Consider the following 62,091-nt stretch of genomic DNA (forward strand, 5'->3'; position numbering starts at 1 on the left):
AATCCGGCACCGGAATTTCTGTTGTTTGATGGAATCCGGGGTGTTGGGATTCTATATAAGGGTAGGAATTATGTTGTCTAAAGTGTTATGAGGTGTTTTCTGGTTTTACAGTTCTTTAAGTTTTGAGTTTTGAGTTGAAATGAACCAAGGCAGAGGAAGCCAAGTTCGGCCGCCGAAGATAAGTTCGGCCGCCGAAAGTGCTCCATGTTCGGCTTCCGAAGTTCAGGTTCGGCCCCCGAATGTTGCATGGTTTTGCATGCGATACGGCAGCCGAAGCTGTGTTGGTCAGCCAGCTTTTGAGCCATCCTTAGTCAGCATTGTGGACAGGTGTTATGTCCAACTTGTTGCCAGAAGTTGGCCACGTCTCCCTTGGTTTATTTGCTGAGTTTGAGCAGCTCATGCAAGAGTTTGCTCGTTTACCAAGTTGTGAGGGTTTGAAGCAAAAAGTGAGTTTGAGAGAGTTTGAGAGTGTGAGAGGAGGTGATCCGTTTTCCCGTGTTCAGAGTGTGTAGCTTCTTACTTCAGGAGGTAAGTGATGTTCTTGAATATGTGTTCTGAAGGGTTAAAGGAAGGAGAAGCATGCTTAGGTTATTCATGATAGTTTTGATGAGTTATGCATGGATACATGTTTATGTGTTATGTTTGATTTGTTGTTTGGGGTTATTAGATAGTTTTGGACCCCTGTGATCATATACTTATGTATATGTGTGTTGAGGAGTTGGTATATGCATGTTTGGAGTGGAGTTGTTGAAGGGATGGAGGAGATGTTTGCCGTTGAAGCTGAGTTCTGGATGAACTCAGGTTCGGCAGCCGAAGGAGCATTCGGCCGCCGAACCTCTTGCATGGTGACTTGGTTGCCACAGCTTGCCCCCGAGTGTTTTTGCATGTTCGGCTCTGTTTGGGGGTTTCGGCCGCCGAAGGTGCCGCCGAAGGTGCTTGAGTTTCGTCTCTGGAGAGGACATTCGGCCGCCGAACCTGCCGCCGAAAGTGTTCTGTCCAGCTTTTCTTTTGCATGCTTTGCATGGCTAGTTAAGTGAGTTTCAGGGGATTTTTGGGGAGTTTAATAGAGGTATTGATAAGCTTGTTTGGTCCCTCATGAGAGTCTATCTGTATAGGTACAGACCAGAGGAACCAGAGAGAGCAGCAGTGAGTACTGCTCCAGAGTTTCAGAGCCTGCAGAGTCAGTCAGTCCAGAGCCAGAGGTGAGTGGAACTAAACTTATGACTTTTAATTGAACCACAAATTGCTTTTAGCATATCTCATGCATCATGTTTATGCCATAGGGTGATTGCATTAGTCCACGAATATGTTGCATTGCATTGTTCTTTGATGATGTGAGTAAATGCTGAATGATCCAATAGTCTCAGACAGGAAGTCCAGGAGCCTTTGACTACGCCCTGGCACATATAGCAAAGACCAGGAGCCTTTGACTACGCCCTGGCAGGTATATAGCAAAGTCCAGGAGCTTTTGACTACGCCCTGGCAATGGTAAGTTCACAGGTGTTATATACACATATACATATATGACAGGAAGACCAGGTGCTCGATTCTACGCCCTGGCACAGAGTTACTGGGACTATGTGGTGACAGGTTTACTCTTGATGTGGCTTGTCTGTGATATGGTGCATTTCATGAGATCATATTTTAATGAGATGTTTTACTGTTCTACTCACTGGGCTATAGAGCTCATCCCACTCCCTTAACCCCAGTTTTGCAGGTTCAGTGTACAGTGTACAGGGACAGTCCAGCAGAGTACAGAAAAAGTAAAGAGATCTGTAATAGCGTAGAGTGGACATGTAATCTTAAAGAGATGTAATAGTTGTTGCTTGACCTAGTGACCTAGTGATGTATGCATGATCTGTATATGTATATATGATTTTCTGTATGTGTGAAAACCAGGCTTAACAGGTATGAGATAGCCCATCTAGAGCAAGCTCTAGTCAGGGATACAGAGTACAGAGTACATGAGTACAGAGTACAGAGATAGTGTATGCACAGGTTAAGCCTTGGTTCAGAAAAGAGTTTTATTTTCACATAATATGTATGATCATGTATGAGGTTTACAGGTACACAGAGAGTATAGCAGGCTTGCTACGGGTTCTGGCGGCCTTAAGCCGACCTGAATCCTAGCGCCGGTGACGGTCCATTTTGGGGTCGTTACACGGCTTAAGGCGTCTGCCACAACATTCGCCTTACCCGGATGATACTGGATCTTACAATCATAATCACTGAGCAATTCTACCCATCTTCTCTGCCTCAAATTCAGCTCTCTCTGACTCAAGATGTACTGTAAACTCTTGTGATCAGTGAAGATCTCGCATTTAACCCCATAGAGGTAATGCCGCCACATCTTAAGTGCAAAGATAACTGCTGCCATTTCTAGGTCATGGGTGGGGTAATTTAACTCGTGCTTCTTCAACTGTCTCGAAGCATAAGCTATCACCCTATCACTCTGCATCAAAACACAACCCAATCCCACTCGAGATGCATCACAGAACACTGTGAAGTCCTCATTACTCACAGGCAGAGCTAACACTGGTGTTGTGGTCAATCTCCTCTTGAGCTCCTCAAAGCTCTCTTCACACTGGTCTGACCAGATAAACTTCTGGTTTTTCTGAGTCAATTTGGTCATAGGAGCCGCTATCTTGGAGAAGTCCTGAACGAACCTCCTGTAGTACCCTGCCAGTCCCAAAAAGCTTTTAATCTCAGTCACTGTCGTGGGTCTGGGCCAGTTAACTACAGCCTCTATCTTCTTGGGGTCTACCTCAATACTCTCTGCTGATACCACATGTCCCAAGAAGGAAATGCTCCTCAACCAAAACTCACACTTTGAGAACTTGGCATACAATCCATGTTCTCTCAGTGTCTGCAGAACTATCCTCAGATGCTGGGCATGCTCCTCTGCATCTCTGGAATACACTAAAATATCATCGATGAAAACAATGACAAAGTGATCCAGAAACTCACTGAAAACTCTATTCATGAGATCCATGAATGCTGCAGGGGCATTAGTCAACCCGAACGGCATTACTAAGAACTCATAATGCCCATATCTGGTCCTGAAAGCTGTCTTCGGCACATCTGCCTCTCTGACTCTCAACTGATGATACCTGGATCTCAGAACTATTTTCGAGAAACAACCTGCTCCAGCTAGCTGGTCAAATAGATCATCAATCCTAGGTAGAGGATACCTATTCTTGGTAGTGACCTTGTTCAACTGTCTGTAGTCGATACAAAGTCTGAGGGATCCATCCTTCTTTATGACAAAGAGCACTGGAGCACCCCAAGGTGAGGTACTAGGGCGGATGAAACCCTTATCTACCAAGTCCTGCAACTGCTCTTTTAACTCTTTTAACTCTGCTGGCGCCATCCTGTAGGGAGGAATAGAGATAGGTCTAGTACCTGGCAGCAATTCAATTTCAAACCCTATCTCCCTATCAGGTGGGAGTCCTGGTAAATCGTCTGGGAACACACCGAGAAACTCTCGGACTACTGGTACTGCGGCTGATTCCCTCACCTGACTGTCTAGCTCTCTCACATGAGCTAGAAACCCCTGACAACCCCTCCTAAGCAAACGATGAGCCTGAAGGGCTGAAATCATACCTCTGGGTGTACCTCTCCTGTCTCCTCTGAAGACACACTTTGACCCATCCTGGTCTCTGAGACTCACTAGCTTCTCTCTACAGTCCAACGTAGCACTATATGCAGATAGCCAATCCATCCCTAGAATGACATCAAAATCTGTCAAGTCTAGAACCACAAGGTCAGCTGGAAGGCATCTACCCTCTATGAACACTGGACTGAAACGACAGACTGACACTGCCACTGATGGGTCACATCTAGGTCCACTGACCCAGAGAGGATACTCTAACTCAGAACTGATCAAACCCAATCTCTCTATGGCTCTCGAAGCAATAAAGGAATGAGAAGCACCGGGGTCCATCAAAGCATACACATCTGAACACCCAATGATGAGATTACCTGACACCACTGTGTTCGACGTGTTCGCCTCCTCCTGTGTCACAGTGAAAATCCGTGCTGGGGCTACCGGATTTCCACCTCGGGAACCTGCTGCTGAAGTAGAGGCTGCCCCTCTCCCTCTGCCTCTGCCACTACTCTGAGGCATGACTGGAGCTACTGGCTGAACAACTGGCTGTACCACACTGCCTGAACTCATCTGCTGGGATGGTGCAAAAGTCACCTGAGGACAATCCCGAGCAATATGCCCTTCCTGTCCACATCGAAAACAAGCTGTAGATCCCAACCGATAAACTCCGCCATGTGGTTTTTCGCATCTTCTACATACTGGAGCTGTGCCAGAGCTTGAGCCACTACCTATTCCCAGACCTGACTTCACTTTACTCCAGAACTTACTCTTTGTTCCTTTTGCTCTATCCCATCTCTTGCTGCCTGACGTGCCTGAACTAGGGGCCTTAGAACCCGAAGCTTGTGCCCTTGACTGTTTCTGAATATTGGCACTAGCTTCCATTTTCCTGGCTGCGTCAACTATAGTGTGGAAACTCTCCTTTTCTGCTGGAAGAATCAAGGAAGAATACCTGGGATGCAATCTCATAGTATATCTCCTTGCCTTCTTCTGATTAGTATCATAGGCTTGACCCATGTACTGAAGCAAATCCAGGAACTTATCTGTGAATTCATCAACACTCATCTCATCTGTCTGTCTCAACTGTTCAAACTCAATTACTTTCATCTCCCTAGAACTGTCAGGAAAATCCCACCCTGCAAATTCATTGGCGAACTCTCCCCAAGACATACTGTTCATTCTGGGTTCCACATAGTTCTTAAACCATTCTCTGGCTTTCTTGCATTTAAGTGTAAACCCCGCCATCTCAATGGCTCTACTATCATCAGCTCCCAACTCAATGGTTATCATCCTAACTGATCTGAGGTATTCAAATGGATCATCTCCCGTGTTGTATTTAGGAGCATCCAATTTCAAGTACTCCGTCATTTGCACTTTACCTCCAGATGAGCTAGGTTGATGTCTGTCAACAACAGGGGCTACTGGTTCTGGTGGTGGTACTGGGTCATTTGGTTCTGGGTGTGCTGCACTTGGATGGGTAGGGGAAGATGGATACATAGGATATGGTGGACAGTAAGGAGGATAAGGCATATATGGCATGTAAGGAGGATATGGGATAAAACTAGAGTACTCCGACATACCTCCCATCGGATACTCTGGATAGCCAAACCCTGAGGTCTGAACGCCTCCCTGCGACTCTCCCATACCTTCCTCAAATCTGCCTAGACCCATGCTGTCATCTCTAGACTGACCAATCTCCATAGCCTCCCTCCTTTCCTCTGATCTTCCTCCCCTAGCTGTACCTCTTCTGCTCTCGTCTACAGACCTTCTAGGGTCTATTGACGTACCTTCCCTTCAAGATCTCTGAGACCTTGCTCTTGGCAATGCAGGAGGACGAGCAGCTGGTCTCTCACTCTCTGGTGGGACTCCAGTCAATCGAGCTGATCGACGAGTTCCTCTCATCTTTACTCTCTGAAAAATAACACAAAAGATGGCACTTTAACACATAAACATCACATAGCAATAAGGCACATGCATAACTCATGGCATATCATAGCAGTAACCAGATAGGACTCAAGACCTTATCCTAGTGGACATGATTTTCTATTGTGCTTGACCACTTCTAACCTCTATGAGCCCGACACTGTCTCTATAGGTCCGATCATATGAACCGAGGGCTCTGATACCAATCTGTAACGACCCCAAAATGGACCGTCACCGGCGCTAGGATTCAGGTCGGCTTAAGGCCGCCAGAACCCGTAGCAAGCCTGCTATACTCTCTGTGTACCTGTAAATCTCATACATGATCATACATTTTCTGTGAAAAAAATAAAAACTCTTTTCTCTTTACCAAGGCTTAACCTGTGCATGCACTATCTTTGTACTCTGTACTCTGTACTCTGTACTCTGTACTCTGTCCCCCTGACTAGAGCTTGCTCTAGATGGGTTAACTCATACCTGTTAAGCCTGGTTTTTCACATACTCTGTAAAACATATACATATACAGATCATGTACATAACAACAGATTTACAACACAAGTTACTAAGTCAAGCACATCTGTAACTGCATTAACAACTAGTACATCTCTTTAACATTACATGCCCACTCTACACTATTACAATTCTCTTTACTCTTTTTGGTACTCTGCTGATCTCCTCTCTACACTGTACACTGAACCTGCAAAATTGGGGTTAAGGGAGTGGGATGAGCTCTATAGCCCAGTGAGTAGAACAGTAAAACAATTCATTAAAATATGATCTCATGGAATGCACCATATCACAACCAAACCACATCAAAGGTAAACCTGTCACCACATAGTCCCAGTAACTCTGTGCCAGGGCGTAGAATCGAGCACCTGGTCTTCCTGTCATATATGTATATGTTTATATAACACCTCTGTACTTACCATTGCCAGGGCGTAGTCAAAGGCTCCTGGTCTTTACTATAACTGCCAGGGCGTAGTCAAAGGCTCCTAGTCTTTACTATACCTGCCAGGGCGTAGTCAAAGGCTCCTGGACTTCCTGTCTGAGACTATTGGATCATTCAGCATTCACCCACATCAACAATAACTATGCAATGCAACATATTCGTGGATACTAATGCAATCAACCTATTGCATAATCATGATGCATGAGATATGCTAAAACATTCCATTGTGCAAGTCAAAGAGTTAAGTTTAGTTCCACTCACCTCTGGCTATCTGGACTGACTGACTCTGCAGGCTCTGAAAACTCTGGAGCAGAACTCACTGCTGCTCTCTCTGGTTCCTCTGGTCTGTACCTATACAGATAGACTGAAATGAGGGACCAAACTAGCATATGACTACTCTATTAACCTCCCCAAGAATCCCCTTAAACTCACTCAACTATCCATGCAAAGCATGCAAGAGAAGGCTGGACAGAACACTTTCGGCGGCAGGTTCGGCGGCCGAAAGTCCTCTCCAGAGACGAAACCCAAGCACCTTCGGCGGCCGAACTTCCACTTTCGGCTGCTGAACCCTTTCGGGGGCTAGTTTCGGGGGCCAAAAGGCACTCCAGAGACAAAAGTCTCTAACCTTCGGCAGCACCTTCGGCGGCCGAACTTCCCTCCAGAGCCGAAAGTCCAAAGGCTCGGGGGCAAGCTTGGGCAGCCGAAGCCACCTCCTCACATCGCCTCAGGGGTTCGGCGGCCGAATGTGCCTTCGGCGGCCGAACCTGAGTTCATCAGCAGGGCAGAAACTTGCCCTACCTCTCGCCAAATGCACCAAACTCCACTCCAACTACACACCACACTTCCTCCACTTGCATACACTCATGTATATGCTCAAAGGGGTCAAAAACTACCTAAAAACCCCAAAAACACAACACAAACAACACAGAAACAAGCTCTATGCACAAAATCAGCAAAACCTCACACAAAACCCTATTCATGCATCTCTTTCTATACACCCCATAAAACCTTCAGAAAATATAAAAACAAGCTCAGGATCTTCACTTACCTTGTGAAAACAAGTAGATGAAGGATCCTAACGTGGAGTTTTGGAGCAACTTGCCTTCAAACTCTCCAAACTTCACAACTTTGAGTTTTTAGCTTAAAACCTTCAAAAGATCATAAAACTAATCAAATCTTTGCATGATTTAATGAAAACATGAAGAAATACTCACAAAGGGCAGAGGTTCACCTCAGCAAGTGAAAGAAACGATGTTCTACCGCTTCAACCGACTGAGGGCCATTTATAGGTGGCTGGCTAGACCACCTTCGGCGGCCACACGTGAAACCGAAAGCCATGCATGTTCGGCGGCCGAACCTCAACTTCGGCGGCCGAACCTGGCTTTTCTGCCTTGGTTCATTTCACTCAAAAACTCAGTTCTTTATGCATAAAACTTAATGAACAGATCAAAACATTTAAGAAAAACATAAATCAAACCCTTCTAGAGACTTCCGACATCCCGGATCCCACCGGAAAGCAGAATTCCGATGCCGGACTCCAGCAGAATTTCATGTTGGGTTGAGGCATTTTTAATACTGTTCACGCCGGGTACTGTTCACTGGTTACTGTTTACTGGATTAAATTTTGTTATCTTCTTTTAATTCGTTTGAAGGTATAGGAGTATAGAGTTTTGGTTGAAATGGTTTCTGATAGTAAGACCCTATTATTAAAATTATCCCAACGTCTTCAGTAGCAGTTGAGACAGATAAAATGTGTCTTGTTTGCTCTTAATATAAATGGGTCATTGATTCTGGTGTCACGGATCACATGACAGGTAATTCTCATATTTTTACTAGCTTTCGATCTCATAAAGTACCTTCTCCTATTATTATAGCTGATGGGTCAACCTATAATGTTGAGAGTTCTGGGACTATTAAACCTACTCCTTCTATTACTCTATCATATGTGGTAAGTTTATCTAATCTTGCCTTTAATTTAATCTCTGTGAGTAAACTTACCAAAGACCTAAATTGTTGTGTTTTCTTTTTTTTTTTCTTGATTATTGTCTCATTCAGGATCTTGTGACGAATCAGATTATTGGTAAAGGACATGTATCTGGGGTCTCTACATTTTGAATGCATGGGTGCCTCAATCTGTTGCCTGCTCTAGTATCGTGTTTCCGTTTGAAGCACATTATCGGTTGGGACACCCTTCTTTACTAGTTTTGAAGAAGCTATGCCATCAATTTTATGAGGTATCTTTACTGGAATGTGAGTCATATCATTTTGCAAAACATCATCGAAACTCTTGAAGTCCTAGAGTCAATAAACGAGCTAAGTTTGCTTTTGAATTAGTTCATTTAGATGTTTAGGGCCCATGTCCGGTTGGATCTGAAACTGGATTCAGATATTTTATCACTTTTATGGATGATTACTCTAGAATAACTTGGATTTATTTTATGAAGCATCATTTGGAAGTATTTTTCTCATTTTTCTGCCTTTTGTGTTAAAATCAAGACTAAATTTAATATTTCTGTACACATTTTATGGAGCCATAATGCTAAAGAATATATGTCAAAACCATTCCAGGCTTATATGACTCAACATGGTATTCTTCACCAATCGTCATGTGTTGATATACCGACTCAAAATGGGGTAGCTGAAAGGAAGAATCGACATCTCCTTGAGACTTCTCGAGCTCTGTTATTTCAAATGCAAGTTCCTAAGCAATTTTGGGCTAATGTTGTCTCTATTGCATGCTTTCTCATTAATTGCATGCTGTCCACAGTACTAAACGGTAATAGTTTTTATAATGTCCTCTTTCCTAAGAAGCTATTATTTCCTCTCAAACAAAGACCATTTGACAGCACTTGCTATGTTTGGGATGTCAGACCTCATGTGACTAAACTTGATCCTAAAGCTTTGAAGTGTATTTTTTTGGGATATTCTTGCTTTCAGAAAAGGTATCGTTGTTACTCTCCAGACCTCAAAAAATATATGGTCTCAACAGATGTAGCCTTTTTCGAGCAAATTTCTTTTTATCCTATTGCACAAACCTCTTCTGATCAAGAAGAGGACGATGAGTGGTTCATCTATAGAATCATATCTGATGGTGGGACCTCTTCAAGTATGCCTTGTACTGTACAATATGATGGTAACATTCCTCCTAGTACTTAGCCTCATGTTAAACCGTCAATTGTTCAAGTTTATTCTCGGAGACTAGTACCTAATAATACATGTCCTGCACCAGAATCTTCTTCGCCATCGGATTCACTACCGAGTAAACTTGACCTCCCCATTAGTCTTCGTAAAGGTAAATGACAGTGTAAATCTACCTATTCTGTTGCTAACTTTCTGTCTTATGATCATTTGTCTCCTTCTTCCACCTCCTTAATTGTCTCTTTAGATTCCATTTCTTTGCCTAAGACAGTTAAAGAGGCCCTGCCTCATTCTGGATGGCATGATATAATGTTTGAAGAGATCAAGGCTCTAGATGAAAATCATACTTGAAAACTAATTGATTTACCCTCTGGTAAGAAGGTTGTGGGCTGTAAATGGATTTTTGCCATCAAAGTCAATCTAGATGGTTCCATAGCGAGGCTTAGGCCCATCTTGTCGCCAAAGGTTATGTCCAAACCTATGGCGTTGACTATTCTAACACTTTTTCTCCTGTGGAAAAAATGACTTTAGTTCGCTTGTTCATCTCCCTAGCTGCTTCTCAGCATTGCCCTTTACACCAGTTAGATATCAAGAATGCATTTTTACATGGTGACCTCTAAGAAGAGGTGTATATGGAGCAACCACTAGGGTTTGTTGCTCAGGGAGATTATGAAAAAGTTTGCCATTTAAAGAAATCTTTGTATAGTTTAAAGCAGAGTCCCCGTGCATGATTTGGCAAGTCTAGTGAAGTTGTTCAAAAATTTGGGTTGGAAAAAAGCAATGTGACCATTTAGTCTTTTATAGAAATTCAGATACTGGCATTATTCTCTTTATTGTATATGTTGATGATATTTTCATTACAGGAAATGATAGTACAGGGATCTTGTAACGACCCGGTGACCGGACCGCTACCGGCGCTAGGATTCAGATCGACTTAAGGTCGCCGGAACCCATAGCAAGCTTACTATACATTCTGTAAACCTAGTAAATCCCATACATGATTAACAATTTCCATAAAAATTTGAAACGTTACATCTACTAAGCTTAACCTGTGCAAGCACACTATCTCTGTAAACATAAAATCCCATACTAGATCCCGCATCAAATGCCCTAGTTGGGTCATCATTTCACATATTAAGCTTGGTTCTCATCATATATCATTATAAAACATAAAAAGGGATCAACCAACTCTAGGGCCAAGCACAATTCTATCATCAATATACATTACATGACTTTACATTTCATTACATTAGTTTACAATACATGTCCACTACTCATCTATTACATAAACTTTTACTCTTGCTTCTATCCCAAGCTATCTCTGACTGGCCCTGCAAACCTGGGGATTAGGGGAAAGGGGTGAGCTAAAAAGTCCAGTGAGTAGAACACTAAACATTATAATAAAACATGCTTTTATGGAATGCGTCATAGCACAAACATTTCACATCACGGATGGACATGACCCAAAACTCCCTCTGATCTATGCCCGACCCTCGAAGGAGCTCCTCAGGACTTCATTAACATATCATAGTGCCCGGCCCTCGATGGGGCTCCTCAGGACTTCATTAACATATCATAACATCTCATATTAGACTTGGGCTATTGGGTCTCCTCTGGTCCATCCACACCAACAACATAATATGCAATGCATCATCTTCGTGAGATCTAATGCAAGCAACCTAATACATATACATGGTATTCATGATGCATGTTTCATGCTAAAACCTTTCATTACTTAAAACATAGTTCAGTTTGACTCTGAACCAGCTAACTCTGAGGGCCTCCTTGGTTCCTTGGGTCCGATCCTACAAAGGTGGACTCAAATGAAGTACCAACAAACTCTAACATAACTCTAAACATTCCCCCAAAACCCCCCTAAAACACCTCAAACATGCATGGAAAAACAAGCAAAGGAAGGCTGGACAGGGGACTTTCGGCGGCAGGTTCGGCGGCCGAAGGTCCCTCCAGAGCCGAAAGTTAGGCACTTTCGGAGGCAGGGTTCGGCAGTCGAAAGTCCTTCCAGAGACGAAAGTCACAACCTTTGGCGGCATGTTCGGCGGCCGAAACTCCACACCAGAGCCGAAAGGCCAAACTTTCGGGGGCGGGTTTAGGCGGCCAAAACAACCTCCTCAAGGGGTTCGGCGGCCGAACCTTGCTTCGACGGCTGAACCTGAGTTCTCCAAGAAGGCAGAACTCGAGTCAACCTTACGGCTCCATCCTCCAAAACCTCTCCAAACCATGCACAACTCACAAGCAAGCTCTCAAACACATGCATTTACCTTTCTTCAAGCATATAGGGGCTTAGAACTAGCTCAAACCCCCCAAAAACAACACATATACACACATATGGCTTATGAACAACATAAACCCTCACCATGCATAAACCATGTAAAACCTCCCTTAAACCCTTCAAAACTCACTTAAAACATAAGAAAAGGTGAGGATCCATGCTTACCTCTTGAAGATCGAGAGGATTGATGGTCTAAACTCGGAGATGTAAGGGAAACAGATCTAGAACCTCCAAGCCTCACAACTTTGCTTCTTTGCTCAAAACTTCAAAACCAACATGAAAACTATTTAACACTTGCTCAACTTTGAAGAAAACCAAGAAATCCACCAAAGGAGGTCAATAACTCACCTATACCCGAAAAGAGAGAGAAAATGCACCTCAAATCCGGATAAGAGGCCCTTTTATAGGTGGCCGGTCAACCACCTTCGGCAGCCAGAGCTGCCTGCACAGCTCCACCACTTTCGGAAGCCGAACTTGGCCTTCGATGGCAACAAAAACAAGCCACCTTCGGCGGCCGAAAGTGAGGTTCGGCGGCCGAACCTTACATTTCCCTCCTTGGTCTTTTCTCTTCAAAACTCAATTTCTTTTGCATTAAAACCATAAAATCATGTGAAAACATTTTAGAAAACACATTTTACCCTTCTAGAAGGCTCTGGCATCCTTGAATTCCAGATTCCGACGGAGATTCCGCCGGAAAAAAGACTTCCGATGCCGGCGTCTAGCCGGGTATTATAGATCTCTTCTTTCAAAAACTACTTGCAGGTGAGTTTTCATAACCAAAGACTTGGCTTAGCTTAAGTATTTCTTAGAAGTAAAAGTCTTGAGGAGTAAAAGGGGAATTTTTCTATCTGAAAAGAAGTATGTCCTTGACTTGCTTACAGAAATTGGGAAGATGGAAGCTAAACCATGTAGCACACCAATGATTCCTAATATATGTCTTACAAAGGATGATGGAGACCCTTATGATGATCCACAAAGGTACAGGAGGTTAGTTGGAAAGTTGAACTACCTTATAGTGATGACTCGGCCAGATATTGCTTTTGCAGTAAGCTCATAAGCTAGTTCATGTCTACACCTACGGTGAAACATTGAGCCGCTCTAGAATAAATTATATGTTATTTAAAAGGGACTCCTAGACTCGGTATGCTCTACAGTGATCATGGGCATATACTATACTTGAGTGTTTTTCTGATGCTGACTGAGCGGGATCCAAAAGTGATAGAAGGTCGATGTAATACCCGGCTAGACTCCGGTATCGGAATTCCTACCGTCCGGTGGAATCTCGGATGTCGGAAACCTCTAGAAGGGTAAAAGCGTGTTTTCATAAATGTTTTAATGTATCTTATGGTTTTAAGCAAAAAGAAAATTGAGTTTTAAATGAAAAAGACCAAGGAGACATTTCCAGGTTCGGCCGCCGAACCCCAAGTTCGGCCGCCGAACGTGGGATGGTTTAGGGAGGCAAGTTAGGCTTCCGAAAGTTTCAAAGGTTCGGCCACCGAACCTCATGTTCGGCCGCCGAACTTGCATGAATTTTGGAGGCACTTTAGGCTGCCGAAAGGTGGTCTGCCAGCCCCTATATAAGAGCTCCATGGCCGAAACGGGCGAGTTTTCTCCCCATTTTCGGCCACGGTGAGTTCTTGCTCTCCCATGGTTCATTTTAGATGTTTTTCCTTCGATCTTTCATGTTTTAACAAGCTTTATGTTGATTTGAAGATATTTGAACAAAAGAGCAAGTTTTGAAAGCTTGGAGACCAAAGAGTTGAGATCTCCCCCATCTCCAAGTTGGATCGCCTCTCCTCTCGTTCTTCAAGAGGTAAGAGTAGATCCATAGTTTCTTTAATGTTTTAAGTAAGTTTTATGAAGTTTCTTGGGGTAGAAATGCATGTGTAGGCTTATGTGGAGTTTATGGGTTTACTGTGCGTTTATGAACAATGTATGTTGGATATGCATGTTTGATGTGTTGTAGATGGGGTTTAGGATAGTTTGAAGCCCCTAGGAGCTTGTATGCTTGAGTATGCATGTTGTAGAATAGGAAAATGCTTGATTGAATGTGTTAGGAAGCCTTTATGCATGGAGAGGCTGAGTTTCTACCCTTTGGGAAGAACTCAGGTTCGGCAGCCGAAGGTTCTTTCGGCCGCCGAACCTGCCTTTGGTAGCATGAATCGGCTGCCAAACCCTGCCCCCGAAAGTGGACTTTCGGCTCTAGAAGGGAGTTTCAGCCGCCGAAGGTGCCGCCGAACATGCATGAGTTTTGTCTCTGGAGGGAACCTTCGGCCGCCGAAAATGCCGCCGAAGGTGCATGACTTTCGGCTCTGGAGGGCCTTTCGGCCGCCGAACCTGCCGCCGAAAGTGCCCTGTTCAGCCCTCCTTTGCATGATTTATGTGATTGTTTTAAGGTGTTTTAGGGGGTTTTTGGAGAGTATTTTAGAGTCATATTTATGTATGTTAGGTCCCTCATTTGAGTCCACCTGTGTAGGTTCGGACCCGAGGAACCGAGGACCCCTGCAGTGAGTTCAGCTACTTATGAGTCTGTCAGAGCTTCAGCCAGAGGTGAGTGGAATAACTCTTTATGTTTTAAAGTAAATAATGAATATTCCAGCATGATTCACGCATCATGGATACCATGTGATATGTTAGGGTATTTGCATTAGTATTCACGAATATGTTGCATTGCATACTATGTTGTTGATATGGATGAATGTTGAGTGATCCATTAGCCCTCGTATGTCATGCGATGATATGTTATGATATGTACGGTACGGAATGACAGACCAGTGGGACCCATTCTACGTTCGCTGGCACTATGTAAGAGAAAGACCAGGACCCATTCTACGTTCTGGCACTTTGGAATGTTATGTTATGTTATGTAAGAGAAAGACCAGGACCCATTCTACGTTCTGGCACTATTGGAAAATGTAGAGGGCTATTGGTGACAAATTCATCCTTTATGTGATATGTTTGTGATGTGATGCATTTCATGGAAGCATGGACTTTAAATTTAATGTTTTACTATTCTGCTCACTGGGCTTTATAGCTCACCCCTCTCCCTTAACCCCCAGATTTGCAGGTACAGGGTAGACCAGGAGGTCAGCAGGAGTAGAGTCATGTGTTATGTAATAGCTAGATGTGGACATGAATATGATGTAATGTAAAAGTATGATATAGAAATGTTATGTAATGATGCTTATGAAAGTTTAGAGTTGTGCTTGACCATAGTATTGTTAATCCCTTTCTAGTACATGATCTTAATGTTTAATGATGATTATTGTAAACCAAACTTAATTTATGTTATGTCACCCCATTGGAGCATTGATGAGGACTCCAAGGTGGGGTTAATGTTTATGTTTATGTATAGTGCATACACAGGTTGAGTTTGGTGATTGAATGGAAAGAAAAGTTCAAAATTTTTATGTATGTTGTTGATCATGTATGGAATTAATCAGGTTCACAGGATGAATGTTTGGCTTGCTACGGGTCCCGGCGGCCTTAAGCCGATCTGGATCCTAGCGCCGGTAGCGGTCCGATTTTCGGGTCGTTACAGTCGACTACAGGCTAATGTGTATTTGTTGGAGGAAACCTAGTGTCTTGGAAAAGTAAGAAGCAAAATATAGTATCCAGATTCAGTGCCGAGTCAGAATATAGGGCCATGGCTCAATCCATTTGTGAGATTCTGTAGATAAATCATAAGTTGGTATGGATGTTGCGTTACCCGTGAAACTTTGGTGTGATAATTAGACTGCTCTTCACATTGCTTCTAATCCAGTATACCACGAACGGACTAAACATATTGAAGTTGATTGTCATTTCATCCGTGAGAAGATTCAAGAAAATTTAATCTCCACCAGTTATGTAAAGATAGGAGAGCAACTGGAGGATCTACTCATCAAAACTTTAAATGAGCATCGAATAGAATATCTTTCTAACAAGTTGGAAATGATAAACATCTATGATCCAACTTGAGGGGGAGTGTTAGAGTGTGAATATAACATGTACATAATCATAGGAGAATACATAATTATAGGCTAATTGATTGATAGAGGATTCTTAAGAGTTACCTTAACAAGGCCTTGTAATCTGTATAGATACACACTTAATTCAATAAAGAAATATACGGAAATTACCCAATTATTCCTTATCTTGTTATAGAATTCAATATCCCTGCATTTGGCATTTGCAAGTTGTTTCATGTGGTTGCTGGCAGCATGCAAATTGGATTTTAATTAACAAAGCAAGGCATCTCAGTCAGGTAACTAGTGATCGACTTCATTTACTAGGCTAGTGTTGTCATAATACTGTGGAATTGTGGGAGGAGGCCTACCATACAGAACTTTGAAAAGGGTCATACCTGTTAAAGCATGATAAGTGGTGTTGTACCAAAATTCTACCATGAAAGGTGAAACTGCCATTGATGAGGTTGCTGATAAGTGAAATAGCGAAGGTATTATTCAATGCACCAGGTCACAATTTCAATTTGACCGTCCGTTTGCAGATGATATGCAATGCTCATTTTAAACTGGGTATCGGACATTTTCAAAAATCCTTGCAAAAAATGGCTAATGAATATTGCATCACGATTGTTAATGATGGTTTTGGGCATGCCATGTAGTTTGACAACTACTTCAATAAATTTTTCAGCCACAATTTTGGTTGTACATGGACGGGTTAGAGCTATGAAGTGTGCTGATTTGCTTAGCCTGTCAACCATTACTAGAATGGAGTTCTTTCCATTCGAGGTAGGCAATCCATCTAGAAAGTCCATTGTAATGTCATCCTAGAGATAGCAGGGAATGGGAAGTGGCTGAAGAAGGCCCGCTAGAGCCAAGGTTTTAGCTTTGGTACGTTGGCAAGTGTGACAAGAAGCTACATATTCTTTAATTGTACGATACATGGAAGGCCAATAGAATTGTTGTGCCAAATGCTTATATGTGTGGAGGACTCCTGAATATCCACCCATGGGCGAATCATGGAACTCCTTAACCAACTGTTGTATGATTAATTCAGAATGTGGAGGTACAACCACCCGATTTTTGTAACAACCTGTTGTGCTAGCTGTACAGACTACTCGATTTTTCATATGCTTATGAGCCAATTTTTTTCATGTAAGAACTATTAGTTGCCTCAGCCTTGATGGTGTTCCAAAGCGGTGTTTGTGACCCAAATAATGCTTCAAGACTGGTGTAACGACCCGGTGACCGGACCGCTACCGGCGCTAGGATTCAGATCGACTTAAGGTCGCCGGAACCCGTAGCAAGCCTACTATGCATTTTGTAAACCTGGTAAATCTCATACATGATCAACAATTTCCATAAAAATTTGAAACGTTACATCTACCAAGCTTAATCTGTGCATGCACATTATCGTTGTAAACATAAAACCCCATACTAGAGCCCTCATTAAATGCTCTAGTTGGGTCATCATTTCATATATTAAGCTTGGTCCTCAACATATATCATTATAAAATATAATAATATACAGATCATGTACAAAAGGGATCTACCCACTCTAGGGCCAAGCACAATGCTATCATCAATACATTACATGACTATACATCATTTTTACAATACATGTCCACTACCACTATTACATAACTTTTCTCTTGAAGCTATCCCATGCTATCCCTGGCCCTGCATACCTGGGGGTTAAGGAGAGGGGTGAGCTACTAGAGCTTAGTGAGTAGAGCAATAATAAAATCAATAAAACATACCTCCATGAAATGCATCACATCACAAACAATTAACCTCACGGATGGACTGGTTACCAATAACCCTCTACAGATCGTAATATATCCACTGTGCCAGGGGCGATTAAGCCACACCTAGTCTTCTCTTACTCTGTGCCAGGGGCGATTAGGCCACACCTAGTCTTTCCATCTCAACTCATATCATATCATATCACATAGAGGGCTAAAGGATTCTCCAATATCCATCCACATCAACAACATATTATGCAATGCATCAGAATCGTGAATACTAATGCAAACATCCTATCATATATACATGGCATTTGTGATGCATGAGTCATGCATACTATTGCAAACAACCTAACATATATACATGGCATTTATGATGCATGAGTCATGCTAAAACCTTTCATTTAATTTAAAATATAGTTCAGTTCTACTCACTTCTAGTAGACACTGGAATATCTCTGAACCAGCTAACACTGAGGGCCTCCTTGGTTCCTCGGGTCTGATCCTACACAGGTGGACTCAAATGAGGTACCGACATACTCTATCATAACTCTAAACATTCCCCTAAAAACTCCCTTAAACATCTCAAACATGCATGGAAAAAAATCAAAGGAAGGCTGGACAGGGGACTTTCGGCAGCAGGTTCGGCGGCCGAAGGTCCCTCCAGAGCCGAAAGTCAGGCACTTTCGGAGGCAGGGTTCGGCAGCCGAAAGTGCTTCCAGAGATGAAAGTCACAACCTTCGGCAGCATGTTCGGCGGCTGAAACTCCACTCCAGAGCCGAAAGTCCAAACTTTCAGGGGCGGGTTTAGGCGGCCAAAACAGCCTCCTCAAGGGGTTCGGCGGCCGAACCTGAGTTCTCCAGGAAGGCAGAACTCGATTCAACCTTAAGTCTCCAGCCTCCAAAACCTCTCCAAAACATGCACAACTCACAACCAAGCTCTCAAACACATGCATATACCCTTCTTCATGCATATAGGGGCTTAGAACTAGCTCAAACCCCCAAAAACAACACATATACACACATATGGCTTATGATCAACATAACCCTACCCATGCAAACCATGCAAAAAAACACATTTAAACCCTTCAAAACTCACTTAAAACATCAAGAAAGGTGAGGATCCATGCTTACCTCTTGAAGATCGAGAGGATTGATGGTCTAAACTCGGAGATGCAAAGGAAAACAGATCCAGAACCTCCAAGCCTCACAACTTAGCTTCTTTGCTCAAAAACTTCAAAACCAACATGAAAACTACTTAAAACTTGCTCAACTTTGAAGAAAACCAAGAAATCAACCAAAGGAGGTCAAGAACTCACCTATACCCGAAAAGAGAGAGAAAACTCACCTCAAATCCAGATAAGGGACCCTTTTATAGGTGGCCGATCAACCACCTTCGGTAGCCAAAGCTGCCTCCATAGCTTCACCACGTTCGGAAGCCAAACATAGGTTTCGGTGGCAATGAAAGCAAGCCACCTTCGGCGGCCGAAAGTGAGGTTCGGCGGCCGAACCTTGCATTTCCCTCCTTGGTCTTTTCTTCTCAAAAACTCAACTTTTCTTAATCAAAACACTAAAAACATGCAAAAATATTTTAGAAAACCTTTCTTCTACCCTTCTAGATAGCTCCGACATTCTTGAATTCCGGATTCCAATGGAGATTCCACCAGAAAGTAGGAATTCCGATGCCGGGTCTAGCCGGGTATTACATTCTCCCCCCCCTTAAGAACATTCGTCCCTGAATGTTCCTCACTAACACATGCAAGGAAGAACATAAACACATCAACATAGAAAGCACATAAAGAACACACAAAAACTAACCTTAAAAGAGATAAGGGTATTGCTGGAGCATAGACTCCCGTGTCTCCCAGGTACATTCTTCGATATTATGGTGGTTCCAAAGGACTTTCAGGATCTGACACGAACTTTCGTAGCATAGAAACATGGAAAACCGGATGGATTCTCTTTATAGAAGCAGGTAAATCTAACCAGGATCTAAAAAGGGTCTATTGGTGGCCAGCCATGAAGAAAGAAGTGGCGCAGTTTGTGACAGCCTGTGAGGTTTGCCAAAGGGTGAAATTAGAGCATCAGAAACCAGCCGGAATGCTTATGTAATACCCGGCAGATTCAGACATCAGAATTTCTACCATCCGGTGGAATTCGAGGATGTCAGAGGTCTCTGGAAGGGTAAGAGAAAGTTTGTCTAAAATGGTTTCAAGTGTTTTAAAGGTTTAGAATGGAAAGGAGTGTGTTTTGAAGAGGAAAGGCTTTGGGGACAAAGGCCAGGTTCGGCCGCCGAAGTTAAGTTCGGCCGCCGAAAGTGCCCAATGTTCGGCCCCCGAAGGTTAAGTTCGGCCCCCGAACGGTGCATGGTTTTGCATGCGTTTCGGCAGCCGAAGCTGAGCTGGTCAGCCAGCCCTTGTGCACTCCTCAGTCGGTGAAATGGCCAGGTGATGCTTCCAAATCACAGACAGAGGATTAGGCCACGTCTCCCATGACTCATCTGCAAGCTTTTATCAACTTATGCAGAGGGTTGGTTGTGTCTAAGTGGTTTGCAAGGTTTTGAGAAAAAAGAAGAGTTTTAGAGGTTTGGTGAAGGTGAAGTCGTGGTGGCCATTGTTCAGTGTTTTGGTTGTCCCAGCTTTTGGTGTCAAGAGGTAAGGAAAACTTTGAACTTGTTTTCATGGTTTATGAGCAGTGTTTAAGAAGGTTAAAGGTAGAGTTGTGCTATAGGTTTTCAAGGTTAGTTTTTGATGTTTTTAATGGTGTAAGCATGTTTATATGTATGTTTGTTGTTTGTGTTGGGGTTGTTAGGTAGTTTTAGACCCCTTTGAACATATACTTAAGTATATGTGAGTTGAGGGAGGAGGTATGCATGTTTTGCGAGTAAGAAGTGGATGAAGGAGGGAGGTTGCCGTCGGGGCTGAGTTCTGGATGAACTCAGGTTCGGCAGCCGAAGGAGCATTCGGCTACCGAACCCCTTGCATGGTGGCTTAGGCTGCCACAGCTTGCCCCCGAGTGTTTTTGAGGTTCGGCTCTGTTTAGGGGATTCGGCCGCCGAAGGTGCCGCCGAAGGTTAGAGACTTTCGTCTCTGGAGTGAGTTTTAGCCCCCGAACCTTGCCCCCGAAAGGTTTCGGCAGCCGAAAGTGGAGATTCGGCCGCCGAAGGTACTTGAGTTTCGGCTCTGGAGAGGACATTCGGCCGCCGAACCTGTCGCCGAAAGTGTTCTGTCCAGCCTTCCTTTGCTTGTTTTGCCTGCATGTGTTGAGGTGTTCTAGAGGGGTTTTGGGGAATTGTTTTATCAGTGGCATAAAGGATGTGTGGTGCCTCATTTACATCCTCCATTGTAGGATTGGACCCGAGGAACCGCAGAGTTTAGCAGTCGTAGCGGTCTCAGAGTTAGAGGTAGCCCAGAGTTAGCCAAGCAGTGGCTACAGGTGAGTGGAACTAACTGTACTATTTACATTCAGAAATGACACGAATCTAGCATGATCCATGCATCATAAAATGCCATGTTATGTATTAGGTTGTATTGCATTAGATTCCACGAATATGCTGCATTGCATAAGCTGATATTTGTGTGGATGAATGTTGGATGATCCTTAGCCCTTGATAGAGCACAGATACAGAGTTATGGCATGAGATAGCCATACCAGGTCGCCCCTGGATAGTCCAGGTCGCTCCTGGTACTATGAGTGAGACAGCTGGGCTGTCAGATCAGAGCTCAGAGCAGTCCAGGTGAGGCCTCATCGCCCCTGGCACAGTTGGACATGTTATGATATGAGTTACTTCAGAGTAGTCCAGGTGAGGCCTAATCGCCCCTGGCACAGTTGGACATACTATTATGTATGTAGAGGGCTATGGTGACAAGTTCATCCTTGAGATGATATGTTTGTGATGTGATGCATTTCATGAGAGCATGTAATTAATGAACTGTTTTTATTGTTCCTCCTCACTGGGCTTTAGAGCTCATCCCACTCCCTTAACCCCAGTTTTGCAGGTTCTGAGATAGCTATGGGAAGGAAGTCAAAGTCAGCAAGAGTACAGAGGAAAGTAATGCATGAATGTATGTTTGTTAGCATAGTGGACATGATGTAATTAACAAATTAGTTGTCATGTCATGTATCGATATGTACTGTCAGTTACTGGATAGACTTGTGCTTTCTCTAGTGTCTTTGCCATAGTGTGATGTATGATTAATCCCTTTGTACATGTATCCTGTTTTACGTTTCTTGATGAGAAATGTGTGAGTTAGGCTTAACGTATGGCTTTGATGAGATACCGATGGGATGTGTTACAGATTAGGGTTTCAATCCCTTGACCCACAGCAGATAGTAGTCCCTGGTATAGGCCCTGAGGGCCATTTCAGATTGGCATATCTGACAACAGCAGTTAAGCCTACAGAGTTTTACAGGATTGTTGAGTCGTTTTGTATCATGTATGGGATTTATCAGGTAGAGAGTATAGTTGGCTGACTACGGGTCCCGGCGGCCTTAAGCCGATCTGGATCCTAGTGCCAGTGATGGTTCGGACCGTTACTAAGGGGTACCGGTTTCCGGGTCGTTACAGATTGGTATCAGAGCATAGGGCCTCAAGAGTACGATGTGCTGAGTCAGTATACTCAGGGATCAGAGATATCTCACATCGGAAAGAGGTTAAGATGGTAGACTTGTAGATCTTTTGAGTACGGTGTGTTGAGCGAAGATGCTCAAGGATTAGATTCCACATCGGAAAGAGGTGTAGTCTTGTATAGGAGGGAAAGCACAATAAGTAAACGCATGTCCACTAGGATAGGATGTGGAGTCCTGTCTTGCCTGATGATGTGAAATGCCATGATGAGCTACATGTGCTAGGAATATGTTTGATATGTACTGAGGATTCATGTGTTTTCACATGGATCATTTGATGATATTTTTGTGTGCTGTTGTGCTTACAGAGGCAGGATGAGAGGAACTCGTCGATCTGCGAGATTGATTGGAGCTCCGCCGGAGAATGAGGACATGGATGTCCATCTCCCTATTCTGCAAAGGGCAACAGCAGATAGCTTAAGTAGCGAAGGTACATCAGGGGACCCTAGAGGGTCTATTGAGGAGAGTAGAAGGGGAGTTGTCCAGAGTGGTATGTCCGGGCGTATGAGAGAAAGAGAGAAGGATGACCAGAGTAGAGAGGGCGGCTTTAGTATGAGCGGAATAGGAGGAGATATGGGTGAGTCCCAAGGAGGCACTCAGGCCTCGAGGTTTGTTCCACCTCAGTATCCACCCTACCAGTGGGGGACAGAGTACCCGATGAGAGGTACATCAGAGGTTCCTAGGTATAACCCATATCCCACCTTTATGCCCTATCCTCCCTTTTATCCGCCATATCCACCATCATATCTACAGTATACCATGTTTCCACCCTTCTTTTGTTACCCAAGGTCAGTAAACCCTAACCCAGGGCAAGTTGCACCTCCTCCACCACCAGTAGAACCAGTAGCCCCAGTTATCCAAACACCTAAGCTTAGTTCACCTGGAGAAAGTATGGTGCAGCTGACAGATTATTTGAGGTTGGATGTTCCCAAATTTGAGACAGATGATAACCCTTTGGAGTATCTTAGAAGGGGTACCGGTTTCCGGGTCGTTACAGCTTAACCCATTACCAATTCCAGAGTGGAAATGGGAGAACATAGCCATGGATTTTGTAGTGGGTTTACCAGCTACGTCCAACAGGATAGACTCTATTTGGGTGATTGTGGACAGACTCACGAAATCTGCTCATTTTCTTCCAGTTCGGAGTAACTATTCTGTGGATAAGTTGGCACAGGTCTATCTGGATGAGATAGTGAGATTACATGGAGTTCCAGTGTCTATAGTTTCAGACAGAGGACCTCAGTTTACCTCCCGATTTTGGCGAAGTCTGCAGAGTGCGATGGGCACGAGATTAGAGTTTAGCACTGCTTTCCACCCACAGACTGATGGACAGTCAGAGAGGACCATCCAGACCATAGAGGATATGCTTCGACTGTGTGTGTTAGACTTTGGCGGTTCTTGGAGGCAACATCTACCTTTGTGGAGTTTGCCTACAATAACAGCCATCATGCTAGCATAGGGATGGCTCCTTATGAAGCTTTGTATGGGAGGAAGTGCAGATCCCCTATTTGCTGGGAAGAGATAGGAGAGAAGGCTCTTGCAGGGCCAGAGTTAGTAGAAATTACCAGTAGAATGGTGCCCGTAATCAGAGAGAGAATCAGAACAGCGCAGAGCAGACAGAAAAGTTATGCAGATGTTCGCAGGAAGCAGTTAGAATTTCAGGAGGGTAATTGGGTATTGCTAAAAGTGTCTCCAATGAAAGGAGTGGTTCGTTTTGGGAAAAAGGGTAAGTTAGCTCCACGGTACATTGGACCCTTTGAGATCTTGCAGAGGATCGGGAATGTGTCGTATAAGCTAGATTTACCTGCTTCTATGGCACGAATTCACCCGGTATTTCATGTTTCTATGCTACGGCAGTTTGTGTCAGATCCGAATCAGGTTCTGAGTGAGCCTGAGGTGGAGATTCATACAGATCTCACCTATATAGAGCAGCCAGTGCTGATTCTGGACACGCAGATCAGACAGCTAAGGAACAAGGAAATCCCAATGGTGAAAGTCCTATGGAACCACCATAATCTAGAAGAATGTACGTGGGAGACGCGAGAGTCTATGCTCCAGCAATATCCATATTTGTTTTGAGGTTAGTTTTTCCTCCTTTGTATTTGTTAGTTGTTTGACATTCGAGGACGAATGTTCTTAAGGGGGGGAGAATGTAATACCCGGCTGGAGTCCGGCATCGGAATTCTGCTTTCCGGTGGGATCCGGGATGTCAGAAGTCTCTAGAAGGGTTTGATTTATGTTTTTCTTAAATGTTTTGATCTGTTCATTAAGTTTTATGCATAAAGAACTGAGTTTTTGAGTGAAATTACCAAGGCAGAAAAGCCAGGTTCGGCCGCCGAAGTTGAGGTTCGGCCGCCGAACATGCATGGCTTTCGGTTTCACGTGTGGCCGCCGAAGGTGGTCTGGCCAGCCACCTATAAATGGCCCTCAGTCGGTTGAAGCGGTAGAACATTGTTTCTTTCACTTGCTGAGGTGAACCTCTGCCCTTTGTGAGTATTTCTTCATGTTTTCATTAAATCATGCAAAGATTTGATTAGTTTTATGATCTTTTGAAGGTTTTAAGCTAAAAACTCAAAGTTGTGAAGTTTGGAGAGTTTGAAGGCAAGTTGCTCCAAAACTCCACGTTAGGATCCTTCATCTACTTGTTTTCACAAGGTAAGTGAAGATCCTGAGCTTGTTTTTATGTTTTCTGAAGGTTTTATGGGGTGTATAGAAAGAGATGCATGAATAGGGTTTTGTGTGAGGTTTTGCTGATTTTGTGCATAAAGCTTGTTTTTGTGTTGTTTGTGTTGTGTTTTTAGGGTTTTTAGGTAGTTTTTGACCCCTTTGAGCATATACATGAGTGTATGCAAGTGGAGGAAGTGTGGTGTGTAGTTGGAGTGGAGTTTGGTGCATTTGGCGAGAGGCAGGGCAAGTTTCTGCCCTGCTGATGAACTCAGGTTCGGCCGCCGAAGGCACATTCGGCCGCCGAACCCCTAAGGCGATGTGAGGAGGTGGCTTCGGCTGCCCAAGCTTGCCCCCGAGCCTTTGGACTTTCGGCTCTGGAGGGAAGTTCGGCCGCCGAAGGTGCTGCCGAAGGTTAGAGACTTTCGTCTCTGGAGTGCCTTTTGGCCCCCGAAACTAGCCCCCGAAAGGGTTCGGCAGCCGAAAGTGGAAGTTCGGCCGCCGAAGGTGCTTGAGTTTCATCTCTGGAGAGGACTTTCGGCCGCCGAACCTGCCGCCGAAAGTGTTCTGTCCAGCCTTCTCTTGCATGCTTTGCATGGATAGTTGAGTGAGTTTAAGGGGATTCTTGGGGAGGTTAATAGAGTAATCATATGCTAGTTTGGTCCCTCATTTCAGTCTATCTGTATAGGTACAGACCAGAGGAACCAGAGAGAGCAGCAGTGAGTTCTGCTCTAGAGTTTTCAGAGCCTGCAGAGTCAGTCAGTCCAGATAGCCAGAGGTGAGTGGAACTAAACTTAACTCTTTGACTTGCACAATGGAATGTTTTAGCATATCTCATGCATCATGATTATGCAATAGGTTGATTGCATTAGTATCCACGAATATGTTGCATTGCATAGTTATTGTTGATGTGGGTGAATGCTGAATGATCCAATAGTCTCAGACAGGAAGTCCAGGAGCCTTTGACTACGCCCTGGCAGGTATAGTAAAGACCAGGAGCCTTTGACTACGCCCTGGCAGTTATAGTAAAGACCAGGAGCCTTTGACTACGCCCTGGCAATGGTAAGTACAGAGGTGTTATATACACATATACATATATGACAGGAAGACCAGGTGCTCGATTCTACGCCCTGGCACAGAGTTACTGGGACTATGTGGTGACAGGTTTACCTTTGATGTGGTTTGGTTGTGATATGGTGCATTCCATGAGATCATATTTTAATGAATTGTTTTACTGTTCTACTCACTGGGCTATGGAGCTCATCCCACTCCCTTAACCCAATTTTGCAGGTTCAGTGTACAGTGTAGAGAGGAGATCAGCAGAGTACCAAAAAGAGTAAAGAGAATTGTAATAGTGTAGAGTGGGCATGTAATGTTAAAGAGATGTACTAGTTGTTAATGCAGTTACAGATGTGCTTGACTTAGTAACTTGTGTTGTAAATCTGTTGTTATGTACATGATCTGTATATGTATATGTTTTACAGAGTATGTGAAAAACCAGGCTTAACAGGTATGAGTTAACCCATCTAGAGCAAGCTCTAGTCAGGGGGACAGAGTACAGAGTACAGAGTACAGAGTACAGAGTACAGAGTACAGAGTACAGAGTACAGAGTACAGAGTACAAAGATAGTGCATGCACAGGTTAAGCCTTGGTACAGAGAAAAGAGTTTTTATTTTTTTCACAGAAAATGTATGATCATGTATGAGATTTACAGGTACACAGAGAGTATAGCAGGCTTGCTACGGGTTCTGGCGGCCTTAAGCCGACCTGAATCCTAGCGCCGGTGACGGTCCATTTTGGGGTCGTTACATATACAAATTACAAGGTCTTATTAAGGCAACTCCTAAGAATCATCTATCAATCAATTAGTCTATAATTATGTAATCTCTTATAATTATGTACAGATGGGAGACTTTGACTATTTGAAGCTTCATCCATATTGTGTTCAAAAGAGTCTACCAAAAACTAGCAAGTCACTATTACAGACCATATGATATTGTGGATAAAATCGGAAAGGTCGCTTATAAGTTGAAACTACCACAAGCAAGCAAATCCACTCGATATTTCATGCCTCTCTTCTTAAAAAGCAATTAGGAGCCACACACACTACTTGTATTGCATTATCGACAACAGCTGAAGATGGAGATTTGTTGCTTGAACCCGAGGCATTATTAAACACCATAGTTTTAAATGCCGGTCATAGTCGCGGGTAATGAAAACAGGCCAGTAACAACCGTAACGTAATGGTAACGGCCTAGTGCTACGCAAATTTTTTAAAATAACTTGCAAAGTTCATAAATAAAATGATATTGATTAGATTTAATTTAGAACAATATATACAAATGCATAATAAATATAAATATATAAAATATAGATTATTTAACTTAAGTTAAATATCATATAATTTAAAATAAGAAAAATCAACATAATCTTTATAGATGGAGTAAACTAATAGCTCAAAATATAATTTTAACTCAAAACTAACACTTTAATCCACAAAAATTTACAAAAAAATAAGAAAAAAAAACAACAATTAAAAACTAAAATAGATAAAATTTAACTAACTTTTTAGGATAAATAAATTTGGAAATAGAGTAGTTTATAATGGATTCAAGTTTATACGATAAATATGCACGAAAGATTGAAATTTGAAAGAAAAAAGGAAGAGAAAACTTAAAAATTATAGTTTTTGAAGCTGCTGAAAAGTGTATAAACTAATAAAAATGAGAATAGAGAGCAGAAGATAAAAAATATAAAAGAATTTTAATTATTGATAATGGCCGTTACTGTTATGTAACAATCAGTAATGAACATTGTTACGTAACGGTCGTTACGCCTGCAAATCAGGAGGGGCCGTTGTATAACGGAATAATGGGTAACGCCCCAAAACCCATTATATATGTGCCTACCGTTATTTAAAACCATGTTAGATACCCACTGAATTAAGAGAGGATCTAAATTTGTGGAACAAAGCTCAATTCAGTGGAAACATTTACCACCAGAAGATGTCACCTGGAAGGACACACGTGAGATCACTGAAAGCTTGTTCACTACCAACCTTGAGGACAAGGTTGAGGTTATTGGGGAAGGTATTGATAAGCCACGAAAATCCTTAAGGGTGCCTATAAAGAATCTGAAATATTATGATTAGTGGCTTAAGTGGGTCAAGTCATCATGCAGTACATACAGCTCATGTATATGGGGAATGCGGAAATGAAGAATGGACGTGGGCATGCTCTTGCCTGCAGTTAGATTTAATTTAGTATTTATTTTCAGTTCTTTGCATTTTCTTTTCAGTTCTAATGTGGTCCACTTCTTAGAAACGTAGCCTAGGAAATAGAAAAAGTTGTTGCTATTTGCATAATATTTAAATTCCTCAGATTATGAGAATGGCAGGCATTATTTTTCTACAAAACAACTATGTAAGGTCCATTCTCACCCCAAGTAGAATTTTGTTCATTCTTTTTTATTTAAAAGTTTTAACCGGAATCTATCAAAACTCTCTCTATTTTTCAGAGAAAGATTTTTTTATCTCTCATTGGTTTGTTTTCTCTGATCCCATTATCTGCTTACTCCTCACCTGTATGGCCTCCTCCGCCTCTTCAGGTGGATGAGATATTTTTTTTAAATATTAGTCGTGCAATTTAGTGGAAGGAGAGTTTGTATTTTAGGATCTTGGTTTCCTTTGTAACTTATTCTATGGGTCTTCTCCATAATACATCTATCTCAATTAAGCTTTGTCGCACGCTACAATCTTGTGGTGGAATGTAAGACGCCTTGAAAATGGGAATCTCAAGGGTTTATAACCAACTGCTTCTATTAGTTCGCACCCCTAAAGATCGTTGATGTCGTATAGAGCTTTCCATTTAATTTTACTGCAAAACTTAGAGATGGAATTATTTTTCAATGTTTAAAGGCTCTGTTATTTTAAATTTGGTCTTACATGTGCATTTCTCTTATCGTTTTGTGTTACTGCAGACTAGAGAAGGTGGTCGATATAAGGACTTTTTATAAAATAAAGTTAAAAAATATATATATTTTTTAAATTCTGATCCGCGAGAAAATATTTTTCGGAATAAGGTGAATCGGTCCTCTACCGCATTTTATAAGTGCGGTAGAGCCTACCCCTACCGCATTTATAAAATGCGGCGAGAGTTATGAATTCAAAAATAAAATTTTTTTAAATAAAGAAAATTTTATCACACTTTTAAAGTGCGTTAAAATTTGATTTAAAATTTTTTTTAAAATAAAAATTCTATCGCAAAATAAAAATGCGATAGAATATTAAGCAAATTTTAAGAGGATTGCAAAGATCTGAATCAATTTCTCAATTTTTAAATTACCGCACAAGTGTGGTAATCCAAAGATTTGTTTCATATATATATTATATTAATTTTATTTATTTATTTATATATAAAAAATATATATAATTATAAAAATTATATTAATATTAATCATTTAATATAATAATAATAATTGTATATAAATTTATTTTAATAATTAAAATTATATATATATAACATTGTAATTATATTTATTTTAAAAATAATATCATATATTTTATATTTATTTATAAAATTTATTATTTTTATTAAAATTATATTTATAAATAAATAAATAAAATATTTATGAATCATAAAAATTTAAAAATATATATATAAATAATTAAAATTACGGAATGTAATAAAAATAAAATAATATAATTACAAATAATAAAATAGAAAAATAATGCTAATGATGTCCCAAGTGTTCTCCCGTGCCATATGGACGTCCGTTTCTTTCACGTGGTCGTCGAGTTCTATATGGTTTACGGTCACCACTTGTACCTTCACCTTCAAGAGCAGCAGGATTAATATTTAGATCAGGAGCCACCGAGTTCGGATCTTATATTATAGTATAATACGATGATAAATAGATATCAACCCTGATTCGAAAAATATTTTCTCGCGGATCAAGATTTAAAAAATATATAGATATTTTTAACTTTATTTTACAAAAAGCCCTCGATATAATGCATTACTGCTGGTTACTCAATAGGTAGTGATTGGTGTACTTAGCCTGATGTTAGGCCAGTGAGTTTTCTCTTAATATATCTATATTTGTTTAAATTTGATTTAGATTTGTTCTACATATAATTTGTAATTTATGGACTTAATCAGTCATTATTAATAAATATATACCCTTGATAAAAAAGTTAAAAATTATATTTTTCTTTAAATATTTAAAAATATTAAATTTATCCTTAAATTATATTGAAGGGGCAAAAATATTAAATTTTATTTTTTAAAATTATTATTAAAAAGTTAAATAAATTTAAATGAGAGAAAAAAATAAATAATATTTGTATTAAGCTTTTTAATAATTAAAAGATAAATTTAAATAAAAAATTAAATATTAGTGTACTTAACTCTGGTTGTATGGTTGAATTAGTTTTTTTTTAAATCCCTCTAAACTTTTTTTCACTTTTTACCATTCTTTTTTATTTCTTTCCATTAATTACACTTCCCACACCCAAACGTAAACACCAGTGAGTATCGCCGTTAACACGGTTAAAGTAGGTAGGTTGATGGGTACATTTAAACAAGTTTGTCATTTTTATTTTATCTTAAATTCCTTTGGGCAAAGCAGAAAAATTTTAGAGGGAGAAACAAACAAAAGAACGAACAAAAAAGGTGGAGAAAAAGCTCCAGTAGAAAAAGGAAAGTTGTGTCGCAGCTGTTGCCTCGGCCCCTCTTGTCTCTGTCTTCCAATGCCCAGCTCCCGACGACACCCATTTTCTGGTCAAGTAAGGAGAGGCCGTCAAAGGAAGTTAAAAACTTCTTCTTCTTCTTCTTTTGTTTGCCTGCCCCTCTTTATCTCTCGTCGACTATTTTCTTCCCCCTATTGGGCTTTTCCCAATCTGCATTGCTGTTGACAAGGAACCTGTTATTTTAGGTCTTGAAGCGCCCCCATTTCTTAAAAGTTTTTCCTTCCTCCAAATATATTGAGTTTTATCTTTGAGAATAATTCATGAGTCAAACATCAACTTTCATTCTTTTAGTGGGTGCTCAGAAGTTTTATAGTTTTGAGATCTGAAATTTTGTTGGCTTTGTTCTTTTGAAAATGTGCATTTTATTTGTGCTTATCTTTATGTAGCTATGCTGCTTATTCATTTTTGCAACCAGTAACTAGTGATTCTCTCTTTCTTTCTCTCTCTCCTTTTCCCGGGGTTTATTAAATTTGTAGGAAATGAAGGTGGAAGATGAAGGCTAGCGCCACCAGTTGAATTGAGTTTTCAATTCCAAATTTCAAGCTGCTGGAATTCCAAAGTCCAAACACAAGGGAAGAGAACTCTCCCCCACATTCCTGGAGGGACTTCCTTCTTGGTTTCTGTTCCTTACATTGTTCCTGACATTTGTATGTAAATTTAGAGGAATCAGATTTATACACATATCCATTCCCCTTCCAAGAGAATAATTAGATATGGTAGAGTAGAGAGTAAATGCTGGTTGAGCGTTCTCACTGGTTATGCTCTTCTATCTCTTTAGTTTCTATTAAACGGGAAGATCCTACAGATGCCCTATCAGAAGCGACACTCTAGGATATGATTGATCAATTCATCAATTTTGTTATTCGCCCTCCCAGGTTTTATTTTGCTCGTACATTATGGATATATATCCTTAAAACGTAAAGCTACTGCTTATCTAATGCTTCTATATGCCGTTTTTGTGCTGGACATATAGGGCGGACTATAACCCAGATCAGTATTTATGGGAGAAGGATTTCACTCTTGCTGGTAGAGCATACAAGAGACAAGACTTGGAGGCAAGTATGCACATCAATTCACACTACTTTGTACCCTTTGCCTTTGTCCCCCTCATTTAGTACAATGTATGCAGACTCTGTGCTGATTTTGAAGCCTGCTATTTTCCTGCTCTCATTATTTGCAGCTTACAAATGCAAGGGGTCATACCTTGCAGTGTAGCCACTATGTGCCATCACCTTTTCCTGAAGACACTCCTCTTCCTTGTGTTATATACTGCCATGGAAACAGGTAAACGATGGTCATTGAGAAAATTTCTTTCATTGGATACTTCCGTATAGTTTTGCATATTTATAATTCTATGTACAGATAGCTTATATCTTTATTGATAAAGTGCTATATACTTGTTCACATGATGTTCTTCATTCATTTGCCACACACATAATATGTTCTTCATTCATTTGCCACACACATACTTTCTTTTCTTTTCTTCCCCCCCTTTTTTTGTCTATGAAGATCATGAATTTGCATTCGACCTCTTTTAAGAAAGATCAAATTTTTTTCAAAGAGTGCTTACTATAAATAGAGGCAGAAACTTAGTCTACTTCCATCTTGCACAATAATGCAGTGGATGCAGGGCAGATGCAAATGAGGCTGCAGTAATTCTTCTACCATCAAATATTACTGTTTTTGCTCTTGATTTTTCGGGTTCTGGCTTATCTGATGGTGAATATGTTAGCCTTGGTTGGCATGAGGTATTCCTCTCTTTACTAATGTCATATGACCCAAATTTGTCTTTCTCTCTTCCTCAATTCTTTTTGTTTGTCTAACAGAGGCATGACCTCAAAGTTGTGGTTTCATATCTACGAAGCAATCAGCAAATATCACGTATAGGCCTTTGGGGGCGATCAATGGGGGCAGTTACTTGGTACTCAGATCATTCATTTCTTACTTGTTTCCGACTCAATATTTTCTTGGAGTGTTTAAAGGTTTTAGCTTCTTAAATAGGATTATGGGATGCTCAAGATCATGTTATAAAGTGATATATTTAATGTTTTTTTAGCTTTCTATCATTATGAAAAATACAAGATGCTAGCCTACATTCTAGTATGTTAGCTTTTGCCCTCTTAACCTCATTATATAGCTTATATGCAGTCTTTCTGAAATATGATGCAGCCTTCTCTATGGAGCAGAAGATCCATCCATAGCTGGAATGGTGTTGGATAGTGCATTCTCTAATTTATTTGATCTAATGATGGAACTTGTAGATGTGTACAAAATTCGGCTTCCAAAATTTACAGTATGCTTCTCTCTCTCATAAAACCAAAGGAAGCATTGTAGACACATGCTCTTAAATGTTGGGAGTTGAAGTGACTCCTTAGTAAACTCAGCAATAATTAGAGTAAAACAAAAGGCAATGCCTTTCATATGCTATTTCCTTTATTTACTATCCTCTTTGAATTATTTTTGGCAGTTAAACTCTCAGATGCTTTTGCAATTTATTGATGCCTTCTCTAATGATCTTTATTTTGGTTTCTGATGGATAGTTATGAATCACATTTTCAGTTCTCAAGTTCATAACACTTTGATATGCAATATGAAATTTGTGTAAACATGTTTCTTTTTAGGTTTGTAACTTTTGAAGACCAATGCTGTTTTATATTTTATCAGTGTTTTTATCTATAGTTGCATCTTTTGATGACTCCCATGGAATGGCCTCTGAAAATTTATTGAGTTTTCCGTCTCTATTTACATAAGCTAAGTATACATATGTAATCTTAAAATATGAGGTAGGTAAACTGCAATTTTGAATTTTGTGTTCATGATGCCTACTTGTATAATGAACTCTTTTGCCTTAACTTCGAATCAGGTTAAGATGGCAGTACAGTACATGCGGCGAATAATTCAGAAGAAAGCAAAATTTGATATTATGGATCTTAACTGCCTAAAGGTTTGAATTTGTTGTTGAGTGTAGATAAATTGCTTTCTGTTGAGAATGTTGATTTTGTATGCTGTTGAACTTAAACTGAATAGGAACTTTTTTTTGCTGAATGATTAAGAAATCATAACCTTTTAACAAATTATCAATCTTAACCAATCTTTTTAATTTTATCAATTTTGTCCCAACCTTTTTGTGTGGTTTCAATCTTAGCAGTTCAATTTCCGTTGATTTTTATTTATTTATTGTTGAATTGGTTAAAAATATTAATTTTAAGTCAATATCCCATTTTACTCCTTCCCTCCCTTCAAGAATGATTTGTAGTAGGAGGAAAAGCATGGAGTGGCATGAATTAGACCATTTCTGACTTCTCAGAATGTAACAGTCTCATGAGCTTTTCCCCCTTCTTTTGTGAGGGTTCTATTTTGTCTAGAAATTTTTCTCTAGAGGCCTTCAACATTTTTTACACAATCTAGGTGCTTTAATATGGTGTTGCCCAAATGTGACAGCCCCAGGAGGAATTGAATTGGGTTCATTGTGGAGAGGAGAGACACGGGGGGGGGGGGGGGGGTGTATTTTGATTTATGGTTAAGGTTCCATTTGATTTAACAATAATAAATTTATTGACTTGAATTGGATTACTAAATTTAAAACTAATTCTAATGGTTGTGGCTTTAAGAAAAGCTTTAATATGATTCATAATTGGAAAAACGTGTAAATGTTTATTGATGCAGGTTGCACCCAAAACATTCATTCCTGCTTTATTCGGACATGCTAGTGAGGACAAATTCATTCAGTCCCACCACTCTGACCTCATCTTTAAGTCCTATGCAGTAATGCATCATCCCAAAGACCTTACATTTCTCTTTAACATATTTGCTTATTTCTGAGAAGTTAACCAGATTTCTTAACATATTTGCTTATTTCTGAGAAGTTAACCAGATTTCTGGTTCTGTTCAGGGGGACAAAAATATGATAAAGTTTGATGGTGATCACAACTCCTCTCGACCCCAGTTTTATTATGATTCAGTTTCCATTTTCTTCTTCAATGTCCTTCACCCTCCTCATAGTTCTGCTTCTTCAAGTAAGCTTGAGAAGTATTACAATTTGGGCGATATGAAAGTTGGTGATGTCACAGATGAGGTGATTTCCCTTTATGTATGGTGCTTTTTGAAGAAGATAAAGATTAGAATATTAACATTGTAAATCCAGTTGCTGATTTGGTAATTAGTCGTTTGCATCCTCCTCCTGTTTTTGTCCACTATCTTATCATGTCTGTACTTGTAATCTCTGTCTATCCATCTCAACTTTATATTGCAGTAAGATGCTCAATGCCTAGGGGGGGATGATGGCAAGTTCTAGTCTACTTGGTGATAGGGCAACCAAGGTTTTGTTGTCTGTGATTCTCTGGATAGGTTTTATATGTTATCTAATAAATAATTGTTAACTATGCTTTTTTATTTTTGCACTATAGTGGGGGGTAGAATTCAAGTATCAAAGCACATGTTTTTTTTTAATGACCTTGAAATTATAATGCTTTTGGAGCCAATATTAAGTGGAATTGAAAGTGAAGTAAAATTGTGGTCAGAAAGTGAATTGAAATTCAAAGCCTCCTTTTAGAGCATTGCAGGGTAGATTCAGTATGTGCATTTAGTGTTTGTGCGAGTTAGGGTACAAAAGTCGGTGTTTTTAGGATTTATTGTTTTGTTGGAAAGTAGGATTATGTTTCAATTGGGTCCCATTTGGCTCTACAGAAAATGGACATTTACTTCCTAATTTCTAAAATGTAGCCTTTCTGTGAGACCTTAGAATTTGATCAATTGGGATTTGATATCCCAAAAAGGGAGGCTAACAAGTTACTGGAAATTCTGGGAAGCAAGAAGGTTAGGTTTAAAATTGGTTGGCATTACCTAAAATTAAGCAGTGAATTGAGTAATCTTGTCATATAAGGAGGATTGTATGGCTGGTTTGTGAATAACCAAATAAGTCATGATTGTAGTAATCGTATAAAAGTTCAACTACAGTTTTCTGTCCTTGTGTAATTAATCATTATAACTAGGAAGGGAACACATCTTTATATAATAATAACTTTCTGCATTTTCTGAATAGAAAATTTTCTGAATAAGAAACTTATGGACTCTTAAATAGAATGATCCGCAGCTGAACTTTTCAAATTTAAGGTTAAGAACTAAATGAATAAATAATCACTCGACTTCTTGTTTCTTAACTGTCATCCCTTCGAATTGAACTTGTCCTTAGCTTAGAATGTATAGAATCTTAAACTAAGAAGTAAGAACTGTACAAGTGAGAAGGCATAAAAGCTTGTTTGACTTTCTTTCTTCAGAAAGTAGCATCAAGCTGGAGACTATCTATGGAATGGGGCTAGCAGTATCTCTGGAGTTATGGAAGTCCATAATTTACGTGAATTGCATACTCACTCGCCTATTGTTCAAACTAAATGTTATACTAATCTTGCTCATTTGAAATTTCCATTATCTTTGATGTGCTTTTTTTTCTGTCTCTAGCTTCTTTTTCCTCCAGAACAAAGAAAACGCATAAAGATAATGGAGATTATGGTATAGAGGTCAATTATTTTGATCTGAGTGCAAATATAAAATTCTGGAATTGAAGGATTAAATTCCTGGTATCAAGAAGATTATAAGGATTACAGGCGTATATATATTTTTGGACATTTAACTGATAAGCAAAGTCTTAAATTTCATCTAGGATTAATGAGATTTTATTTATATATAAGGAGAGTTGTTGGCTGTCATTTTAAAGGAGGGAGTAAGCCTATGAATGCCATTCTTTTTAGTGAAACTGTAAGACAACCTAACAAACCACAAATGCAAAGTGAAGAGAAGTATAAGAAAGAAGTGTTTTTTCCCCTTTTTAATCAAATCCTCAAATACTAGATTATATAGATGTTTATAGAACTTGACTAATCCTTTCCTATTAAAATTAGCAATAATATATGGGATATTTTTAACAAATTTAAAATAAAAATATAATAATGATAACTTTTCCTATGTAGCAAACAAATCAAAACTCTCTGATAGAAAGTTCAAAAAGCGAAAAAAATAATAAAAATAAATTTTTAGCGTAACACCCATTGCCCGTCTATAAAATAGCTCAATAAAGGATCCCACATACTATACTATATGCATTTATATAGGTAGACTTAAATTGACTTTTACATTATCAATTGTTATTTAATTTGTTTAAATACTATTAATTCACAAAAATAATTTTAAATGGAGAAACTGCAAGAGTCTCCTCTGTTTATCAGCAATTATCCCTGTGGAAAACAGTTATAAATTCTCAATATTTACTCAATGCACACTATTAAATCCATAAATAGAACATATTAACTTAAAGTAGTAAACATATTGATTTATGATGACCCCCGGGCTTCGCCACCTCAAGGTAAGGCCGGGCCCAAGAAGACAGTACCGGCCCTAAGCCCATGAAGTCTTCTTTGAACGACCGGTCCAGCATCTCCAGCCCTGACCCAGGCATATGGGGCAGGCCGGGTCACCCGCGAGCCTAGGTCCAGCAAGGAAAAGTCCAGCCCGGTGACGTGGCATAAGGAAGGACAGCAGGCCCAGTCACTTCGCAGCCCTGCCCGCCTGTGCGCCGGGGGAATTAAATGGTCGCCTGGCATGGAGAAGGGCTCTGACATTTTCGTACGTATGGACCCGCGTGACATAGACAAGTGGCACTATAGCAGAGAGGCCATTAGGCGTCACTAGCAAACAAATTGAAAGGAATAAAAGGGGGAGGAATACCTTCCTCCCCGGCAAAGCTTACACAACTACTGTAAACCCTATTCTCTGGATCTCAGAACATCAATTTATATTTTTACTATTTTCAACACTTATTTATAGACTCCTGGTGGACTACTTATGTACATGCCAAACATAAATAATTTATGTATAAAACTTGTGAATAATTAGTTACGATGTCTCCGTGTCATGTTGATGCAGAATCAGACCTCTTGATTATTGCTTTCTTTATCTATTACCTGCACATGAATAAGTGCAATGCACTGAGCTTATACCCAGTGGGAGAATAATAATATATTTGTTCAAATATAAATAAAAATACACATGACAGTTACAACAAATTCATTTTATTAAACGAGTAGAAACTTTATATGTTTGTGGGTGAATAGCGATCAAATTAAATCATATAGTTGTATACATGTAAGGTCATTCATGCTAACCATCTTATATGCATGCTTGTAAGGTATTAATTCGTTGCATAGTTAATTTTAGTCCCCTATAAACCCTTAGCAAGATCAACTAGCTAGATAAGGGAAAACTGTGTGTATAGCACAAAGTGTCACACTGTATGGCTTGGAGGCCGAATGTTGTGCCTGTACGACTCAAAAGCCGAGAAATTATATGGCACATAGTGTGTCAAAAATATCATATCATGTAGTCTATTAGGGCGCAGTACTACTAAATTGTATATGACATGTTATGCTCTTATTCTGTCTATGATTCACTGAGATTTACTAGGGCCAAGAATACATATTGACATGTTAAATATTTATTTGTTCTAAAATTATTCATTTAAATGTTTAACATATTGAAACAAACAAATATGTTAATTATACATTTATAAGCAAACATGTCGATAAAATGAGTTCTTAAAAGCATACATGTGTATGTAATAAACTATATTCAGTCATGAATATATTGCTATTTCATTAAGAACATGTGTGTAAAATTTTAGTTTATTAAGCTAGCACGTTCGTAAAGCAAGCACGTCAAGCTTGCACGTGCATAATTTGGTGGCAAAACTAACATGTCAATCCCTTTTAGATCAATATTTAGTTTTATGTTGTTTTTCTGTCTGAGATTTGTGTGACATTTTTAAGTGTCTTATGGACAGAATTAGACTCCTCCCTCATGAATTTTGTGTATTTATATCTTAACTTTCTAACAAGATATATTACATCTAATTTTGACCTTTCTAATTTAAGTTATGAATTTTTCTTTGCAAGCTGCCCAATCAGATTCTAATAAGTACAGTTTTGGTATCTGGTTTTAGTCTAACAAAACATATTGTCTGCATACAGATTCAAGCTTAAGTTTATTCTACAAAGTTTTAGGTATACTTCTCAGGGTTCATTTAGCACTGGTCTTAATTCATTTCAACGAGTAAAGAATTGGTTATGATCTAAGTGATAGAGATTGTTCCGGATGCACTACCCCTGTGATCAGTTTAGGTTCACTAGCAATTTACATACACTTAGCTACATATTTAGTCATTTCATGAAAGTTTAGCTCTTTGTCTCAGCTTTTATTTGGTATATGTTAAGCTTAATTTCAATGATTACACAATAAGTTATGAAGCTTCCAACACATACTGTCCTGTTGGAACCTATTCTGCCAGTTTTGCATTTTTAGCTCCCATGTTGTATTTATTTGCTTTAAGTCTTCAAATATCATTTCAACTTTCATATTATACGTCCGTACAATCAAAGAAACATTTCCTGCAATCAAAATCAATCTTTAATTTTATATATTCATGAGAAAATCAAAGGAAAAAACAGAAATTCATACAAACACTAAATCTTTTGCACAATTCTTTTCAAAAGCTTTAGGTACACCTTAGCTACTTTTTTTCCTTGCCTTTCCTCTTTGATGTACTTCATTTAATACAAAAATAAGAAAAATAGGGGTTTTAATTCATTTAACAATATAAAATTGATTAAAAGCATGGAAGAATATGTTTGGCTAACTTAATTTTCAATTTCTATCACTTACCATTTAAGCACCTAAACTTCTCTCGTTCTTTCCTCCTTTTCCATGGTTTCTTTGTTGGTTATTTCACTTAGAAAAGGATTTGCTTGAATGAAAATCTTGTCTTCATGGAGAAATATGGTGAAAATGGAAGAAAATAATACAATAATTTTTCTTTTCTTTTTGGTGTAGATTCAGCCATCATGTTTAGTCATGTCTTGCTTATATATTTAGGTGACACATAGAGGGTTTAGGTGAAGAGGTGTAAAAAATAGAGGATCAAACTTGAAATTTACTTTTAAACTTTCTGCTTTCACACTTTAGCCTACTAAACTTTTTCCCATATTTCAATTTAGTTTTTAAACTTTTAATATTCATAGATTGACCTATTAAAGTTATACTTTTAATATTTAAAAGTCCATTTTATATAGGTAGGCATGTTAGTTTTAACAAGCACCTCAAGTTAACATGTCGAAAAACTTTTAAGCACCTCCGAAAGTGACTTGATTCCGACTTGCTTATCACATAAGATGCTTTATTTTAAAATATGTTTGTTTTCTTATTTGGTCTTTCTATGATTTAGTTATTACAGCTGAATGATATTAAAATATTATTACTGGTCATTCTTATTTTAACTCCGACTCTATTTCTATCCTTAGGTTTTAGAATGTGACATTTAGAATTAAGAATTAATGAAAATTGCACTTCAAGTTTCATTTTTCTTAATCACATGCAATTATATTGAATCTTTTTGCTTTTACTTCCATCAGAAATATCCATGAGTTTGGGTGTCCGCAATTCATTGCTGAATAAAAGGCGTTGGTAGCACAAATTAGCTCCTTTATATTAGGACAATGCAGAGGAAAAACACAAGCTTTATTGAAAATATTTTTATCAAGGGACTAATAAAACTTTTGCCCCTTTTTCCCAGAGCCTCCTATGTGAGATAATCACAGGCCTCCGTTCTGCATTTACTGATGCTGCAAGTTCATCTTCTGCCCCTCCTAGCTTTCCAACCACGAAACCTGTTAGTGAACTTCTTTACGAGACCATGCCTGTTACTAGTATATTAGTGGTATGCAGCTTGTCTTCTTTCCTCAATTATGCTTACCTTTTATTTTATGAAATAAAAGAAATGTGTTATTATGCTGATAATGCAGGACTCTCCTGTCAATGAAAGTGATAGGCTCAGCAGTGACGAACCATCAAAGTTGCAGGTTTTGTTCATAATAATCATTGAACATGAAAAAAAAATATTTGGTCTATCATGTAGTTAAAAACTAACAAATGAACATACCAGCAACTGTTTTGCCTCTGCCTCTCAGAATCTTCCATTCCTTTAAGGCAAGAAGTTGCAGATTTACAGCTTTCAGCCTTGAACTTGAATAGCAAATTACTATCCCACAAATCCCTTCTCCTCTCTCCAAAAGGAGCCTCCCCCAACTCATTTTTTTTCTCAAAAGAAGTCATCTTTTAGTCTGGTTATACATACCTGATGGTGAAGGCAACCGGTTTCCAAAAAGCAATAGAATCTATTAAAAGTTTATCGGGCAATTTTCATCTCAAATTTTCAAAAAACAATGCCGAGTTGACATTAAGTTTGTGATTATTTTTGCAACACATCAGACAGTACGAGTTGGTTGAGGCGTCCAAGGGGTTAGTTTGCCGAAAGTAGTTGTAACCACAACTAGTAGCAGATGACTAATATGTTATTATCCATATTTTTTCAATTGAGCTTATAAAATGGAACCGCAATGCGGACGGCCTCGATGCATGGAGATTTGGTGTTGGTTCAGTTAAATCTTTATGCACTTTCCACCCTATTCTTGATTGTGGTTCTTGAATTTTTAAGATGGTTTGCACCAAGTTTAAGAGCAATTTTATTCTTTTTGGCACTGATGTTTTAGTGCTGGTATTGGATTTACAATTCCACAGGATAAGCCAAATGGTCAGAGTGAGGAATGTTGTTCATATACCAGCTCAAATAGAGAGAGTTGGGGAAGATGCTCTTCCCTTGGAGGCAGTGATGAGGAATCATCTGCTGAATGCAGAACTACTGACAAAAGCCAAGAGGTCATTCTCCTCTGTTTCATACATGTTTTCATGTGTTCATTTGAGTTTCAACATATAGATTTTATGAGCCTACTAACACTTGCATCCAGGGAGTGCTTTTTCTGAGTGTGCGCATGTGTGCTTGCACGTGCGCCTTTGCCATGATTTACATATTGTCTAATTTTATTTTGGAAAAAGAAAGTACGATACTGAGATTGTTCTTATAAGAGGCATGAGCGGATAAGCAAACAACATTAATGAATTGCATATAATGGCTGTCATTTCAGCCTATCCCTTTTTTTATTAAGTATTACATTATGGGTACTGGGCTGATCTTGTTAAAAGAATTCGTGCTTCTCACTAATCAGCATCACATTTTTTTATGTGCAAATTTGTACATATAATGCTTTATAATCAAGTGATGATTTGTTTTTCTTTTTAACCTAGACGACTCTAAAGGCTTTTGCAACTCCTCTAAGAAGCATACAACAGAACCCAAACCTAGCAAAAGAAGAAAAGAAAAAGAAGAAAACTACAGTTGCAAAGAAGCTCAAGGGTGAGAAATTTGACAGGCTTGAGGCTTTTAGTAAGCGGCTGCGCCATTGCATTCTAAAGCGAGTAAATCATCAGAGACATTGTTCTTCATGACTGCTGCTGTACCATAGGAACATATTTATAGTTTTAACTATCAGGTTATGTTTAATTATTACCTTCCATCTTAGGCCATATGCACTTTTCTGGGTGCATTTCGGCCATTCTTGTTAATGCCCACAGTATTGGGTCTCTGGCATTCTCTCAGCTGGGTAGAGAACCCTGCAAGATTGCATTTGCAAGTGCCATACCCTCAAAACTGGCTGCGATTCACTTCCCTATCCAACAGTATATAAACATTGATGGTTACTTTTGAAGGGCTCAGTTCAGAATCGATAAGTGATATAACATTATAGAGTAGAACAATGATGCAGAATCACTTGAATATAAACTTGCAAAGCCTGATTATCCATGATTTTATACCATTATTATTAATTTTTAACAACACAAGCACTAGTCTTGTCCACACTCTAATTCGTGAGCCTGCACATCAAATTACAATGCATCATTAATGACAGCATTCTTTACCAGAGTCTAACAGATGCATCGAGATCTATTGTACATATGTTAACCTAAGAACCCGTCTCCATTCACAATGCATATCCGCTTCCAGATGAGCGGCCTTAAGCATCTGACAGTCAATAGGGAATTACAATAAATGAACAGCTGTCCTTGAACCTAATCATCTGTGAAATCTAACATTAATGGGTTCTTCAACCCGCTTGAGAACATATTTTTAGAAGCTACGCAGAAGAGAAAAATGATAACAGCCATCAAGGGCAGGCATCGTGTAACAACCAAAATTAATGATCATTGCCCGAAACCTTCTCTATGTCATCTTCACTTCCAACAGATAACCCAGATGAAGGATTAAAGTGCCCCGTAGTCCGGAAGATAGAATGTGGTTGTGGATATGAGTTTAAGCTTGACTCCAGTATCTGGTGAGGAAAGATCATCTCTGGTTTTGCATATGTTGTGTCCAAGCAAGCCCGTAGCTTCTTCGCTGACCTCTCACCTTTAGGGCTCTCAGCTGGGGAACCAACATTACAACGTGAATCTGGAGTCAATGGCTCATGGCGAGATGATAATGATTCGTCAATAGAATGGCTTTTGGCTGGGGCACACTCCTTGGCAGCTTTGTTTTGAACGGGGGACTCTGAAGTTGGAGCAGGGGTTGCTGGGTCAGTCTTGCTGTTAGATTCTGGGAAATTATCACCTGATACTGGGGCAGAAACCCCTGCACCAGGCACCTCTCCAAGGCCTCCGCTTAGTCGTTGTTGCTCCTCAATTATCTTCTTCAAGTACTTCCCTTGAGCTTCAATGCGTAACTGTAGCTGTCTCTGCACCTGTTGCATTCAAAATAGAATGCTTTGTAAGACTTACACCAACATGATACAAGCATAGTTACTACCAACCAACGAGAACCAAAAAGACCAATGTGCATTTGCTTACAATTTTTTAGTTTCAACAAACATCACCAAAGTGAGACGTTAAAAAATGAAACTTTGTGCACCTGAAAGCTAATGGCAATTTATATATCTCCTTTCATACATGGAAATGAACAGTGAAAACAGAATGCAAGAATACACAGTTAAACACACAGCAGTTATGAGGATTGTTTGCATTGATAAGGTTTTGATGGATTGGATCCACTATTAATCATAATATAGCTAAGGCATTCTCCAAATTTTCTTTTTAATCTTCTAATGCACAGCGATTACAGTATTTCACAAAAAGGATCACTTCTAAAATAAAACAATGGACGAAGAAGAAAAGACGAGCATCTCTATAAATGAGATAACAACAAATGATAGAAAAATTCTTTTTTGAACCAAGTATATAGCCCCACACATGCATCAAAGTGATAATCTTTTGCAATACAGGCACATACCAATCCTAGGTGAGAATTTTCCAAGAATTCAATTAGTTATTTAATGTTATTAATTTATTATATACCATTGAAAATTCAACTGACCATCACTAATCTTTTTCTCCGCATTCATGCAGGGTCTACAATTTCAACTGATACTGATAACCATATTTCTAAAAGCTTAAAAGAAAAAAAACTAATTTACTGGATACTAGATAGAAAAGAAAAAACGTGCCTCCAACTGCTCATGCAGTCGCTTTTGCACCTCCATCTGCAGCCTGAGTGCTTCTGTAATTTGCATTCCACTGCAAACATTAAGAACACAATTTCCTAAATCAAGTTGCGAATTGATCACTCCAAATAATCTAAATAGCACATCAGAAAAATTTTCAATGGCTTAAGCTCTACCATGTGATTCTGTGTGGTACAAACATATTCTAATTTTAAAACTTTCACAAAAATCTAAACATGGCCTAGTTAAACAAATCATAAAGGAAAAAACACAAAAGAGAAGTGTAGCTCCACTTACGATGAACCATCCAAATTGGACAGCATATCTCCAGTTTCTTTCTTGTCAGCTTTTTTCCCTTCCATTATAGAATTAGCCTCAGAAAAAAGTTACACGAGAAACCGTACATGTGGTCACATATGAACAGAGGATACCAGTTGCACTTACCGTCAGATGAAGAGTCGGGAAGATATTTTGCAAGTCGATATTTCTGGATGTGTCAGAAAAGCAAAGTCATAAAAGGATAGGAAATAGAGGCAAATAAAGTGAAGATATGAACTCCACAATCACCCAAAAAGAAATTCAGAAAACATAGAAGTTATTATTTCTAATTAGGATAACAATCAACTCTTACACACCTGTAAATGGCTTTTGACATGGTATATTGTTAGACCTTGCACGCCCATGACTCTGAGAACACCCTTGGGGGTGGCCCCTAGAGAGAAAAACATTGGAATGTTATACAATATACTCATCAACACCCAGATATATTCATATACTTGTGAAATTTCTTTACAGTCCTATGCCAATAAATAAGCTTCGAATGGATCAACCTTCTCATTAAAGTAATCAAGCATTATTTCAAAATTGGTTATTCCAGTAATTGCAATTAACAACCATTCAACTTAGAGAAAGAGGGAGGGGGGGAGGAGAAAACACATGAAAACATACACATGTTCATCTCTGCTTTGTGTGTGTGCAACAGCATAAGACTTGATGTTTCCGTGTACGAAAAGAAATTACCATCCATTATAACAGCTAGAAGTTGTCAGGAAACAACCAAACTGGCCAGTGGCCAGTGGTGTGTGAATTTCATTGCAGGGGCTCATTGTGTGAGTCATGAGTTCCTTTTGGAATTTACTGATGATATGGATGGTATTAATAATATCGAAAAATAACATTTGGAAGTTTTTATTTAAAAAAAAATCAGACAGGTGTGAAGAAAACTCACGATCTGGCCCACCAAGTTGTGCCACAGCATCGACAAAGCGTTCATGAAGCTCATGAGTCCAACGCAGTCGTTGCTTTGAAGCGAGACTGGGGTTGTTGAGACTATTCCCTCCATTAATGGGTTCCATTTTACTAGCACCACACTCTAAATGCTGACCATGAACCAATGAGCAGCATGAATGGACCAAAGTTGAACTAGGAATGCTCTTCGTCTGATACATAAGTCATTCATCTATAAACCAAAAAAATGAAAGGTAAGAAAGAATAAATATAATGATGCACCTAACAAGCTAACATATTGAAATATCAACCAAAATGAGAAAAAGAAGAGTAGAGTGTAACTAACATGGGTTTCATGTTGCAAATATAATGAGCATGTCATATTTAAATGCAATTGCCAATTCAATATGCATCTAAGATCTACTCGCCCCAATGTGAAATCTTGCTCGTACTAGCTAACAAAATGTTTATATATAAAAAAAAGGATGAAATATTTTTACGGATCATATATCTCAGCCATTAATCACAATGGTAAAGAACAAATATGAAAATGCAAAAATGATAAAAGTTACAGAGACCCAACCAGGATAGCATTAACTACGATGACAAAAAAATCAGCTTAGATACAAGTTACCTACTAAAACAGGACATCCACTGATCAAACGGCCAGAAAATCACCTGCTTAACTCTTTTCCATACCCACCACTTGGTTACAACCAATTGCTTAGTAAATTGTCACTATTACATTGCCATGCTTCCATACACCATAAGCTTCAGACAAATAAAATACATATCTATATACCATAAGCTTAAATATTTATGTTGAAACATCTCTTTATTTTACATATTAGGTTCTCAGAAACAAACTGGAAGCCACATGCTCAAGAGCAATGAACGGCACAATGTCAGAAAGAATTAATTAATTGCATTGCTTAATATAGATTTAATCATACAAATATAAAATAAAACCTGTGCCCTTATACACCACCTAGTATTTCACCAATGAACTATATTTCCTGCTGCAGCTACTTAGCAGTTATATTGTAAGAGCACCCAAAACTTCTGTAGAACATTGTTTTCTCCATAACAATCAAACATATATCTATAACCTTGTATTATATTAAGCAACTCTTACTTTCAATATTAGAGTAAGCTTTCATGTTCAACTCAACTACAGCTTCATCCCAAACCAGTTGGTGTCTGCTATATGAATCCATTGTGCCATTCCATACGCATCTTTTCAAAGATCTATAGCCACAAAACCATTAATCATAACTTCCCTGCACATCATACTAGCTCACCTCTCAGTTTCTTACAATTCAATATGCCCAACCTTCTCCTCAATAGATTCCACTTTTGTCATTGTACAACATCCATTCTTCATCTGCCACATCCTTGTATTTCTACATATCCATAGTAGCTTTTCATTTTAACCATGACAATCACATAAAAGAGTCATTTTTTCATTGCGTAACATTCACTGCCATACATCATAGTTGCTCAAATTTTTGTCCTATAAAACATTTCCTTCACCTCTTGTAAAAATTTTTTATCACATGGAACTTTTGTCACACTTTTCCATTTCACTCATCTTCCAGTTGAAATCCTCCTCATTTCACCATACTTTGTAACAGATCCTAATTCCTAGGTACCTAACGTGTGTGCTCTGGGAAACCTCAATCATATCTAGGCTAACAATAGCTTGATCACTTCTCTTTCTATTGCAAAACTGTAATACATAAAATAACAATACTACTTAACATTCAGAAAGCACCACAATAAAATATGTAGCAATTTATCTGATTTAGATAAAATTAAATATAATAAAAGTGCAGCGTTATCTAAAGCGAGATTGTGAATGTATATGCAAAAGTACCGGATCTTTTCTCGTACCAAAAAAGAAAAAAAAAAAAAAAGTAGGATTGTTCCACACTGTTGCATGTGTATTTGGGAAACAGGCGTGATTTGAGTTAAAAATGTAGATAATCTAAAATTCAGCAATTTTATACACTAAGATACACTTGGGAAGTATGACTAGCAGAACCAAGCTGAAGTAACGAAGATTAGAGATCATTTGGCCCAAGTTTTGAATGCAGTAAGGTCAGAGTATGTTTACATAGGAAAAGAAAGCACGGAGCTAGCAACGTTCAGCAGCATAAACTATGACCCTGATATAAATAAAATTACTAACAGGGGAAGAAAAAATAACTAAACCAGAAGCAGCATCAGAAAACATAGAAAGAAATTAGGGTTACAAAAAAAAGAGAGAATTAGAACATAAAGAGTACAGAACTTTGTGCACGTGAAGCAGTAAAAAACTGAGGAACCCAACCAAACGAAAAGAATGAAAAATACAATCAACGAAAGAAAAGAAGGGGGAAAAGCACAAATCATAAACAGGGAATAAAAGAAAGGGGAAAAGGACACGTACCCATATCTATATTAGACTAATCTCGTGAAAGCATAGAATTTGGAGCTTATGGATTGTATTTTTTTTACAGATGTTGCTTAAGTTACAGATTGAATAGACAATCAAGGATGTTAATCTCAGGTGTTGAGTAGACAATCAAGGATGTTAATCTCAGGAGTTGGGTAGACAATCAGGGGAAAGGAATGGGACAGGGAGAGAGTGGGAGGGAGCTGAGATTGTGTTTGAGAGAGAGAGAGAAGGAGACTTGACCCAAATGAATTGAGGAATGAGAAGGAACAGCAGCACAAGTCACCCACCCCTGCCCTCCACGACGATACCTCCTTTTTTTTTTTTTTCCCTCAAACACGACGATACCTCTTTTTTTTTTTTTTTCCCTCAAACACGACGATACCTCTCTTCCGCCTCGAACTGCTGTTATTATTTTTAATTCAATTCTCTCTCCTGTTTTTTTACGTTTTCTAAAATTTAATTAAATTTTTTAAAAAATAACTTTATGTTTTTTATTATTTTCTTTTGTAATCAAGTTTTGTTTTTAAAATTTTTAAATAAAAAACCTTTTTTATAATAAAAATTACATTATAATGTTTTCACAATTAAAATAGAATACTTATTCAAAAATATTTATTTATAATTATAAAAATTAACTATATTATGATAAAATAAATGAATAAGACATGGTAAAAAAAATTCAAAGGAAAATAATCGAGTTTTAACTATGTTTTCTGTTGATTATTGTTTTTTTTTTTTTTAATTATGAAAGTTATGCCTATTTTGCATTGCTTTAAATTATAAAACGGCTTTTCATCATTCATTGTTATACATACAATTCAATTATGAAAACACAGTACTTTTTTATCATATATTTTACTATCTCATCTTTTTCAAAATCATTTAGAAAATATGTGCTTTTTAATCTTTTTAGCATATTTTAAATGTTATTTTAAGGTTTTTTTATCCTTCTTAACAGAAAACTTTAATGTACACGCAAATTTTAATCATCCTTCTCATTACTCGTGCTAAAGTTTTAAGAAATTTAAATTTATTTGAGTTTTAGTATAATTCAAGTAGAGCTCGTGATATAATATTTATAACCAGATAAAGAATAATTGGATTGTTTTTGTATTTTTTTTATTAAAGTAAATTTGTTTATATATAAATTATAAGGTCTTATTAAAGTAATTCCTAAAAATTTTCTATTAATCAATTAGTATTAATTAGTTTACAATTATATAATCCCCTTTAATTATATATAAATTATGTTTACACTCTAATACTCCCATCAAAATGAAATATACATATTTATCATACCCAACTTGTTAGAAAGATATTATATTCGAAACCTATTATATTCGAAACCTATTTAAAGTTTTGGAGAGTAGATCACCCAATTGCTCTTATATTTTCATATAACTGGTGAAAAATAAAGTTTTTTGAATCTTCTCACGGGTAAAATGGCAATCAACTTCAATATACTTAGTCTGTTCGTGGTATATTGGATTGAAAGTAATGTGAAGAGCAAACTGATTATCACATTAAAGTTTTGTGGGTGATATAACATCCATACCAACTTCTTTCAGCAGATAATAATTCATCCATAGAATCTCAAAAATTGATTGAATTATGGCCCTGTATTCTGACTCGACACTGAATCTGGATACCTTTTTTGTTTCTTACTTTTCCAAGATACTAGGTTTCCTCCAACAAACACACAATAGCCCGTAGTCGACCTTCCATCACTTTTGGATCCCGCCCAATCAACATCAGAAAAACACTCAAGTACAGTATGCCCATGATCACTGTAGAGCATACTGAGTCTAAAGATCCCTTTTATTAACATACAATTTATTCTAGAGCGGCCCAATGTTTTACCATAAGTGCATATATGAACTGGCTTACAACGCTTACTGCAAAAGCAATATGTGGCTGAGTCATCAGTTCAGCTTTCCAACCAACCTTCTATACCTCTCTAAATCATCATAATGGTCTTTGTTATCTTTTGTGAGACATAAATTAGGAATCATTTGTATGCTACAGGGTTTAGCTCCCATCTTTCCATTTTCTGCAAGTAAGTCAATAATATACTTCCTCTGAGACAGGAAAATTCCTTTTTTAATCCTTAAGACTTCAAATCCTAAGAAATACTTAAGCTGACCCAAGTCTTTGATATGAAAACTCGCATGCAAGTAGGTTTTGAGAGAAGAAATCCTTGAATTATCATTTTCTGTAATAACAATGTCATCAACATATACAATAAGGAGAATAATACCAGTATCTAAATTTCTATAGAATACTGAGTGGTCACACTTGCTTTTTTTCAATCCAAATTCTTGAACAACTTCACTGAATTTGCCAAACTATGCACGGGAACTCTGCTTCAAATCATACAAGAAATTTTTCAAACGGCAGACTTTACCCTACTACCCCTAAGCAACAAATCCTGGTAGTTGCTCTATATACATTTCTTCTTGAAGATACCATGTAAAAATGCATTCTTGATATCTAACTGGTGTAAAGGCTAGTGCTGAGAAGCAGCTAGGGAGATGAACAAGCGAATTGATGTCATTTTGATCACAAGAGAAAAAGTGTCAAAATAGTCAACGCCATAGGTTTGTGCATAGCCTTTGGCGACAAGACGACCCCTAAGCCTTGCTATGGAACCATCTAGATTAACTTTGATGGCAAAAATCCATTTATGGCCTACAGCCTTCTTGCTAAAGGGTAAATCAGCTAGTTCTCAAGTATGATTTTCATTTAGAGTCTTGATATCCTGAAACATTGCATCACGCCATTCAAAATGGACTAGGGCCTCTTTAACTGTCTTAGGTAAAGGAATAAAATTTAGAGAGACAATTAAGGAGGTAGAAGAAAGAGACAAGTGATCATAAGAAAGTTAGCAACATAATAGGTAGACTTACATTGTCGTTTACCTTTACAAAAACTAATAGGGAGGTCAAGGTCACTCGGTAGTGGATCCGATGGCGTAGAAGATTTTAGTGCAGAACATGTATCATCAAGTACCGGTCTCCGATAGTAAATTTGAACAACTGGTGGTTTAACAGGAGGTTGAGTATTAGGAGGAATGTTACCATTAGATTGTGCAGCAAAAGGCACACTCGAGGAGTTCCCACCATCAGATGTGATTCTATAGATGAGTCACTCATTGTCCTCATCTTAACCAGTAGAAGTTTGTGCAACAGGATAAAAAGGAATTTTCTCAGAAAATGTTACATCTTTTAAGACCATATATTTTTTAAGGTCTAGAGAATAACACTGATACCCCTTCTAAATGTGAGAATATCCCAAAAAAAATACACTTTAAAGCTTTAAAATCAAGTTTAGTCACATGAGATCTGACATTCTGAACATAGTAAGTGCTACCAAAAATTCGTGATTCTAGAAGAAATAATAGCTTCTTATTATAGAGAGTATTACCATTTAATACTATGGAGGCCATGTGATTCATTAGGAAGCATGTAGTAGAGACAACATTAGCCCAAAATTGCATTTGAAATAACAGAGCTCAAGCAATCTCAAGGAAATGTCGATTCTTCTTTTCAGCTACCCTATTTTGAGTGGGACATTATCTCCAAATATCCGAATGAACTAATTCAAAAACAGACTCAACTTGTTTATTGACTTTAGGACTTAAAGAGTTTTGATGATGTTTTGCAAAATGATATGACTTACATTTCAATGAAGATACCTCATGAAATTGAGGGCATAACTTCTTTAAAACCGGTAAAAAATGATGCTCCAACCGACAATATAGTTAGAACGGAGACATGACATTGGAATAAGTAACAGACCAAGGCACCCATGTATTCAAAATGCAGAGATCTCCAGATATATGTCTTTTACCAATAATCAGTTTTGTCATAATATCATAAATGAGATAATGATAAAAAAAAAAAAAAGAAACACAACAATTCAAATACTCCTATACCTTCGAACAAATTAAAGGAAGACAACAGAACCTACCTAGTGAATAGTAGGCTGCCACTGAAAACACTTCCCAATCAACATTGAATGGCTGGAATTCTATTGGAGACATGCCGAAAATGGACGGGCGATCGTCGAGGAAGAAATCAGAAGACAAACAGATGCCACACGTGCTCTCACATGCCATTGCATGAAACTGAGGCTGATACTTGGATCGACGCATGAGCACCACTCACGACAGCTCCAATCATCATTTTCTGAGGAACGACCGGAAACGATGTTGTGTCTTTCTGTGCCGGTAGTGAGATCAAACAGACACCCAAACTTGGTGATCCAACAACCAGTTTCTCAATCCGAGAAACCCAATAAACAAACACCTAAAATTAGCTTAAAGGCTCTAATATTATATAACAAGACAATAAATAATTAGACAATTTTTGTGCATTTTCTCTATTGAAATATGTGTGTTTATATACAGATTAGAAGACTTTATTAAGAAAACTCCTAAAAATCATCTATTAATCAATCAATTAATATCACTTAATTTATAAGTAAGGTAACTTCTAAAAATCCTCTATTAATCAATCAATTAATATCACTTAATTTATAAGTATATAATCTCCTTTAATTATGTAGAAATTATATTCACTATTTATAAATCAAATAATTTTATGATATGTAAAATTTATAACATAAATAAAAATAATTTCATATTTGACTTGCTTATCTATTATAATTGATCTGATTATTATTTTGTTAATTATATAAATATAAAGCAAAAACAAATTTTAAATATTTTTAAAATTATTTTAATAAGTATTAATATTTTCAATTCGATCGATTAATTTGAAATAAAGTCAACAATATAATTAATTCAAGATTATAGATTTAATAATGTAGTTATTAATTTTTTAATAAAAAATTAAAGTAATATTATTTATATTAAAATATTACCTAAATAGTTTATTAGTTTTTTTTTAATTATCAAGAATTTTTTGGAAATTATACTACTTAATAATAATAATGGGAAAATTATGGTCAAACAACATCTTCATAATTTCTTTTATTTAAACAAAGAAAAGTAACACTTTAAATTTAACTCTTGAATTTAAAAAAAAAACTTATTTGATTATTTAATTTTTATTTTAACTTGTTTTATTATGTATCAAATAATTAATTTCAATTTGAATAAATATATAATTATTTATTATTATTATTAAGTTTAATTGTAGAATAAGTAATAGTATTTGAATATATAATATAAAAATTAATAAATCGTTTATATTTCTTGAAATTTAAGGAATTATATGTATACATTATCTTTTAGTATTCAGACATATAACAATTTGATTGTTTAGAATAATCTTATTTATTGAATTCTCTTTTCACAAATAAAGAAAGTTTTACTTGTTATAAATGATTTCTTTTATGTTACTCAAAATAAAAATAAAAATTTATTATAATGTTTTAAAACTAAATCCAAAATAGTTTTAAAAAACAATTAAATCCAAAATAATTTATGTACATATTCATAATCTATCATTTATTTTTTATTATAATCTTTTTTTATTAAAGTATAAATGATCAAAAATTTTTGAAAGGAAAAAATCACTACTTATTTTAAGACAATGATTGAAAATTATTATAGTTATAAATAGAAATTTATTACATCTACTCGCCTAATATAATATAAAGCAACGATTTTTTATTTTTTTATAATTAAAAAAAAACACGATTAAAATTATAATTTTTTTAAATATAAAATAAACTATTTATTAAAATATATTATTATATATGTAATCAAAATTAATTTTTTTATAATATTTTTAAATTATCGTTATTTTAATAATATCAAGACAATAATTTTATAACCAATGATATTGTTTTAAAAAATAAATGTTGTGGTGTATTCTTAATTTTATTTTTTTTATAATATTATAAATTATTGTAAAATATAATAGATTACTATACCATTGTATTTATAGAAAACAACATGTATTGTCTTATTACTACTATTATTATTATTATTAATGTTTCTATATCTATAGGTGCAATAAATTTAGTCTTTCAAAATTATGATTAATTAATTAATTAATGTTGTGTTTTTATTTTTAAAAAATTCTTATTAATCTAATCAAAATTGAGATAAATAAGAAAAAAGTTTTAAATTTTGTAAAAATTAAAAATATAAAATGCTAAGCAAAAATATAGTTACTTTCTTTTTGTTTCAGTTTTATTATATATAAAAAAATAAAGATCATAGTTTTTATTTAAATAAAAATGGAAGTAAACTCATTTTTGTATTTAAACTAATTTTCTTTTGCAATTTACAATATGTATACTCGTTTTATTCATTATTTAGCTATAAAAAATTCTTTGATATTATAAGTCTATCATAATATCAATGAAAATATTGTATTTGTGGTATTAAAAAATAAAGTTTGAAATTATTTATCGATACAAGTTATTTAATATTTTATGCTATTAAAATAAATATAAATGTAAAGAATACAGATAGATTATAAATTGATAGATATTAAATATAAATTATTAATGATTGTGGTAGCATTTATTTGATAAATTAAATAGCAACGATAGTAAATATGTATATAAATATTAAAATTTACTTAATTTAACAAAAGCTAATTCGTGCGTCACCAAAAAAAAAAAAAAGGAGCTAATACGTGTGTATGTGTGTGTGAAGACAACCGGCCTTTTGAACGGAATCTTCCCGAGTTATATTCCGTCTTGGTCTCCCTTTCATCATATATATACAATTATACATAATATGTGATATTCATTTGGATTTACGCAGGTCAGGATCAACGCAACACGGCTTCTTTTGTAGTTTGTTGGATTATATTCTATCGGTATTTCTGGAAAGTTTTTTAATAGCTTACACTTGCCAATATCTCCACAAAGACAAAATAGTTTGATTGTCCAAAGAACCTTTGAAGAACCCGCAGACTCTATGGCTCAATTCATATTGTGCGAATAGTGATATTAAAAAACTTAATAATTTTAAAATACTCATGTGAATTAGTTTTATATGAATTGAATGATTGAAAAAAGTTCACACAACCGACCCTAAACATTGGGATTGTTCCTCTTCGTTCAAATAATATAGCATATCTTTTTTTTTTTTTTTGACATCAATGGAAATTGTATTACAAAACTGAAGTTACAATTAGCAAAGAATGATGTTAAGAGAATATGTACAATGTATTTTTTTCTCTCTCTAAAGCCTTTAAAAGAGATTCTCTCTTTTCTCTTTCTTTGCTTTTACCTTTTATAAAATTTCTCTCTAATCTTAAAGTTTTCGAGATGTTTTTTTACCTAATAAATATTAAAATAATAATAATTCTTAAATCTTGAAAAAAAATCATTTTTTAAACCAGATTATAAACTTTATTTTATTTATAAAGTACGGTAAACATTTTTTTTAAGAGAAAAGAAGCATAACGCTTTAAAAATGCAGTATTTAAAAAAATTTTAAATAATAATTAATACCTTACCGCACTTATAAGGTATCATGATTACAGACGCAATGGAAGTCCTCTCACTTATGTCTGCTAACGGTAACTTTATATTAAAACTCAACTTGTCCAAGGGAACGAGTCTTGATGATAAACTGGACGTTAAGGTATCCGGGTCTTCCTTTACTCGAGTAAGACCGTGTTTTCCACTTATCAGATCCCTGTCACATGGACCTATTCTATGGTAACAACTCATGGCTTACTTTGGGAGACTCTTGTGTAGCATCAAGGTCCCCTCTGCTGGTCTTCGATTCTTCAGATTTGAATGTGACAATTGTTCTCACGATTTGGGTTACGTGATTTATGGATATTGATTTTTTTCTAACTCATGCCGCTTTGCCTGTCTAGCTTTTCAATGATGATTTCCCCGTTTCTTGAGCTGTATTTAAAGTCTACCATCAAAATTATCTTATAAAAACTCTTCTTCTTCCTCAAATATCACTTTTACTCTTAACTGTAATTTTTTGCTTTCAGGAAGACTTGGCCGCTCCTTTTTTTTCTCGATCGTACTCTTCTTGCTTTCACGGTAATTTCTATTTTCTTTTTTCTCTTAGAATGAATAGTAATACTTCACCTTCTCTTACTCCCAGTGGAGGTTCCACCTCAAGCTCTTCCTCCGACGGCCTCATCCGTGTCACATTCCCTATCGTTCCATTGAGGAAGGCTCTAGAAAGCGAAGGTAGCTCGATTAGTAACATTCCGTTCGTCCTATTAGGGCAAGATGTAGACCATCTTTATGATACATACCAAATTCCTCGAGAGACTTTCTGGGTCTTTGCCCCTTCCCCATGCATTCGTGTGAATGACTTGATTCCTGCAGATACTATTATGGTCTTCGAGGAGCAACTGAAGGCGGGTCTTCGGTTTCCCATAGACATGTTTTTCATTGATTTCCTTCAGTTTTATAAGCTTTCGGTTGCCCAGTTGCATCCTAATAACTGGAGAATCTTGGTGACTTTTCGGTTCGTCTGTCTTAATAACCACATTGAACAGAGCATAGCGCTCTTTTTCCAGTTGTACCAGTTGGGCACTCATAAAAATGAAGAGTTCTGATTTTTTAATGCTGTAAACTCTAGACAATGTTTGACCGGATATCTTCTTCATTAAAGCGATGGAAAAATAAATTTTTTGTCCTCCGACACTTGATGTCCAAGGATTTTAGACGCCTCCACACGAGTTGAAACCTGTGGGTGGAGGTGGGGTTCGGCCAAAGAGGGATGAGGACGAGACTTTAGCCTTCCTCTTGATGAAGGCTAGGTCCCTTCAGAAGATGGATATCACTAAGGCAGTGAGGAGCGTCGTTCTGTCTTAGCAGAATCAATTGCAGGAAAGCCAGTCCGGGGTCCTCACCCACCCAGCCTTAAGGAGAGTGCTTCCCTGGCTGGAGATTAGGGTACTTTTCTTTATATATTCTTTTAGATTTCGAACTACCTTACTTACTTTTCAATTTATGCGTATATAGTCGGGTCAGAAAGTAGATTTGCTGAGGTAGCGCATGCTACCCATAAAGTCAAAGTTGTTGCCGGGGCAACTAGTTCCCCTACTAAGCATGCTCACTAAGAAGAAGAAGTGGTCATGCTTCCTCCTCCTCCTCCTCCCCAACCTATAGTAGAAGAGTCGGCTCCCTCGCAATCCGAGTCTTCTACTATGGGTGCTTCTATATCTGCCCTAGTTTTCAAGCCTTCTGTTGCCGTTCCCACTCTTGATGAGCCCTTTTTAGTGAGCATGAGGGTTGACTCCTTATGGCCTCCTATTATTCAGCGCATGGCCTTGGCACTAACTCGGACGCCTTCTCTCTTTGATGATCCTACCCTAGCCATCCCATTAACCAAGAATGCCTTAAGGCTCAGAAACTGTCGCCACCTGAATGAGCTCTAGACGAATGATCTTTTGAACCATGCCATGCACTCTACTCTGGAAAGTGCCATTTGTGCCTATGTGGCTAAAGAGCGCAGCAAAGTCTTGAGGGGAAAGTTTGGTGCTCAGGAAATGGATAGGAGGCTCCTGGTGGATGAAAGCTCGAGGCTGAAGGCTCAGGTTGACAAAGTGGAAGGCACTATGAAGAATACTCTAAAGCTAATGGACAAACTCTAGGCAGACCTAGGTGAGGCCAATGCTTCCCATCTTGTCCTTGAGAATCGGGCTAAAAGTGCTGAGAATCAAGTATCCATTCTTTAGCGTCAAGTGTAGGAGCTGCAATCTTAGGTGGAGGAAAATCGGGTCACCTTGAACATAATTGCTGAACTAGAGGCCGAGCTTTAAGAGACTGTGGCTGGGGGAGGAGAGATGTTCATCTAAGGCCAAGATTTTGTGAAGAAAAAGCTAGTAAAGCGATTTCCTTCTAAGAACTTCTATTGGATAGACGACATCCTTCCAGAGGAGGAGGTGGAGGCCAAGGACAAGCATGAGGAGGGGCAATTAATGATGCTTACTAGGCCTCTGCTGAAAATATAATAGATATAGAGAATGTTAATATAGTAGAGACTCCTGAAGTCATCCCTCCCTCTTTTTAATCTTCTGAGGCTTTTAATGAAAAAATATTTTTTGTCAAGTCTTTATTATCTTTGCGTGTGTTGTATGATCAATATTCATCCGTAATCCTCTTCCCTATATCTATCAACCTAGAAATAATTGATAAAAAATGCTAAGGGATTAACAACTGACCATCATAATAGTGGTAAGAAAAATAACTTGAAGACTTTTGAGCATCGGGGCTAATACTCTGACATATGGCCTGGCAGATACCTGCCTTGGGCCTGATTAGTGGGACCATCGCCCGATCTTTTGGCCTGGCTATACTCACCGTGAATGCCTTAGGCATCAAATGCCTTAGAACTTTTTGTAGATGACTAACACTGGGTAGTTGAGCCAGGCGGAATTTGCTCGTTGGCTCCTCATTACTGCCTTAGTTAGTTGGACCAATACCTAGTCTTCTGACCTAGTAGAACCCATCTTATTGTTGTTTAGTGGGACTGATAGAGCATATTTTAGTCCACTTTATCATGATCTTATTGATGTTTATTTACACCTTTTCTACCTAATTTTGTGGTGTAAATCATGTTTTGCAGATATTAGGTGTAAAGGAACAATTTGGAGAAAATGCTCTTAAAAATACCAAAAAGTGCCAAAACTGGAAAAGCCACCTTCGGAAGCACTTTCGAAAGCCAAAAATCAATCATCTTCGGAAGCACATTCGGCGGCCGAAAGTCTGGTCCAGAACCGAAAGTGACCCATCTTCGGCGGCACCTTCGGCTGCCGAACCTTCACTCCAGAGCCGAAAGTCCAGCCCCCGAAACTAAACTTAGGCGGCCGAAAGTCCCTCCGAACAGCCTCCTCCTTGTTCAATAAGCCAAATCTTGATGATCACATGTTTCCCACTTTATGCCATGCACATTCAATATTCAAATCAAGGCTCCACCTTCCTCTTTAGTGCATGAATAATGTGAAGAAGGCTTCTTGGACACACCTTGGGCAACAACAAAGACCATAAAGTCCTTGCAACTCCACACATGCACATAGAAGACACAAGGGCACTTTGGGCAATCTCAAAAAGATGCATAGGCATCCAAGAAACCCTAGGCAGCCTCTCAAGACATATTTAAACATCATATGAAGGCAAGAAGAGGCAGATTTTACATCCACACAATTCCTCCAAGGCTCTCCAAGGCTTCTTCCCTTTGGTTCTTCATCTTCTTCCTTTCTTTTCTTTTATTTTCTGTTTTGGTTCAGCCATGAGTGGCTGAAACCCTCATTCTAGTTGAAGTTTGGTTGAAACTAAGGTTGTTTAAAGGGTTGTGAGATCTGAACATAAAGTGTTTGCTTTTGGTTTGTTCAATATTCATGCAATTGTGCTTAATTCTAAGATTGCTTTGTTGTTTTGATCAAATTGGCCACTTGATTCTTGATTGCAAAGTTAATTGATTGTTAGTTGAGATATTTTTTAGTCCGTAATTGCTGGAAATATTCTGACCTAAGAACACTTGGTGTAAAAACTAAGGAATTGCATGATCTAGCAACATCTCATGCGTTTGAGTAGCTAGGGTTGGATCTCTCTCATTCTTTATGCAATTGACAATTATTTTGATGCCTAAGGCCCAAGGATGCTCCTTGGCAATTTGTTAATTAGTAATTGATTAGAGGACGTTCCCTAATTGATTTAATCTTAAGGAGGGATATGGTGGTGAAAAGCGTTTTCCACCCCCATAACTAATCTATTGAATCAATCAAGAAAACCTAAGTTTCAATGATCAACCCAAACAACCAAAGTGGATCCATATCTTCAACTAGAATTTTCTCATATTGATTTCTTTTTTTATTTTAATTACTTGTTGTTTTAATTGCTTTCGATAGTTGTTAGTCAAATCATCTCAAAACCCCCCTTTTTACCTTTATTGCACTTTACTTTCATTCAGCTTTCAATTACTTGCTTTCAATTGTGTTTTTAATTAGTTCTCTTGGTCTTGATTGAGAAAAATAAATAGGTAATCAATTCTCTGTGGATTCGATCCTTCACCACTATCTGCAGTTGTAAATTGTTGATAACCAAGAAGGTTATTTTTGACCGGCTTTGACAACCGCGAGTCAAAAATTGGCGCCATTATCGGGGAATTGATTTAACTTGTTTATTTTTCTTTCATGACTAGATCTGAACACAGGGATACTCTGCCCTTTGATCCAGAAATTGAACGCACCCTTAGAAAGTTAGGAAAGCGAGCTGCCGAGCATTCTGCCGAACCTTCGGCCGCCGAAACTCCTCTTCATTCGGCCGCCGAACCTTCCTTGCTCCAGCAACTGAATTTTGCACCAATGGCAGAACCAAATGTACAAGCTGCTGCCCCCAATGGACATGTTGTCCAGAATCAAATAGTTCAAGAAAATTCAGTCATGAGACCTCAAGTGCCAAGGGAAAGAACCATGAGAGAGTTAGCAACACCTATAGGTGATCAAGCACCTCTTTGCATCACCTATCCACCTCTTACAGTTCCCTTTGAACTTAAGACAGGTTTGATTCATCTTCTCCCTAAATTTAGAGGTAGAGAGAATGAAAATCCACACAAGCACTTGAAAGAATTTAATATTGGTTGTTCATCTATGAGACCTCAAGGGATCTCTGAAGATCATGTTAAATTGAGAGCTTTTCCCTTCTCATTAGATGACTTTGCTAAAGATTGGTTATTTTATTTGCCACCTGGATCTATAACTTCTTGGGATGATATGGTCCAAACCTTTCTGGACAAATACTTCCCACCGTCTAAATCAATAGGCATAATAAGAGAAATTACTAGCATAAGACAGAAACAAACTGAGGACTTATATGATTATTGGGAAAGGTTTGAAAGACTATGTACAGGTTGTCCACAACATGATATGTCAGACAGGTCTCTCATACAGTTCTTTTATGGAGGATTGCTCCCATTAGAAAGAAAATTCATAAATGTAGCTTGTGGAGGATCCATTACAGAAAAGACACTAAGGGGGATGAAAGAGTTGATATCTACCCTTGCAGCCTCATCTAGGCAATATGGAGAAGAAAAACAACTGCAAAGAGCCAATGAGGTAAGTTCCTCCACTATTTCTGAACTAACATCTGTGATGAAAGATTTTGCCATAGGACTGGTTCAGCAGATTCAAGCAACCCAGCCACCTAGGCCATGTGGTATCTGTTCATATGTAGGACATCCAACTGATCAATGTCCTACTCTCCAAGAAGACCCCCAGCAAGCAAATGCCATTGGAGGATACAATAACCAGCCCAGACATGATCCGTACTCAATCACTTACAATCCAGATTGGAGAGACCACCCCAATTTCAGCTATGGAAGGGCCAACAACACCCAGAACTACCAAAGAAATCAAGCCCAACCAGCACCTTAGAACTCCAATCAAAGCCTTGAAAAGATGATGGAAACACTGATAAATACCATGCAAGGCGTGCGACAAGACCTAGGACAAATGGCCACCTCCATAAACAAAATTGAAACCCAAGGTAAGCTCCCTTCTCAAACTGAAACTAACCCTAGACAGAATGTCAGTGCTATTACTCTGAGAAGTGGAAAAGAGCTTCAAGATCAAAGACAAGAGGAAGAAAAGCAAGTGGCGCGAGAACCAACGCAACCTGAAGCCATTCATGCGCAAACTGAAACACCTCCTGCGCAAAGAGCTGATCCGAAAGTAAGTTTTCACATTCCACCTCCTTTTCCAAAAAGATTTGAAAGAACACAAAAAGAAAAAGAAGAAAAGGAGATCCTTGAGACTTTCAGAAAGGTAGAAATCAACATACCACTGCTAGATGCTGTCAAGCAAATTCCAAGGTACGCAAAATTTCTGAAAGAGTTGTGTACCAATAGAAGAAAGCTAGCTGCAAGAGAGAAAGTAAGTGTAGGTGAGGTTGTCACTGCTGTCATTAAAAGAGAGCTCCCTGCTAAGTGCAAAGACAAAGGTATGTTTGCTATCTCTTGTAAGATAGGGAACGTTGGAATCAAGAAAGCCATGTGTGATCTTGGTGCTTCTATAAATATTATGCCTCTCTCCATCTATAAATCTCTGAATGCATGTGCACTAAAAGACACAAGAGTTGTGATCCAATTAGCTGATAGATCTGTGGTATATCCATTAGGTGTTCTAGAAGATGTGTTAGTACAAGTAGATGAACTTGTCTTTCCTGCTGATTTCTATGTGATTGATACTAAAGAAGATAGTTGCAATGCTAGTTCTGATATCCTTCTTGGACGCCCTTTCTTGAGTACTGCTATAACTAAAATTGATGTGCATGATGGTACTTTAACCATGGAGTTTGAAGGAGAAGTGATTAAATACAATGTCTATGATGCCATGAAATATCCACATGATATGTCCCCTGTTTATGGTCTTGATATTGTTGACTGTTTGAGCTAGGAAAT

At 38.1% G+C, this 62,091-nt stretch overlaps 2 protein-coding genes across 13 annotated transcripts; one reads left to right on the plus strand and one right to left on the minus strand.

Moving 5' to 3' along the window:
• The first annotated feature begins 30,499 nt into the window (after window positions 1–30,499).
• On the plus strand, window positions 30,500–42,274 carry LOC110621053 (uncharacterized protein YqkD). Of its 10 annotated transcripts, none has more exons than XM_021765084.2 (15): window positions 30,503–30,814; window positions 31,106–31,276; window positions 31,408–31,504; window positions 31,603–31,684; window positions 31,810–31,913; window positions 32,251–32,377; window positions 32,456–32,550; window positions 32,799–32,922; window positions 33,493–33,573; window positions 34,296–34,394; window positions 34,522–34,704; window positions 40,246–40,389; window positions 40,475–40,531; window positions 41,250–41,387; window positions 41,814–42,274. In XM_021765084.2, the coding sequence occupies exons 3-15, from the start codon at window positions 31,464–31,466 to the stop codon at window positions 42,012–42,014; spliced, it is 1,476 nt and encodes a 491-aa protein (XP_021620776.1). In that variant the 5' UTR covers window positions 30,503–30,814; window positions 31,106–31,276; window positions 31,408–31,463; the 3' UTR covers window positions 42,015–42,274. The 10 variants fall into 10 exon arrangements, with proteins under 10 accessions (XP_043815148.1, XP_021620777.1, XP_021620780.1 ...); XM_021765083.2 differs by having other exon boundaries at window positions 30,507–30,665; XM_021765082.2 differs by having other exon boundaries at window positions 30,503–31,276.
• A 161-nt stretch (window positions 42,275–42,435) lies between these two features.
• LOC110621054 (myb family transcription factor PHL7) lies at window positions 42,436–48,108 on the minus strand. 3 transcript variants are annotated; one of them, XM_021765091.2, is made up of 7 exons: window positions 47,718–48,108; window positions 45,288–45,518; window positions 44,695–44,771; window positions 44,504–44,546; window positions 44,357–44,405; window positions 44,063–44,132; window positions 42,436–43,303 (listed from the first exon to the last, which is right to left on the minus strand). In XM_021765091.2, the coding sequence occupies exons 2-7, from the start codon at window positions 45,505–45,507 to the stop codon at window positions 42,761–42,763; spliced, it is 1,002 nt and encodes a 333-aa protein (XP_021620783.1). In that variant the 5' UTR covers window positions 45,508–45,518; window positions 47,718–48,108; the 3' UTR covers window positions 42,436–42,760. The 3 variants fall into 3 exon arrangements, with proteins under 3 accessions (XP_021620783.1, XP_021620781.1, XP_021620782.1); XM_021765089.2 differs by having other exon boundaries at window positions 44,357–44,414; XM_021765090.2 differs by having other exon boundaries at window positions 44,357–44,414; window positions 47,739–48,091.
• Window positions 48,109–62,091: the final 13,983 nt, after the last annotated feature.

The sequence above is a fragment of the Manihot esculenta genome, chromosome 8, assembly GCF_001659605.2.
Source record: "Manihot esculenta cultivar AM560-2 chromosome 8, M.esculenta_v8, whole genome shotgun sequence".
NCBI classification, from domain to species: Eukaryota; Viridiplantae; Streptophyta; class Magnoliopsida; order Malpighiales; family Euphorbiaceae; genus Manihot; species Manihot esculenta.

Bases quoted from the DNA above. Each gene is read 5' to 3' on its own strand.
- LOC110621053 (XM_021765082.2), top strand. From the start codon at position 31,464: ATGATTGATCAATTCATCAATTTTGTTATTCGCCCTCCCAG. The intron at 32,923-33,492 runs GTATGCTTCTCT...ACTTCGAATCAG, and splicing joins TTCGGCTTCCAAAATTTACA to GTTAAGATGGCAGTACAGTA. The intron at 33,574-34,295 runs GTTTGAATTTGT...TTATTGATGCAG, and splicing joins TGGATCTTAACTGCCTAAAG to GTTGCACCCAAAACATTCAT.
- LOC110621054 (XM_021765089.2), bottom strand. From the start codon at position 45,507: ATGTATCAGACGAAGAGCATTCCTAGTTCAACTTTGGTCCATTCATGC. The intron at 44,772-45,287 runs GTGAGTTTTCTT...TTTTCTCTCTAG, and splicing joins ACAACTTGGTGGGCCAGATC to GGGCCACCCCCAAGGGTGTT. The intron at 44,415-44,503 runs GTAAGTGCAACT...CTATAATGGAAG, and splicing joins TCCCGACTCTTCATCTGACG to GGAAAAAAGCTGACAAGAAA.